This window comes from Mixophyes fleayi, chromosome 6 (assembly GCF_038048845.1).
Source record: "Mixophyes fleayi isolate aMixFle1 chromosome 6, aMixFle1.hap1, whole genome shotgun sequence".
NCBI classification, from domain to species: Eukaryota; Metazoa; Chordata; class Amphibia; order Anura; family Limnodynastidae; genus Mixophyes; species Mixophyes fleayi.
The window spans coordinates 11,863,472-11,935,560 of NC_134407.1; the positions used below are offsets into that span (position 1 = coordinate 11,863,472).

The following is a 72,089-nucleotide window of genomic DNA, read 5'->3' on the forward strand; positions in this document are numbered from 1 at the left end:
ACCCACTCCCCCCCCCCTCTCTGCGGCCCTGCACGCAGCATTGCCCATGTATATTATGGGGTTAGAGAGATTTGGAGAGCAGCCAAGCACTGTCTAATATTATAGCCACACCCCCATGCACGTTGGTCACGCCCACTGGCTGCGTGGTGTGGAAACCCCCCTCTACAAATCCTGCGTTTGCCCCTGACTTTAGAGTGCAACATATGCAACAAGCTGCTATGTGATTCTTTTACATTGCTTCTCCATTAGAGGTATACATCAAATAATCCATCACACAAGCAAACCTGCATCTGTGAACCAGATATCCATAGAATAATCACGAGTGGTGAGTGGACTGGTTCAAGAACTTATCTTTCAAGAGAATATTCTTCCTGGTAGTGGATACATATTACAACTTACAATCAAAGTAATATACAGCACAGAGCGGTGATGGGGTTAATAACGTTAAAAAAGGTGTTATAATAAGCCCTGCCCCCACCTGGTGCTATAAAGTACTTTAATAATAATCCTTACCTCTGAATAGTCAGTATAATATATTGCTAAAATATCTGTGTAATAAGTTCCCATATAATTTAAATACAGTATGTGCATTGGTAGAAGTGGAAATTTAGAAGTGACGGTATGTAAAATGTAAATAAATGAAATTTCATAGTTTTACAGTGAAAGCAGTAGAAGTGGCGGCATTTATATAGAAAATATTATTGCTTCAATTCCATATGCTAGCAGCCGAAAAGATAAAAATAGATGAAAAACCCCAAAATGTGAGAAAATCAGGAATCGGTGATTGGCCGTTGGACTTACTGTGGCATACAGTGAATGCAGCAAGGTTGTGCCCACAACAGCAACACAGCAGTGGATGTGCTTTCCATAAGAACGAAGTGGAACTCACACGGGTCAGCACGGCAGTGTCCTGTAGCCAGCTTTGCAGTAACCATCGTTTGCCTGCAAGTCAGATCAGACCAAATAACTGAGATCATTAGGCGCTGGAGAGACGCTGACATTTGGTTAGGTGAGGACGCCCTTCAATCCCTCAGACAGCGAAGGACTTTATTCACACAACAGCATTTTACATTTTTTTTTTTCATTTTTTTGGCTTTTTATCTATTTTTATCTTTTCGGCTGCTAGCAAGATTTTTTTCTATATAGGGACTGCTATATCTATTTAGATACTTGTATGTTTATTTTTAGCATGGCCATACTCTATCTGATGGTTTGAAGTTTTTATACCTTTTTCCATTACTCTTTGAATAACTAACAAATTGTTTTTAGAAGTTGTGGTGCCTGATCCACCAATATTGTTCATATCATCATAGGAAGTTAGGTACCTATTCAGATAGCACCCTCTACACTCATTCTCATAAAATAATCGCACTTAGGCAAATATAGTAGTGAATGATATTTTGGGTCTGTTTGAGAGTTATTATTCTTCTTGGTTTGAGCGCTTAATTTTGATTGGTTGCATCTACATACTGAATGGTGTAGTTCCAGTGTGTTGGCACGTAAAAGTACTTGTCAATGGGAGCAAAGATCCCCCGAACAATGACAGAATCGTGAGCTATATGCTACACCATCATACTTTCTCTGCTAGCTGCAGATACAACCTTTGTCGCTGCAAGCAGGATGACACAAGCATGTTTTTCTGGCAAGATGATTTTTAATCATAAAACAAATGTCATTACTCACATATTCATTTTATGGTGTACTGTGTACACATAACAGATATTTTTATTTTTGAAACTGATATTGTAAGCCATAATTCTGTAGCTATTGTACTTTGCTTGATACGATGTGATGAAGTGACAAACACATACTTGCAGGATTTAGACCTTGTTTTGGAGTAGGGCAGCAATGATTGTTTCAAAACATTATGTTACAATTTATTAGGTAAAATACCAACAGCAATGGCCTATGTCCTTATAACGCCAGGCTTCCCGCAAGGAGAGCTAACCGCTTATTGTAACACTTCTGTAAAAATGGACGTCTTTAAGTGAGCAAAATAGAAAATAACATGTAGAAAAATATATTTTTACAGTACACCTAGAATAAATATATTAATAATACAATTGGCTGTGGGATGCCACATGCTCTCTGCACTCATTCATTGATGCACGTTCACCCTTATTCAGTAATTTCATACATTTTGCACAGTGTTTCTATGGTAACAATGGTAATCATGCCCTGATGAGGGTTGGTGCTGAAGTATAGCACTAAATTCTTTGCAGGATTTATGTGAGTCTATGGTGGGTTTGCTGGAGGAAAGTGCATTGTTCTGGAACTTGCTGTATGTTTTCCCAAATATCAGTAGAACCAACCATTCTAGTGACCATTTCTAGAGAATCTGTCCAATACCTGCAAAGTCAGTTCATCATAAACCAAGAGACTCTCCAGAGTAATCTTCCATTATTCAGACACTCATACCATCATTTAAGCCATACAGGGCAATTTTTTATCTTCTGCACAAATAATTCCGTAACCCGTTGGATATTTTTCCAGCATGCTTCAAAATCACCATCAACTTTGTGAGGCTCTGTTCATCTATGGGGCATGTGTTAAAATGTTCGGTAGAGGTAAGAGAGATGTTGACCATCTCCCTACCCTCCTTATTCCATCTCTCCTTCTGGGACTTTAACCCCGGTTAATTCCACGTTGTTACTCTTAATACCAGGTTCCATGCCTTTTGTTCTCTGGAAATTCTGAGCGATCTCCTCAAATGTCCTGCCCTTTGTCTCGGGGACTTTGAAGAACGTGTAGATGAAGAACACAATCAGCAGGCCCATGAAGATTAGGAAAACGTATGGACCACATCCGTCCTTTATTAGGGAAACAAAGAATTAGGAAGATTAGGAAAATGGAAATACAAAGAAAAAAATAAAGAGAATGTGATATCAGTGGAACAACTCATAATATGTTATTAATTATGTCACTATTTTTAATTAAGGTTGACTTAACTTGTAATTGTTCATTTTGTATCACACAATCCATTACAACCCACAACCATGTAATTGTCATGTAGCACAGACAACCTAGACCAAAGAGAATAACTTGGTTGCCCACCATATCACCTCTATGATAATGTTCTTACACAGTTTTCTTTATTCATTAATTCCATCCTCTACATCCCCTTCTCTGACAACACCAAACCATCATTACCACTTACCGCTGCATAGGGAAATAACATCCCCACAAGAAAGTTTGCCGTCCAGTTTGAGCACCCAGAGATAGCCATAGCTGCTGGCCGAGGACCTTGACTGAAGAGCTCAGCCACGATGAACCATGGAATAGGTCCTGGCCCAATCTCAAACATGGCCACAAATCCAAAAATTGCGATAATGCTGACATAGCTCCATCCAATGGCATGATCCTGTGCGGCACAACAAAAAGTGACAAGAATGAAACACAACAAAACTGATGTGTGTGGGACTAAAAAATAACATAATGTAATAATAGAGCTGTAGGGTAAATAAATTAACAATCAACGGGGGAAGAAGTAGGGTGGTAATAAAGGTGCATACAGTATAGTGGAGAATAGCTTCAAGGAAATCTCTAGCTAGATAAAAGATGGGAAACGGAACAAGCAGGATACCTGAGCAATGAAACAGATACAATAATAGTCATTGGCAAAGAGCAGAATAAGAGAAAGTAGAAATTCACGACAGTGGTCTCTAATATCAAAGTAGAGGGAGTTATGAGGAGCTAGTAAAAGGTGCTGTATAAGAAGGAGATGAAAGGAGTTGTATTTGGTAATAAGAAGGGCTGTGAAAAGGTCAGAGACAGGGTGGGTGGTGTATAGGAAGATGATGAAATTCGTTGTATATGGGGAGAAGATGGAATGAGTTGTTTATTGGAAGATGATGATGTTATTTGTGTATAGGAAGATGGATGATGGAGATAGTTGTGTATGGGGAGAAGATGGAATGAGTAGTATATGGGTGGGAGATGGAGCAAGTCATGTATAGGTCAGAGACAGGGTGTGTTGTATATATGAATGTGATGAAATGAGTTATGAATGGGGAAAAGATGGAATGAGTTGTTTATGGGAAGATGGTGAAGTAGTTTGTGTATAAGATGATGATGGAGTTAGTTTTGTATGGGAAGAAGATGGAATGCTCACAAACCATGAGCTTCACTGGTACAATTGCCGCTTGGATATCATCTGGACCGCGGTCCCCGGATCCTGATGTCTTTGGTCGGGTACCCTGCCACATATATTTTTTGTGATCTGGAAGTATGAGTACCGGCTCTCTGATCCCCAAAAGTTTTTTCCATCTATCGGATTTATCTCATTGTGACGTTTTGGATAGGAAGTTTATTTTTAATTTCATTGGGATTCCCTGTGAAAGGGTTCAAGCTGGAACCCTGTTGGACTTTATGATTGACTTTTTATTGGTATAATTTTTTACATATTTCTTATTGTTTTTAATCTGTTTGGCACATGATGTTACAGAGCTATGTTATTGAGTTCACTATGTGTATGACCAATCACTGATTAAACCCTTGGTCTTTACTCTTCATACTGTTGATCATTTTCACTTTTTATTTGATTTTATTTTCAAATGGTATTGTCTCATATTCATATAGCCTCCTTATACCATTCTCTTAAATGAGTCATACACTTGACCACTTCAATCTCATTATATTCTGATGTATATTCACCAATAGCACAAGCTATATGCACCTACATATATCACTCAATAACATTTGATCAGTGTATATCCGCATTTTTGGCAATTGAGCGCAGTACATTGTGTGTATAAGTATGACTTCAACATTAGCCAGGCTGTTTGTCCCTAGGTGGACAATGACATCCACCTCCCCATCTGTTCTTGCTGTTTTCACAATTTTTAACATGAGCTCTTTATCCCTTGGAGCTGAGGCTCCAGGTAAGCACCTTACTTGTTTCTGTACTTCAGTAGATTTTCCAAGATGTATGTCTCTTATAATGGAATCCCCCAAGAGAAGTGTAGTTCTCTTTGGAGATTATATTTTCCTGTTCCTATAGCTAGTAGAAGTCCCCATATCCTCATGTTGTGTATTGTCCTATATTATTTGTACATTCCAGCCCTACAAGAGCAGCATATAAGTTTTTCAATGGCACAGCTTGTGGGATGTCTCTGTGCCCCTCTGGATATTTCCCCCCTTCAGAGCTTACAGTAGTCCAGGCGGAATGTTCTTACCTTAAGTGCAAGAGCAATTGTCATTATGAGAGCGAACACCGCCATTCCACCCAGACCAGTGAGGTGCAGGGTCCGGCGTCCAGCACGTTCTACAATCAAAAGCTGAAATGGACGAGACAGTTATTAGAAGGGATGGTGTCCATGGTAGCCATGATAAGATAGCTTACCGTTCCTAATAATGCCAACCTAAATACAGTACATACTTTATAACAATAAACTACATTAAGATCCACGATGTACACTATGTAATCTGTATTAAACCTATATATATTTTATAACATCGATTAGCAACCAACATACCCTTATAGACTACAATGTGGTAATTTACAGCCGTTCAGGGCATCGCTGTATATGTTAATGTACTTCAGGTATACCTGTGAACACCTACAATTCTAGTGGCCAGGTTAACGTGAGAACTGTGGGTAACATTCGCTTTTTAGGTCCTTTCAGAGCAATGGCTGCCCAAGGCCTAATCCCCATCATTTTTTTCACCTTACTTTCATTTAACTCCATATATAACGGTCCTACTGCGCCATTATACAACGCAAATAAGAAAAGTTTTCTCATTTTCAATGTATTAATCTCATTAAGCACAACTCGTCCTTTGCTCATCTCCAACTTCCAAATGGAATTGTAGATTGACACCAATCATGTACAGATTAAAGGGTCCAGCATGCATGGACTAAAAGCACTCTGTGCTCTGTGTATGGAGGGGAGACTGTCAGGTTTGCCCCTATAATGTCCAACTTGCAAACCCACCAATTTGTGTTTCTGTTTTTTTGGCGTAAAATATGCGTTTCTGTACTGCGCAGGTAGAAGTGCGCGTGCGTCCTTATGGCTAGAGAGGCGGCACAGTGTGCAAGTGTACGCTCAGATAATAGAGGTGGACCTGGACGCACACTTATACACCTGTATAGGACTGGGATGGAAGAACCGCACAAGGTAAAGTATTGCGAGCGTAAAGTATGATGAATCCTGATTAACCCGAAAAGAAAAATTCAAAACGGGGGGTGCACCCAGACACTGATATATTTAGTTTATTGGAGAGAAAGAAAGAAAAGACAGTGTAAATTGAGGCACTCCGTGGATGCTCATTAAGTGAAATATGGAGGGTGAAACCATTTATTTATGTGTGTAGAAGAGCATAATTAGTCCTTCTAGGTTTTATAAAGTGAAAGAATCAATAAATATATATTAATGTGTCCTTCTACAATATATATCCATAAGGAGCATACCGTAGGGAGTATAAGAATTTTTAGTAATAAAATGCGTTTAGTGTAATGGAATTTGTGTTGTAATAAGTATTGATAGACCGCGTGAATACATAAAACTTTGATAGGGATCCCAATTTACATGAAATTAAAAAGATCGATTGACATTAAAGTTAGAATAATCTTACCTAACCATCATTATCATTGATGCCTGGATAACAATACAATTAGCTAAATCCCACCACTTTGCTTATAAAATTAAGTGTTACATAGCTGTTAATTAGTGCCATTTAAGCCTGTTATCTCATATATATGTAAGAGGATTAAGGTGAGACTTTGCAAAAAAAAATTTTTTTGCATTTTAATCACTATTCACGATTTTTACCTATCCTTTTTAATTATTTCGCTCAATTCTTGTCCATTTTAATCAATCTAATAAAAGTTAAATATTAATGAGCATCCACGGAGTGCCTCAATTTACACTGTCTTTTCTTTCTTTCTCTGCAATACACTTATACACCTGTGGGTGCAGGGGGGGGGAGGGGGGGGGGGGCTGGTAATGATGATATTATGTAGTTATACTTTATATGGCAAATGTGATTTTCTCAGTTATCACTAACGTTGTCCAGCCACTGTCCTCTCTTTTGTATATGACACAATCAAGCAGCCTCTCTACACAATCCCTAAACTATCTCTGCGCTCTCATGGGACATAAGTATACACACTTATTACACCTGGCGCACACCTGGTGCATATGTTAGTGTTGCAATGGTGGATGCATTCTGCGATGCTTCCGACTGAACATTAATGCATGTAAAATTCGCTTTTCAAGTGTGCACGTTTTCCTGCTAATGTTTCGCATCCATCTAAACATGAGCCCCCTATAGTACAATGGTACAATAGGCCTCAGAGTTAGGAGAAAATTCAGCAAAATGCTGCTATTTTTGCACCTTGGCCCCAAGGGGAGGAATGTAAACTATGCAGACAGATTTACAGTTGGTAGGGGGGGCACATCCTATGTCAACTCTAAACCAAGGTGTTAAAATAAAGCTGCCCAGTGTTTGTGTGCTACAAAAAGCAGCCAGTAAGTTCCCTGCATGCAAAAAAATAATTTGCATTTGCCCCCCTTTGCATCGCAGCATGGTCTATCTAAGTACAAACTTTCAAACTTCAGCTGGATTTGTTCCTAACTCAAAATCAGACCCAATAGTTTACTATACGGACCAGTCTTCAGGTTTTAACCGACGGCGGCTACTATATTTTATATGTTAGATCAGGCACTGGCTATCTACCGGCAGAGGATGCTGGGGCAGCAGAAAACTTAAAATACTGTAGAAACTAGAGATGTTCACTGACCCCTGTGATTTGGTTTTGGTTTTGGATCTGGATTAACGTTGTATTTTGGTTTTGGTTTTGGATCCCATTATTTTCTAAAATACCTATTTTGTTTTGTTGCTAAAATCATTTATTTGGCTCTTTTATTATCCTACATTATTATTAGCCTCAATAACATTAATTTCCAATCAGTTCCAGTCAATTTTTGTCAAGTGACAAGAACACTGCTACCCCTCCTGTTTCTGTGTGAGCAATGTCACTGAGCAATGTAACTGGAGACTGGAGAGTGACTTGGATCTTCAGAAAACCGAGCATGAGCATCTCTAGTAGAAACGTCTCAATTTTGTATTAATGGGCTGCTTCTATCTAGTCCAGTTCATTATTTTTTAGAAGATTGTATGTTGATTTTTACACATTTCTCTTTGAAAGAACCATCCACTATGAAGGTCTTTCGGAGAAATGTGTAAAATGGACCTGCAGAGGGTCATGTAGAGTCGCCTTTTACAACTTTGCATGTGCAGTAGAAAAGCCTATGTGTCAGTTTTCTCTCAGACTGAGACGTATGTCCCCTCTGCACCCCCTACGCTTAGAGAGGTGTAACAGGTAAGTAGTGGTCGGACAAGCGCAGGAATAGTGCAGTAAGCTCCGGTTGACTGTTCTTGCTCACTACGCTGAGGGGGAAGTATCCTCTAGGAGGCGAATCTGTTGCGGCTGCTTTGTCTCTGATGTAAAATCCCCACTGATGATGAAGATATACATATTGTGCACTGTTCCAAGTCACGCGTTTCTTAATTTCTTTGCATCTCAGGATACTAGGCAAAGTATGGGATGCAATTTACACTTTACATTGTAAGTGTCAATTACATCAAACTCTATATGACTCCCAGTGGGTCAATTTTGAAAATATAATTTATATCCTGACTGCAATTGTCTACTAGATATAATCAACTGCATTTAGCACTTTCCTTTACTGCATCGGACAGGCTTCTGTCAGTGCCCGGCCACCCCTGCTGCATCATCTAACTATCATCAGCGCTTAGAAATCAATAGCGCAGTATACTGTACTGTGGAAAACTACATGCTGTAAACAATAAAATAAAACTGTGGTGTTAGTCCCAAATTCTCAAAAGAATGCCCACCCTTATAAACCAACAAGGTGGCAGCTAAGTTCTGTGAGCCCTGCTGGGAATCAAAAACATAGAAATGATACCCAACTTGTTTCATCCAGCCACTCATAGGCTACTGTCACTTCCCCACGGGGATTCATACCCCTTGAGGAAGTCACAGTAGCCTATAAATATATCCCCTGAGGAAGTCACAGTAGCCTATAAATAAATCCCCCGAGGAAGTCACAGTAGCCTATAAATTTACCCCCCTGAGGAAGTCACAGTAGCCTATAAATAAATCCCCCGAGGAAGTCACAGTAGCCTATAAATTTACCCCCCTGAGGAAGTCACAGTGGCCTATAAATATATCCCCCGAGGAAGTCACAGTAGCCTATAAATGTACCCCCCTGAGGAAGTCACAGTGGCTGGACGAAACGCGTTTGGTTTCATCTCTATGTTTTCTCTGGTGTCTCTGATATTTCAAGGCTGTTTAAATTATCATCTGGAATTGTAATTTTTCCTGCTGAAAGGATAAAAGTCTATTCTGTGTATTGGAATCTGTAAACCATCAGATAAGCGAGATGTGTTTTTAATTCCTATACGTCTAAATACTTGTTTTTCATGATTAAAACGTATTAGACTATTTGTGTCCTCTGCTTCATACACCTTTATCATACGCCTGTCCTTCCCAGGATGGAGATACTGCAATGAAGGTATGCGGGCTTGGAGCTATCATTAGGCAAACCTAGGCGTTCACCTAGGGGGGCTATGGCCAGGAGGTGCCTAACACACTTAATGAGTAAGCCGCCTCCGAAGTGACTCTTTCATCACCGACACTGCTTTCGCCTGCCCTGAAGGTAAGTGTTAGATACACTATAACACCCAAATCATTATACATACGATAGGGGTTATATTTGCAAAACAGACACTTTAGGATTATTTTGCACATTTTACTAATAAAAAATAGTCTACCAAAGTGGACTTATTCTTTGATTATGTTGTTGTACCAGAGAGTATCTCTTCAATCTCCTATGTGTGTCTTGTTTTCTCCTTCTGACCTCTAGTAGTCTGCACCATTAGCAGATTTTCCAATTATCTTTTGTAGTAATATGAAGGTGGAGGGTGGAATGAATTGCCCAGCGCAGCTCCACTATATTCTATTCTGTGACAAAACCAGCGGAGCTACGGAATGTTCTGCAGAATAGAGGTGTATAACAATGTTGGGCACTTACAGTCCTCAGTGATATAAATCCAGCCCAGGATGGCTTAAACATACATTTGCAAATGTGTGCAACAAAGACTTTTGCATTTTTATCTACAGTAGAAATGGCAGATCTGTTGCTGGCTATAGCAGTGTGCTGGGGGAAAAAATGTTGTGTGTATGTTCCTTGCAGGATAACCCCACCCTTTCAGCACCTGTTATGGCCTATAAATTGATTTGAGCAACTTCCACTTTTGTATTTGTCTGAGAGGCATGTTGGTGTCAGTAGCTGAGGGGGAGTGCTGACATTGGATTGCTATTTGGAGGCTTCTGGGGTACCTCTTTGGTAAGTTAGCTCTCAATTTAAAAACACATATGTATGGCCCAAATATAGGGACTCTCATTGTTTAGAGTAGGACCATCCTATTAGCAAAAGCGCCTTGGCGTGGCAGATGGCTTAAACATACATTTGCAAATGTGTGCAACAAAGACTTTTGCATTTTTATCTACAGTAGAAATGGCAGATCTGTTGCTGGCTATAGCAGTGTGCTGGGGGAAAAAATGTTGTGTGTATGTTCCTTGCAGGAGAACCCCACCCTTTCAAGCACCTGTTATGGCCTATAAATTGATTTGAGCAGCTTCCACTTTTGTATAAATCCAGCCCTGCCTATAATACAAGATCACTGGCACCTTACTAACACCCTGGATGCACTTTAAGATCCAGGACCCTATTAAAACTGAAGATAAACTCTACAAGTCCCAAGGGAACCGTTAACTCTATGAGGCCCAGTAACGGGACTGAAGTGTGAATGCACAGTTCAATAATAAATAGATAATATACATAACATTTCCTAAGCAGCCCTGTGTGGTACATTCTGTTTCCTGAGTAATTAACATGGCAATTCTCAAAGGGAAGGATCAGAGTAATTATCATCATCATCTATTTATATAGCGCCACTAATTCCGCAGCGCTGTACAGATAACTCATTCACATCAGTCCCTGCCCCATTGGAATTTACAGTCTAAATACCCTAACACACACAGACAGACTGAGACAGACTAGAGTCAATTTAAAAGCAGCCAATTAACCTACCTGTATGGTTTTTTTTTTGGAATGTGGGAGGAAACCAGAACATCTGGAGGAAACCCACGGAGAACATACCAACGCCACACAGATAAGGTCATGGTTGGGAATCAAACTCATGACCTCAGTGCTGTGAGGCAGAAGTGCTAACCACTGAGCCACCGTGCTGTCCCCTTTATTGAAACCACAGCGGAAGCAGTCATTTGTGTAAACTCTAATTTATATATTATATAGGACAAGCCCTCCAGGTCTGCAGCCATAGTGTAGACGAGCCTACACTGCATTGGAGACAGATGACTAATTACATGATTCAGCCCATTCATGCATGTTTAGACGTGTGGGCCCTATCTGGTATCTCTAAATAATCTTTTCTTGTATGGACATTTCTGAAATATTTAAGTGAAAACCACTACGTGTTTGCTCTGACTTTGTTCCCCATTACAGTTATTTACTTTGCTAGCTTTGCATTTTTCTTGTAAAGATGGAGAAAAAAAAAAAGACTCAGTTCAGCCAGAACGGGATGAAGGCGAGAATTCAATGCATGTTTAGTGGAGAGAGTAATTCATATATCTCTTATAGGGTCCACTCCCCCTCTTGGTGTAATGCTTGAAGGAGGTCTTTCTTGTGGAGAACACAGCATGGGATTGGATAGTCATGGCTTTGATCCAATTACATGCAGGTTTTCCAAAGATCAGTCACGGGCTTATGATACAAAAATATGACAATGTACAGTGAACAACTTTTTAATTCTTGTTAGGAAATGAAGACCCTTGTTGTTGGTGTGTGAGCTTAAATGTATCAAAATACAAACTAATACTTTTTTTATATATATATTGATTTATACTGCTAAGGACAAGCAACAATTGGATTATTTTTGATATTCATATAGGTCATATTTATTTCAGCACAACCGGTGCCCTTAAAATTACCAGCACTGTCATATTTATTCTCTACTTTGCTTTTAATCAACTTAGTAGTAAACCAACTAGTCAATATGTTTTGCAAGTTTAGTGTCAGATTAATCCTAGAGTACTTGGACAACAAACATATGCCTAGACCTTATCACATAGAGAGTACTCACCGATACCACAGTAAACACAGTGTTCACCACACCAGCACCGATAGTGGCGTAAACAGGCTGAGCGACTCCTGCTCCCTCGAAGATACTGGTGGAGTAATAGAAGACCTGCGGGGAGAAGAGGTGAGAGGACGGAGTCACTAACAGGAAGGAAGAACAAGAGAAAGGTCAAGCTGTGGAATTGGACGAGAAGGGAAGTGGGTGACATGTTCAATAGAGGAACAATGGCTAAAATGGAAGAACATCAAATTTTACTTTGCAGTTCAGGTTTATAGAGCAGCAAATCCCACATGGCCATTTTTTTGTCTTTTAATACCAATTTAATTTTAAGCATGCATCTTAGCTGTCCTTCTACAAATCATTAACTCCTTTTCAAAATCTCTCTAGAGCGCAGAGAAGTACGGCTGCCAATCACACACACAGACTTTCAGCGTGTCATGTTCTGACAAAGGGGCAGAAAGAAGGGAAGCATTTTACAATACACAGAGCAGACAGAGTTCAGTGGGGCGTTCCAAAGCTTCTCTGCTCACTACATCAGGTGCCACATGACTGTGGTGGTCATGGTAGTCACAGGACACTGTAGGATTATAAATCATTATCAGCAGCCTAAAGCAGCAAACCAAGGAAAATGGTAGTTACCAAGATTCTTCTTACAGTCTGCCAGTGACGTATATTAAAAAAGCACACCTCATTTTTTTCTCGACATTGCTGCTTTAAAGTACAACTAAATGTAAACCCTGGTCTAATATTTAAAGGCGTTTTGTAACTTTTACACATTTATACATCACAGCTCCCATGCGCTGACATTATATGAACATTTACTGAGTGTGAGACATTTTCCTTTATCAGCCAACTGTCCTAATTTCAGTGTGACAGTCTTGATTTAAGAGGGCTATCCCGCTGTTATGTTTGTCCTGACACGCAGGAGAGTAGGAGATATATCTCTAGGGTGAGGGGGTGCCACGGGCATCTGAGGCAGGAGTCTCTCTGGTGCTTGCAGCAATTGAAGGATTATTTTAGGGGGAAGGGCGTGTTGGGGGCAACCTAGCGCTTCAAAAGTCCTAGGCACACCCCCGAGGATGCAGCCACACCCCTTATAATGTGACCCCGCCTCTTTCAGTGACAGTGGAGCAGTGACCATGTCCCTATTTAGATGGATCAGGTCGGTAGATTAAAGCAATGTATTTCTGTAAAGTTTTATGATATGTGTGCAACAATAAATGGAAGCCAGATTAATATGTAAAACCCCTTTAAAGAAAGTGAAAGTACTTGAGGAAGTGGAGGGGGGATTGGGGAAGGAGAGTTGAGGTTACGCACCGCATTGATCCCAGACAACTGCTGTGACAGCTGCAGAACTATAGCAATGATTAACGGCTGCCGGTACTGCCTGGACCGGAATAACTCTATAAAGGACACGGGTTTCTCCTGTGTCATCCGGAGACCTTCTTCCTTCATCTCCTCAATGTCGCTGGCCACATCCTGGGTACCACGAACTTTCCGCAGGACTATGTAAACATAACAAAAAAGGGAAAAAAAAACATTAAGTATTTGGAGTAATAGTTTTTATGCATTTTTTAACAGTGCACACTATGGGGTTAATTATGTTTGTGATCGATTTTTAATATTTTAGCATTGGCGCTGTTTATTCATCCTTTTGTTTAGATCTATTAGAGATCAGCAAACTCCTTGTTCCAGCTGCTGCCTTGCATTTAATACTCTGAGCGCCCATTTTTTTCACTATATAAACATTCTGCGCAAATCATATGTATATTAGTTGCAAAAACTAATAAGAATTACGCGACTGGTTCTTGCAGTACACATCCACGTCACAAGCTAAGACCAGCGCCGTTTAAGTCACACTTTGTGCCGCTCATGTACAGACACAATGCTGGAAGGCAAGATGTGGGGTGCAAATAGGGGTGCCATCAGTACATACAGTTATACAGAAGAGAACATATTCGCTTAAAACAAGTGATGTGGGACCAAACATTGTTAATTTTCCAAATAAAAAAAAGTCTAACCTCAGTCAGTCTACACCTCTTAGGAAAACCAGGTAGTAGGGAAGATTTGATTGAAGTTTTAACAATTATTTGAGTGCAGAGGGTTAAGGGACACCGGTTCCCTCCTCCCGGCCTCCCTGCACTGAGGCCCACAGTTCAATAGTTCCGCCTCTGATTGTGACCACACCCTATTTACCGTGACCACGCCCCTCTCCCGCTGGTGGGTTTAGGCATGGTGAGAGCTATGCCAACCTGATATTGCTTAGATAAGGAGGAGCACACACCAGCCTTCATTTCTTGCTACTAAATTAATATTTTTTGATCTAATGGATTACCAGTAGACTTTGGTGTTGCACCTCTGCACCTCAATGGTCTGCTCAACACATAACAAGGTGCACGTGTCCTCTCTGGTTCAAGGAATACCCTAGTGGTCCTAGTATAATGGACAGGGGTCCCTTAGACAAACCGGTGCACTCCAAGAGAGATCTAGCCATATTTGCACAAATTGGGGCGCACTGTAGGTCCAAAGCTGTATTTCTGCTGCAGAGCGATCATTGTGCACTTTGTAATACTGCTGTATCTTTACACATTTTGGTAAACTCTGACGCTTTATTAGGAATAGATTTGTTTAATATTAAAAGGCCGATACCTAAAATACAGGAAGCTCTATATAAAAGAACCACTACTAACATTCACTAATTAGCAGTCAAGGAGCTCTTCATAAATAAAGATATTTGAGATAAATATGTGTGCGGGGAGAGGGGTTTCTCCAATATACCAGAAGTAAAGTGGATGCAAACTCAAAGGAGTGGATTTATGAAACCTTCTAAAAATAAAAAGTGGAGGAAAAGCCCATAGCAGCCAATCAGATTCTACCTATGATTTTCTAGGATGTACTAGAGAAATTCTAGCTAGAATCTGATTGGTTGCTACGGCCAATACCTCCACCTTTTTCTTTTTAGAAGGTTTGCTAAATCTACCCCAAAACGAATGTTGAACAACATTGTCTTTATTTTGACTGAATGTTACAACACGGCGGTGAGGTCTGCAAACACTGTCCAGAATCTTACAATCTACTTCTCGGTAAGCGATTTTTACAGTATTGCTTCTATCTTTGCTATTACCATCATTATTAACTCAACAAAAGTAAAGACAAATCACCTTAAAAAAAATGCAGATCACATTTACTTGACTTTAATATATACTGAAGCATCCTCCCCTAAATCAAATGCTGCATAATGTCATCTTACTCAGATCCTCACTAAGAATGATGTCACCATGGTGATTTAGAACACTTAGGATGAAGTGTTCCCGTTGTGACATTAGACTATATAGGGATCACTGTTCCCCGTTGCAGCAGAGCACTGCAGGTTCTGGTGCAGAGTATTCCCATACTGTTAGTAGATGTCACACGGTGTTATAAAATGCCTGTGGGACAGCACCCATATAGATAGGGGCTGAGTTGTAATGTTAAATGCCAATCCTTCGCTCTAGACATCCCAGTTTACAGGTTAACATGCTCATTATGTTTGATAGGTAACTAACGCCTTGAGAGGTACTGAAGACGCAGGCATCTGCATTGGCTACCTGCCCTATTTAAGTCAGACCATGCTGGTGCCAGAGTATTAGGTCATTCCTGCTCCAGCGTCCTTGTTTGTTTCTTGGCTAATCCTGACTATTCCTGCCCTCCTGTGTTCCCTGCTGACCCAGCTTTTCTGACCTCTCTATTTGGATTCTCCCTGTGCATTGATTACCTTTGGAAGTTACCGACCCGGCTTGTCTGATTGCTCTTCTGGATTCCTCCCTGTGTATCTCCATTGCTAGCACGTTACCAAACCGGCTCACCTGACTACTCTTGTACCTCGCTATACGGCTCAGTAAAGGACCATGACCTGCGCGTCTCCTGCCGCAAAACCGCAAAACCCATACTTCCTTGTGGGGGTTCCTGGAGAAGACCAGGGGGCGCGTTAGACTCCGCATCTTCTACTTGAGCTGCGTCAACGTTAGCAGGTACCTCCAGTGTACATTGTGCCATATACAGTATTCACCCCTCTACAGCACTTCCATCTATTGACGATCAGTTAAACTATAGCTAGTTGTTAAGATTAGTATATATGGTTGACAACATCAAGCTGTCCTCTGTTCCCCATGCCCGCTGCCTTGGTGTTATCATTGGATCAGCCCTCAGCTTCCCTCCTCACATCCAGTCCATCTCACAGTCCTGTTGTCTCCTTATCCGCAACACTCCCTCAAAACCCACCTCTTCATGCTTGCCTACTCTACCCCCTCCTAGACCCTCGTTTTCACTCTATTCACTTCCTCCACCCTCCATGCATACCCTCCACCCCCCATGCATACTTATGTCCCTCTTGCTCATCCTGTCTGTCACACCCCCTCCCTCTAGAATGTAAGCTCTCTTGGGCAGGGTCGTCTCTACCCTATGTCTCATGTCTATCTACCTCATTTGCCCCTGTGATGTCCTGAATTCTTTGTGCGACCACTATGTTGAATTTTTACTCACACATACGGAATTCATACTTGTTTCTGTATTACCTGTAATTGGTCGAGCATTGATCATACTTGGGTTTTTTGTACCACACGTCTGCACCTTCACCTGTTTATATCACACTTTTAAATAAAATATATTGACAGAGCCTTTCCATTATAATGGACATCAATACTCCCACAATACTCACTGGTCTCAGCTCTCTCATACTCCTTCTTGACAATTAGCAGATAACGGGGGCTCTCCGGACAAAATGGCAGCAGCGCACACTGGATGGCTGACAGGATAACCGTGATTCCCAGTAAGAGAGGCCAGAGTGTCGCGGATCCCAGGATAAATTCCAGTCCAAAAATCTAGTTGAGGAGAAATGAGAATTAACCAAATGTCAAGTTATTGGGACTTAAGAAAGTAATCAAAGGCTGCAAAGCTGCATCTATCTGTGACCTTGAGTATAGCCTAGTTGACCATACACATGTTTACTTACAGTGTGCATAACTTTGCCTAGTGGAAATTACTGGTCTAAGATGGTGCTTCCAAAGTTGTCAAAGCACTGCCAATCTCTGTTTGATATGGCATTTCTTCATGTATTAGATATATGTGAATTAAACTACTAAACATTCTTTCTGTATGCATCAGGAGTAATTGCAGAGTAGACTAATATAGCTTCAGTGACTTCATCGTAGTCCAATCTGTTCATCTGCTAGCTCCCCAAATTCTATTAACCAATCCTTTGTCTCCCCTGCTAAAATGAAGACCACCTCTGCCTTTAGGTGGTTTGTGAGACTTTATAAAAATTATAAAAATATATTGAAATATACTTAAATTTTCGTTGCCTTCATCAAATGTGCGAAAAACTGTGGACAACTTGCGTGTCAATAAGCCACTACTCACCACGGACACTACTAAGGGCCCTTTCTAAGACAGTTCCTGTTGTTGTCAATCTAGCACAAGCTTCTCACCTATTTTCATGAAGTATAATAGCATAATGTCATCTCCTAACAAAACCAGCCCCATAAGAGGGAACAGTGTGAGACATTCAGTCAACCTCATTGTGGAGGGAGCCGAGTTTGATGGGAGAAGAACAAGAGGGAGATGTTCCAAGTTCAGTAAGAGTTCATAGTTCCAGAGAAATGTGCCAGAAGAGTGATAGTGACTCGTGGGGTGTTTAGAGAAAGGGACGAGTGTTATGTTGGATGCAAGTGTCAATGAAATAAGGAGAGCACTGACAACAGTTAAACTGATCTAAGCAATAGTTGGATGCCGAGAGAGTGGATTTTCGACCCATGTGATGGAAGGAAAGCCAAGTTGCATTAATGATTGGGTTCTACCAGGTGTAGTCCAGAAATGTTACAGAGAGAAGATCTGCAAGTTGAGTTAAAGGAACCAATTATCCTTTACCCGAAGACTACAGTGCAGGAGGAAAGCAAAGTAGAGGGTGACAGTCGCACAAAGAGCGAACATTGATGATGCCTGATATTCGGTGGGATATTTATGTGTTATCGAACCTGCATGTGCAGGAACCTTTGTTTGCTTACTTTGATGTACAGGATCCTGAGGTGGGAAAGACTGAGCTACATCCAGGTAATTGACCCAAGAGTACTATCATGTAGAAGCCATGAAGGACACAACATTACAACAAACTCATTACATATAAATGTCTTTCACCGAGTTCATGGTGGATTGGGAGTGGACTTCTTGTGGTTTTACTTGTCCTTCACCTTCTACAGTCATTGCACTGCTTGCTTCATTCAAGATCGTTAGAGAGAATTATATTTGCTCAACCTTCTTTTTCCCATCCGAGCTCACTCATCATTTGTGACACTATTTTCGGAGAGTTGCCTCAGGTGGATAATTGCTCCAGTTCCCAACGTTCAATGCCAAGAGAATAATTACAGCTTGTTCTGTGCACACATTTCTCCATAACTCACAATACAATCATCATAAAGCAATTTCCCATAGATAAACAGGCATAACGAAACTCCGGAGCACTTCCCAAGATGGCACCATTTGCACCAGGTGTAAGTTCCTCATTGGTTTAGAGAAGTTGTGCAGTATCATCTGTAGGGCAAATGTAGAGCCAGAATTTATGACAGAGCAAAAATGCCCATTATATAACGTGTTGTGTGCAAGTGCAATTGTCTTTTCTCGCTATTGTGTTCACAGGTTACTATGAGCAGGTGCAATGATATATAATCAATTCCGGCATTTGTGTATAATACATGTGCTTTGCCCATCACAAATGGCATTATATATTCATCTGCAATTCTCATGTATTTAGACGTAAGCATTTTACCACTCTACACAGTACCCACCTGTGCCACCAATATTCCAACCACAATGGCAAGCTGGTGCAGTGTCCCCAGAGCTCCACGGTAGGCAGTTGGTGCCAGTTCTCCGATATACATAGGCACCAGACCGGTACAGAGTCCAGAGTAAACCCCAATAATGAATCGTCCAATAATAAGCATCTCCATGGACCAAGCTAATTTAGAAAGAGCCATGAACGCTCCTCCCACTACGGCGGCAACATTTACCAGCATCATGGCATTCCTCCTAGCATAGGGAACATGAGAAAAGTGTTTACAATATTCGTTATCTGCACAATACCCTTCAAATAGAATGATACATATAGAATTTACCGTGTGCTTTAATTATAGATTTATGGAGGTCATGTAATGAGATATAGACTCTAGAGGTAGATTTATCAAACCTTCTAAAATAGAAAGGGGGAGGCATTGCCCATAAAAACCAATCAGATTCTAGCTATCATTTTCTAGAATGTACTTAATAAATGATATCTAAAATCTGATTGGTTTCTATGGGCAACAGCTCCACTTTTCCTATTTGAAAGGATTCAATCAGTCTACACCGAAGAATTTACAGGTTATGTGGGGGAGGGTCATTTTAGAATATGAAGTAACCATTTTAAAGTGCACATTGTGAATGCTACTTATCATGTCTGTAAGAACCAGTCGCATTATGAACTATGTACTGTAGCAAAGTGAATTTATAGGCTGAATTCTCATCAACATTGATCCAGCCCACAAAATGTCTGCCTCCAGTGTGTGTAGACAGAAGCTTCACTTTAAAAAGCTGTTTGCATTTAATGAATAGTCAATATGGGTTTTCAATACCAGAGGGAGCCATACTAAATCTATATTATAATTTAGTTTACATCTGTCCCTACGGAATAAGATTCATGCTCATGTACCAGACACTTTTGTTAGGGGTAGATTTAGCAAAGTTTATGAAAATAGAAAATGGAGGTGTTGCCCATAGCGACCAATCAGTTTTTAGCTCTTATCTAGTGCATTCTAGAAAATGAGAGCTAGAATCTCAGTGGCTGCTATGGGCAACGCCTCCATCATTTTAGAATGTTCGATAAATCTATCCCAGGTCCCAATCTAGACTCTTAAGAAAATCAAATTAAGTTGGAAACGTATATGCATGACATAAACGTATAAATTTAAATATTGGGGGAGAACTATTTAAGGAGAGATTCGGCTAAAGAGGTGCAAAAATATGAAATAAAATAATACAGATTAATTTACCAAGTGAAGCACAAACTTGACTGCATCAATTTGGACAAACCAGGTAATTGCATCTGTTCTCCTAGCACAAAATTTTGGGCAATTTGGCTGCCAATGGGGAAGCAAACATGACCTAAGGCATCTTCCCATCACTGTGATTGGGCAACGATTCTCATAGTGACTACAGGCTGGAGGATTATGGGTATACTGGTGAAATATATGTTGTCAGTTGAACCCTCAAAAAGTTATTCACATCCTTACCTGCCAAAACGGTTTGCGAAGTATCCCACGCACAGGGAGCCAAACATCCCCCCTACAGAGAATATGGCCACCGAGAGAGACCATAGGGAGGTTAGGAGGCTAACAGAGATGGGTTTCCCGTAACGATGGATATAGGTGTCATTATAGAAAGACCTGATGATCTGTGTAAAGAAAACAAATATAATTATTAAAATGTATTTATATAGCGCCAACATATTCCGTAGCACTTTATAATTGGGAACACCACAGTAGTAGATGGAGACTGGGTATTAAAGACAGACAGGACAATAGAGGTTAGATGCATGAGGTTAAACGCTACATATTGCATATTGGTCCAGCTATGTTGTAAAGGTAGAAAGTGCTTAGTGGGCTGTATGATCCAGTCACACAGCAATGCTGGTCAGGGGTCACAGGGCTTATTGAGTATGGAAAGGACACTTGCAAATCTTATGTGAACCGTGCAGATGGTGGTAATAGGGTAACCTAGGGAGGTTAAGAGGGTGGTTGAGGAATTTTATAAGCTTGTCTGAAGAGGTGGACTTTCAGAGAGTGCTTGAACGTTTGAAGCCTAGTGTAAAGTCCTGTTGTGCAAGGGAGGGAATTCCACAAAGTGAGTGTAACCCGAAACAAGTCTTGTAACTGGGAATGGAAGCAGGTAACTATCATCATAATTCATTTATATGGCACCACAGAATCCTAAGTGCAAAGTGAGGATGAGAGACGCAGATCTTGTGAAGAACACATTGGTTGAGTCTGGAGATATTTTGAGAAAAGTGAAGAGATGTATGTTGGTGCAGTGTTGATGATGGCCTTGTGTGTTAGTAGAGGTATTTTATATTGGATTCGGTAAAAAAAATTAGACAACCAGGGTAAAGACTAACAGAGCAGATCAGCAGTGGAAGAGGCATATCAAGACCTTGAGATTGTAGCGTTTAAAAGAGAGTGGTCAACAGTGGTAGCATGGTAATGGGGGCTGAGAGGTCGCACGGTAATGGGGGCTGAGAGGTAGTACGGTAATGGGGCATGGGGGCTGAGAGGTAGCATGGTAATGGGGCATGGGGACTGAGAGGTAGCACGGTAATGGGGCATGGGGGCTGAGAGGTAGCACCGTAATGGGGCATGGGGGCTGAGAGGTAGCACGGTAATGGAGCATGGGGGCTGAGAGGTAGCACGGTAATGGGGCATGGGGGCTGAGAGGTAGTACGGTAATGGGGCATGGGGGCTGAGAGGTAGCATGGTAATGGGGCATGGGGACTGAGAGGTAGCACGGTAATGGGGCATGGGGACTGAGAGGTAGCACAGTAATGGGGCATGGGGACTGAGAGGTAGCATGGTAACATGAGGGAGAGTTTGGATAGGAATTTTGTTTTTTTCAATAAATATCTTATAAATACATTGATAAGCTAGTTAAAGTATATAATGCAAGTTGCTAAAATGATGGAGCAGATTATACAACTGCCAACTCTAGCTAATGTGTTTGAAATCACCTTCAATAAAGTCCTATATAGAATAAGAATATATAATTTTATCAATTAAACTGCCCTCCTTGCTATAAGCATTTTTCAGATTGAGTTAACTCTGCTAACTACAATCACTGTCTATTACAATGGCTTCCCCTGGGTACCATGGGAAACCCTCTACCCTGAGCTATTTAGCACTGGATTGGTCTACCATTTCCACCAGTCATGTCATCGTGTATGAAGGTTCTAGTAAGAATCAGGTGACGCAGTTTCAGTAAGAGTCAGTGGGATGAAACGAGTGTGATAACACTATCCACTCTGTTTCTCATTTTTCACATAATGTGGATTATAGAAGGTACTTTCTATAGCCCTTGCTTTTGTTACCCAGCTCACCAGACTACAACTGCATTGTCTAATTACATGTGGCTAAGGGGACATTGTAGCTCAGTGTAAATAGCTATATTGTGTATTGTATATTGATGACTTGGCAGTGAGGTTGTTTTTCATTGTCTTTTAAGTGAAGCCAGGGGGGTTATGGGTAGGGATCAGGTTGCAAGATGCTGGAGTGGGAAAACTAATTAGTGTCCATTGTTCTCACAAGACTATTCCAGACAGGCCATCAAGCAGGGGAGGTTCTGTGGAAGTACAGTTCATCTTCACTGCCCTCTCCAACCCCCCCTAGTCCAGCACTGACCAGTGGTTAAGAAGAATAGGCCCAGGGGTTTGCCTAGGGAGGGGCAAAGACTGTGGAAATTTGACCCGAGATATAAGGAGCCACTCCAGGGGGGAGGGGGTGTTCATGCTTTGATTTCATTCATGGAAGGTACAAGATCTGGTTTTGAGTTGTAGTTCTCTACCAGAGTCTGCTGAGAGAGATCCATGAGTCGTCAAATCTGGACAGCCAGGTGACTGTAACTCCTTAAGCTAGTGGGGTAAGGGACAGATGATGTGGTAAACCTGCCTGGCATTTATTTACTGTGTGTATATAATAATCTAGTGTTGTTTGTATGACAATAAATGTACTGTTGTATTTTTCTAACTGCATTTGCCTGAACGACTATACGAATCCTAGAAGGTACTGGGTAGACTTCCCTGGCATAGGAAGGCACCCGTGGGTGGCCAGCCAGCGTGAAGTGGGTAGCATTGGACCAGATAAACCCGGTATCTTCACATTTTCCTTCACAGTCAGGAAGTGGGTTTAGCTGTATACAGTCCATTTCACTTGAAATGGACTTTTAGACGTATGATTCTGCCTAGCAGCTTCTGCAGTATGGCCATTGCAACTTATGTGACTAAGCCAATTTTATCCAACATATTACAACAAGATGGAGGTCGTAAAAAATACAGAAACGCAGACTCAAGTTTCAAAAGTAACATCAATATGATAATACCTCCATACTAAATGGGAAGTACTGGTGAGTGGTATCATGCTATTTTAAAAAGTGTGATATGTAAGTGGGTAAAAATATCAAAAAGCCATTTTTTGCTAATAGGGCAATACAAATAATGTAGGATGCATTTCACAGAAATATGGCAGTAAGTAACTTGTAAATAAGGGCCACATTCACACATGTATCAAAACATGTTTTTAAGTTAAAGTCTTGTGAAGTATCCGACCATAGCTTGAGACACATTTAAAACTATATGCATATTTTTTTTTAGATCTGGAATGGTAAGTGCTTAAATCTTTTTTTTACAAGGACAAGAATTTTATAATACAATGCTTAAGCTACGTACACACTACAGAAAATTTCTCCCAATGAGATATCTTTAACAATTTTACCAACGACTGAAATTACCGATCAGCAGCCAATTTATGTGTACACAATATACATGTTTTAAACAATTTACCGTCAGATCTGTGCTCTTCATCTGTCATAACCATCAACTCAAAGGATTGTGACTCTGTAAACTGTATGGAGATCTATGGACACTGTTGGTTGTAAACTCTATGGGGATCTGCCTACACTGCTGGTTGTGAGTGCGTACACACTGCAGAATTTGCCCGACATCGTTCCATCGTTTATAGTAATTTTTAGTCCGGTTATAAAATCAAATGAAGCAATGCGAAGTGCTTTGGTACAGTAAATATTGATCGTGGGACCGTACAGACTAATGCGATATCAGACCTAACAATCGTTTATCATGTAATATATATATATATATATATGTATATATATATATATATATATATATATATATATATATATATATATATATATATATGTTTTATGATCCACAAAGACCTTCCAGTGTTTTAAACTAAGTATATGTATACATATATATAGACATGCACTGTTGAACCATGTATTATAAATGTATAAAGAGTGACCAATCAGATTCTGGCTATCACTGGAATTTTTTTTACTAGAAAGTGATTGCTAGAATCTGATTGGTTGCTTTGGGCAACACCTCCACTTTTCCATTTTAAACGGTTTCATACATCTAACCCCCTGTATCTTGTATCGTTCAGTATATTATAGTCCTAGAGATATAGAATACATTTATGTCACCTTTTCGGGGGCGTTGATCACTCCTATATTGTACCCATACTGCAGAGAACCGATCGCGGCCACCAGTACTGCAAAGGCCAGAGAGCATGTAATCCTGCCCTGCAGAGAGAGAGAGGAGAGACAAGTGTTACATATAATCATCTCCGTGCACATCACATTGTGTAGCACTATGGAGTTATAATATCACTTTTTAGTATTTTCAATATTCCGCTTCAACAATACTTATTAACTTATAAAGCCAAGAATAAGAATATATAGTTGAAATTGCATTTAATAAAAAGAATTGAAGTTGAGAAATAAAAAAATCCTGAGGACCCCCATAAAGAAAGTAGATTAAATGTCCCTCCACGTTAGATTGCAAGCTCTTATGAGCAAGGTCATCTCTCCTTTTGTCTTCTGGACCATTCCCACCTTAACCACCTTATTTTCCTTGTATTGTCCCTTCTGTACTATACTATATGTTTATTCACCTTATTACGCCTTATGTGTTATGTTTTATTTCTTGGTAGTGCTGGATTTATATTTCTTGAATGCTCTGCATTTTGCCTTTGCTTGTTCTGTTTTGGCTTATTAGATCTCTAGATGTTACGCGCTCTGCTGTATTACAACCACTGTACGGAGCTTTGGAATTTTGCGTCTAGATAAAACCAAACAATAGTAATAATAATAATACTAAGAACTGGACTCAAATTCCCCGACCTTCTTTCATTCCATAGTGTCCCTCATTTTGTATCTTCTATATGTAAATATGAATCAGCTGACCCTATGTCGTGTCTGTCTAGTTCCTAAACTCCACATTACATCATCCACTCGGTGTGGACCTGTGAATCTTGGTGTTTAAAGGTATGTTTAGTAGTGCATACTAGTAAATGTATCAAGCTGCAGGTTTGAAAAAGTGGAGATGTTGCCTATAACAACCAATCAGATTCTAGTTATCATTTATTTATTACATTCTACAAAATGACAGCTAGAATCTGATTGGTTGCTATAGGCAACATCTCCACTTTTTCAAACCTGCAGCTTGATAAATTTGTATTATAGTGAGCTGGTTGTAGCGAACTGAAACTGGGGGGTGAGTTATTGCCACGTTTAAGGGACCTATACTAAAGTACAGGTGTGTCCCTATAATGAGGCATCAGGCAAGCTTTGGGGGGCAGCAAAGTGAAGGAAATTAATTTTATAAATAACAAAGTATAAATTATGTTTATCCGGTGGATATATCCAATCATGCCTAAAATATTACACATTTGTCTTTTAATGTATACAACTGACACACAAGTGTTTATGGTATTCTGTACAAGGAATGTGAAAGAAGTTATGTCAGCCCCCCTCCCCCAGGCAACTTCTGGCTCTCCAACGTCTGTGGAACTGCTAGTCCAAACCTCAGTGTACGGCTCCTGTAGGTCCAGAGATGAAGAGCCACAGGCTGCCTTAGCTTGGCTAACAGTATGCACAGAGCTTCTAATATCTCACTCTCTCTGCAGACTGCAGCTGGAGCTATTTCTGGGGCAGTGGATCTAAATAAATACATTTAATAAAGCTTCTATAAAAAAAAATAAAAAAAATGAAGGTGTTGCCCATAGCAACCAATCAGATTCTCACTATCATTTACCTAGTGCATTCTACAAAACGATAGCTGGAATCTGAATGGTTGCTATGGGCAACACCTCCACTTTTCCTTTTTAGAAACTTTAGTAAGTATACCCCTTATTGTTTTTTTCTTTTCTTTAAATCTCACACTGCTGTGCCTAGCTATGCCTGTTGGTGGCTCTATATATAGTTTGGCTCTACGAACATTATTTTAACCTAGAGGTACCTATTTATTAACAATCATTGATAACGCTGATTTTTATATAGCTACACTCTTTGCTCTGAAAAGCGTGCAAGGTGCGGCACATGTGTCTGAGGAGGACAGAACTGTGCGGCCGGATGTGTGCGTATCAATATACGCTCCTTACTAAACTGCGGAAACCAATCAGATTCTAGGGCCTGATTCATTAAGGATCTTAAATGAAGAGGATCCTTATTTCAGTCTCCTGGACAAAACCATGTTACAATGCAAGGGGTGCAAATTAATATTCTGTTTTGCACATAAGTTAAATACTGACTGTTTTTTCATGTAGCACACAAATACTTGATAGCTTATTTGTACACTGACATTAAAAACTGATCTAGGACATGTTCTACCCCAATTATAAATCTGTCCTCACATTTTAAATTTACCCCCCCCCCTCCCTCCAAGACAACATGGTTTTGCCAAGGTGCAAAGTTACTCCTTTTTTTTGCTTTACTTTCCTTAATGAATCAGCCCCCCTGTATACAAGGCTTTCTGAATCTATCACCTCCTCATTTTTTTAAAGTTGATATTTGTGTGCTACATGAAAAAACAGTCAGTATTTAACTTATGTGTAAAACAGAATACTAATTTGCACCCCTTGCATTGTAACATGGTTTTGTCCAGGAGACTTAAATAAGAAATTTCTTAATTTAAGTTCCTTAATGAATCTGGCCTCTAGTTATCATTTATATAGTACATTCTACAAAATGACAGCTAGATTCTGATTGGTTGCTATAGGCAACATCTCTACTTTTTCAAAACCGCAGTTTAGTAAATAAACTATAAACACAATGTTGCATTTTTAAATATATGGTATTGTTAAGTTTTTTCTCTCTGTTTTACAGATTGGCAATCGCTAATTTGAATTTACAAACAGTGCAAGGGGCAAATACTGTTTTGTGATGTCACGCACCTACATGTGCACAAATACAACAGTATTAGGCGTAAGTTCAGGGATTTGCAGGGCCAGGATAGCGGCCTCTACAGGAGAGCAAAAATTTCATGGGGGAAGTTGGACAAATAGGGGGCGCTCCTTGTAGGTTAGAAGTGCAGATTAGGTACCAAAGTATAGTTACTTTTGCACCAACATGGGAAAAGACTTACACTACACTCTCAGAGGTGCTGGCGGCAGCGTCTGCCCCCTATACGTTCAATATGACGCATTTTACTCTGATTTCACTTTCACAGAAAAACAGATTTACAGTTCAGGCAATGTAATAAAAATATTCATATACACACATATTCCACAAGTAATAGTCCCTGTGTTCCTTCACTCTAATGATTCATTTATGGGACTAAACTGTGCGTCATATTAGAAGAAAATATAAAAATATAAATGATAGAACAGGGGAGGGATATTAGGGGGGGGGTTAAACTTTTGTGGGACATTTTCACTCTTTGCACCATGCACAAATGCACAAATTCAGGTGGATTTGTAAACTTGCAGAACTAGGTGTGGATTGCGTTATCGGGCGCGAGTCCAAGAATATGAGGTGAGTTTGAACCGTGAAACGCGCTTAGGGGCAAATAGGTACACTTGCGCAAATAAGGAAGCCGCGTGGGTACACAATTTTTTTTTCTATTTAGAAATGTTAGTGTTTGTCTTGATCGTCAGGTCTCACATCAGCTAGCTAGTGATTCTGAAGCAATGTAACAAGCCAGGAAAACTGAGGATTTGTCTATAAGTGGCGTTAATATCGTACAGTGCCCCAACTTGGACTCATTTGCCAGCATTTACACCATCATTACAGAATTGTATTTGTAAGAGATGTTTGATTTAAAGTACAATTGCATAGTATTAAACATTATTAACCTGTTCCATATCACAGAACATAGGGAGAGTAAACAATAGCATTCGCTTTTAAATCCCCGTCACGGTGACATCTTACTATATATTCTCTCCTTAAACTTTATTCTGTAACAATCTATAGGAGAAAAGTGTATCTTCTCTGTGCAGACATCTTCTTATATTTTTAAATAGCTCAATTGTATCGAAAGGTTTGAAAAAACAGCCTTAGTAACAAATAGCAAATATATCAGTACATATTGTACCACATGTAACCAATGCAAAGCGCTTTGTAATGGCATTTAATAGCAGTATTATATACGTAAGTATTTGAGTGCATTAAGGAAAACACATCAATCTCACAGTGTATTTCTTTCACTACGCTGTTTAACTTGCATGTACTGTATATCATATACAAATGGAATATAGAATTTTGAAGTATTTGCATTGATGTATTAACATGGTTATAGCATATGTTTGCAAATATTTTGTGCACACATTGTAGAAAGTTCACACAGAGATCTGCACACTGCACTGACCGATGGTTGTATAGATAAATAAAGTATAAGCGATATTAAGTAGCGGGTGAGCTGGGTGCATACAGATAAAGGAGAAAATTCATATAGCAGAGGAACTACTGGTTTGACACTTGCAGAAACTAAGTGTGTTTTCATTCTAGAATCTACAATAATCTGGGGTCATTCAGAGATAAGTAACGTACCTTCGTAGGCTCCATCATGCAGGTTGCAAGTCCTACTTAGGGTTAAATCCAAAAGCTGCTGCAGAAACCAGGGGAAGGAGGTGACAAGTTTTGTCCTGTCTCTCAGACTTTCTCATAAGATGTGAGCAACTTCCTCTATGCAACTTTCCTGTTCTCTCTACAAGTGGGCTGGAGTCTGCTGTAATCTATCTTGCATCAACAGTAATTCTCTGTAGGTTTCATTCAATGGTGAATATATATATATATATATATATATATATATGAGGATCTTCCTCTCACGCCCTCGTTGACGTTGACTCGGCACAACTCAGATGGGCTTATTATCACGTCCTTACGATGTTATATATAGGTTTACTAACCGTCAGCAAATGTAACCAGGCAGAAATAAAGGTGGCAATGTCAACCGTCAGTAAGAAAAATCAATCCTGCTCTGATACAATGATACACACAGAAGTGTACAAAGTACGACTCGAGATTGTGTAGGGATGTGAATTATTTCTTTTAAATCCCTGAGCTCCATTTTCGCGGCATGCGTCTATAGTTTTCTGTTCTGAGCAAGGAGACCGATAGATGCCGGAGTTCTGCGGAAATTAATTAATGCCATATCTTTCGGTCGCAGCCGATGCTTTTGAAACCCTACTTTTTAGTGTGGGCTTTTCGCTAGCCTCAGGCCCGGCGCTCCCGTTAGGCAAGGTTAGGCACTTGCCTAAGGCGCCGGGCTCTGGAGGGCGCCTGGAGGGCACAGAACTGGAAATAAATTTTAAAACTGTGCGGCAACCGCTGACCATACCTGTCACGGCCGCCGCACAGCATTCAGATGCACGGGGGAGGGGGGAGAGGCTACTGCTCACCACCGCCGCCTCTCTGCTCCGTCTCCTCCCCTCCACTCACTAGTGTCAGTGAGTGGAGGGGAGGAGACGGAGCAGAGAGGCGGCGGTGGTGAGACAAGGTAAGAAAAGACGGGGTGAGGGGGGAAGAGGGGGGAGGGAGGAGGGCGCCGATTTTTGCGCGGGGGGGGAGAGGGCGCCGATTTTGCCTAGGGCGCCATGGACCCTAGCACTGGCCCTGGCTAGCCTTCTTTGGTGCTTTCCGTATCATGGAGTTGGCTCTGCGCTACTGACTAGGCACATGCTTCTACACGATAACCTAACTTCTTGCAAGCTTCTTAGGTTGAAGTCGGACCAATGTGGACGTTGTCAATGGATTAACACACAGAGCCGAGGAGATCAGACTATATGTCCGGTGAAGTTGTGTTCTCAATTTGCGGGTGTTAGACACCTGGGGGGAGCTCTGGTTGGTGCATGCCACCGGGGAACCTCTCACCAAATTCCAATTTAATGTGTTATTTAAGCGCTCATTAGAGTATGATGCAACCACAGCAGGTGAACAGATGGTACCATTGCTGCCTTGTATAGAAATAGTTTCTCCTCTTTTGAGACAAGGTGGACAAAGTCTATTATATACCGCTTGGAGCGGTATGATAATAATCGAGGCGCGGGTTTATCAACCATCAGTAGATGTAGCTGGCCAGTAAAAACAAGTGGCATTTTCACCCGTCAGTAACAGCAAATTAGTATTATAATGTGTCAGTAAAAAATGATGACCAACAGTACATATTAAGAATACTGGGCCTGATTCATTAAGGATCTTAACTTAAGAAACTTCTTATTTCAGTCTCCTGGACAAAACCATGTTACAATGCAAGGGGTGCAAATTAGTATTCTGTTTTGCACATAAGTTAAATACTGACTGTTTTTTCATGTAGCACACAAATACTTGATAGCTTAATTGTATACTGAAATTTAAAGTTGATATTTGTGCGCTACATGAAAAAACAGTCAGTATTTAACTTATGTGCAAAACAAAATACTAATTTGCACCCCTTGCATTGTAACATGGTTTTGTCCAGGAGACTGAAATAAGAAGTTTCTTAAGTTAAGATCCTTAATGAATCAGGCCCACTGTCATTAAAAATATTTTTCAAGGGCAGCAAAATCCTAATTATGGAGGAGTGATAATTTAATGGGTTACATATTCACTTTATTTCTCTATAAACATTGAGTAGAAAATGGACATTTGCCACCCAGACCATAATGTTCTGGCCTGCTTATTAGTTTTTATCATTGAGTTTGCCATATTAATTGCGTGATATAGGCGTTACAAAATATTATATCAATAATAAAGATAAAGCCAAAAAATGCACCAATGGCCAAATAGTGGTGGAATATTCATTTTACAATACAATACCATAGGGCAGCCTATTAACCAGGATTCTCTAAGACACAGACTCTTAAAGCTGCATTACTATCTACAGTAGTGAACATTTTCAGTCACCAATCACAGACATTTCAGCTTCTGATTGGTCCACCTGCTCACACCCCCCTCCACGGCTTTACATGACCAGTTTCCATCTGGGGATGTGAGACGAACCAATGAGGAGCCCTTGCAACTTCTTGGAGTGGGAGGAGCTAATCAGCTGTAGTTATTGGCGCAATTTTAACCAATGGATCAGGACCTGAAACTATTTATGGTGGCTCTCCATGAACTTATCTTAGCCAACCAATTGTGTAATAACAACTTGTATATTAGCTACTACTTTGGAATGATTAGCATTTAGCATTTTCTATTGATTAAAATTTGACAGTAGTTGTTAGGTAATACAATGACACTTAGAGACTTGTAGAAGCAGACACAGTACTCACAAGATGCAATCTTGATAGAGGATAGAGGAAAATCATCGTTATGATCAATATATATATATACAAGTTAACCCGTGCATGATACTCATGCATTCTAGTCAAATCAAGCTACTTAAGGTGTTAAAAAGGTTCTTGTCATGCATTTGGGCCATAGCCCAGGCCTCAACCACTCCCCACTGTCACCCCCGGCAACCACCAACCACTCCCCACTGTCACCCCCGGCAACCACCAACCACTCCCAACTGTCACTTCTCCTTCAAGAAATATATATATATTTTTTAAAATATTTATAAACACTTTTAACAATTAACAAATTTAATTAACAAATTAAAAACATCTTAGTATACCAAATTTCAGCCCTTTCTGAATTTTTTTTTCCACACACACTAAGAATTTAATAGGTCAGTGTATAACTCCACCCAGCAGGTGGCGCTGCAGCTTGGTTTTATTTTTTCCACACACAGACAGACTAACACACGCCACTAGACATTTATATTATATATATATATATATATATATATATATATATATATATATTATATTTATATAGAATCAGCATGTTCCATAGTGCTTTACAATTGGGAAAAAACACAGTAATAAAACAAAATATGTAAATTTGCAAAAGAATGCACAGAAAAAAAATTATTGAGCTAATGTAACTATTTAATAATAAAGGCATTAATCATAAAACAGTGAAAAAAATTTGTTCCCCCCCTCTATGAAATACATTTGATTTAATAGGATGTTGTTAATGTCTACTGAGCATAAAATAAATTTTTACAGTTGCTTGTGATTGAAAACAAATGTTATAACATGCATACAAGACTGTCATCACTATTGATCAGGACTTAGACTTAGCCCTGTCTAAGGTGCAAGAGATACGGCAGAAAAATAAGTAACTTTAAGATGGCCAGAGCTGGATTGGGACATGGCTGCTTGAGCTTGGCACGCCCATACTGTACAGTGAGTACAGCAAAATGCCCCTTCCTCGTCCCATTCACTCCTCGAAATCGTAGGCTGTTCTGGGTATGTGCAGAGTGATTTTGCGTACGATATGCTCAAAACCGTCAGATACATGCCGTGATGAATCAGGTCCCAACAGTCTAATTAGGTGCGGAGAGCAGCATACCTTAATTTAATGAGAGGGGTATACAATAGCGTATGCTAAACATCATCATCATCATTTACTTATCTAGCGCCACTAATTCCGCAGAGCAGGGGCGGGGACTCATTCACATCAGTCCCTGCCCCATTGGAGCTTACAATCTAAATTCCCTAACACACACACACACACACACACACACAGACTAGGGTCAATTTGATAGCAGCCAGTTAACCTACCAGTATGTTTTTGGAGTGTGGGAGGAAACTGGAGCACCCGGAGGAAACCCACGCAAACACGGGGAGCACATACAAACTCCACACAAGTAAGGCCATGGTCAGGAATTGAACTCATGACCCCAGCGCTGTGAGGCAGAAGTGCTAACCACTGAGCCACCGTTCACCACAGCTAAATGTCAACTTACACAGTCAGGGCCTGATTCACTAAGGAACGCAGTCTGAACGCACGCAATTTGAACATACTTGCCGTATGCAGACAAACACATCACACTGCAGGATATGGACAATATATATGTGTAATATAAAGTCTCATCGGAATGCACAGAAATAAAAAAATCATTCAATTATTGCTGCCTGTTAATAATATAATCATTAATTAAAATACATTGGAAAAAAAAAAGCTTTTGAATTGCATGCAGTTGCCTTCTCTGGCGTAAGTCTCATTTTTCGTGCATGCGCTGAATGATTTTGCGCAAGATACGGCACGCAAATGGACTTACATTCCTTAATGAATCAGGCCCTCAATGCTCCACAGAGCTAAATCACAATATCATAACAATAGAAAACCATTTTATTTTGCAGACAACAAAAAAGCAATTCAAAGGAAGTAGACAATTAACAAAAATGTAAACAATAAGTGTTATTATTAATATATATAGAAGCTACAGTCGAGGGTACAGCAGACTGACATTGATGACAAAACAGGAACACAGTTCAGACCCGAGCTCTTCTTATTGCAGTATAAAAGAATGGTGGTTATTGAGGTTGATTTGCAAACATATTACAGGTTCCGGTTAAATAATGTTAAGAACCCTTAGACTAAGACATAGAATGACTCTGATTTCTTTAAGCCAGGATGGGGGTCTTCAAGTTAATTTACCCCATTGTGAATGTCATTGCACAGTAGTAAAACTGAGTCATTGAGCAGTCTGTTGACATCTCTGATTTTGTCACATAAACTGCAGATTTCCTCTTGGTTAATCTTGTAGTTCCTGGCATGTCCCCATAACAGAATTTAATATCCTCAATCCTCAGTCCGCCCCTCCTCTGATTTCTTCATCATGTTTAGCGGTCAGGTTAGGTTGAACTGCAGGAGCCAAGTGTCAGGTCTGTGCTTCCTATGACTTACGCACACTGAAGACCCTGCCTATAACGTGCAGATCTTGCGAGTTTCCGTTGCGCAGTTTATTTTTGTGTGCCACTATAGCTAGGACCTTCATGACAGCTGTAGTTGCCATCTCAGGTGAAAGCAGAGACCAAAATGCATGCAGGTGGAGGACGTTGTGAGGTTACCCACAAGCTGAATTGGGAATTGCGTTCCAATGTACTTTTTCATAAAAGACTTTGGAAATTTTCCCTGGAAATATTATTTGGAGGTATAAATGTTCTTTATGTAACACCCACTCTGCAGGGTTGCCAACTCTAAAATGAAAAACAAGCAACCGGTTAGTGAGAAACAAGCCCAAACCAATCCTAAAAAGCCCCCAAAAAAAGCCCAACTTACAGGGCACCGTCCTTTTCTATAACACTAATTTCTACACTGAATCTCCATGTAGAAAACCTTTATAAACACAAGAGGACACATTTATACACTGATAGGGCAAATGAAAAAGCAAATGCTGTAATTTAGGACACTGGTATGTCTATCCCACACAGTCCCATGATATAACAGTATAAGCAGCTTACTGAATGGGAGGAGAGGGTGTTATATAGCAGTGTTACCTGCTATAAGTGCAGCGATCGTGTGTCTGTCACAGCACTTATCTCAGTAGGTTGCTGTAGACAGGGGCGGGCTGGGCCGGGGGGCAGGGGGGCATTCGCTCGGAATTACAGCTGTTAGGGCCGGCCTGCCGCCCCCCCCGGAAGCAATATCGCCGGTAAAAACCGGCGATAAATGTGATGACGCGGCCGCATCCCGTGTCATGCGATGCGGCCGCCTGTGCGGCGTGTGCCCCCCGGGCTGACATCTGCCAGCCCACGCCTGGCTGTAGATCCGTCTTCCTGTGATTTATTCCACGTCCTCCTCTGACTCCGCCCACCCACAAAGCGCCACTTCGTTGGAGGAATTCGCTGCACAACCCGCCCACAATAAAAAAAAAAACTGAATGCACCAATCACAAAATGGTAACAGGGAAAAAAAAAAACGATTATGCAGCCTGAGGACTTGGAGAAAGTGTCCAAGCCCAAAAACAAGCTGCCCGCGGCAGTGGGGAAAAAAAACGCAGCTTCCCAAAAAAAAGAAGCCCAATTACGCTTGTTATAAGTAGGGATGAGCGCGCTCGGATTTCTGAAATCCGAGCCCACCCGAACGTTGCGGATCCGAGTCGGATCCGAGACAGATCCGGGTATTGGCGCCAAATTCAAAAGTGAAACTGAGGCTCTGACTCATAATCCCGTTGTCGGATCTCGCGATACTCGGATCCTATAAATTCCCCGCTAGTCGCCGCCATCTTCACTCGGGCATTGATCAGGGTAGAGGGAGGGTGTGTTAGGTGGTCCTCTGTGCTGTTTAGTGCTGTGCTGTTTAGTGCTGTGCTGTTTAGTGCTGTGCTGTGCTGTGCTGTTTAGTGCTGTGCTGTGCTGTGCTGTGCTGTGCTGTGCTGTGCTGTGCTGTGTTCTGCAGTATCAGTCCAGTGGTGCTGTGTGCTGTGCTCTGTCCTTCTGAGGTCAGTGGTGCTGCTGGGTCCTGTGCTGTGTCCTGTTCAGTCCAGTGGTGCTGTGTCCTGTGCTCTGTGCTTCTAAGGGCATAGTTATTTCCCCAATATTCCCCTGTGTTTAAAAAAATAAAAAAAAGTTTTTTTAAAAAATACCAAAAACTACTTTAATATTTTTTAATTACCACAAAATTTTCACAACCAATCCTGCAGTATAAGCCCATTGGTACTGCAATATTACCAAGTTCACACATTCAGCAGTAAAAGTCCAGTGGTACTGCAATATTACAAAGTTTACACATTCTGCAGTATCAGTCCAGTGGTGCTGTGTCCTGTGCTCTGTCCTGCTGAGTTCCGTAGTGCTGCTGGGTCCTGTGCCGTGTCCTGTTCAGTCCAGTGGTGCTGTGTCCTGTGCTCTGTGCTTCTAAGGGCATAGTTATTTCCCCATTATTCCCAAGTTTTTAAAAAATAAAAAAAAAGTAAAAAATAATAAAAAATTAAAAAAAAAAAAAATATATAATAATTATAACCAAATTTGCAAAACCAATCCAGCATTATAAGTCCATTGGTACTGCAATATTACCAAGTTCACACATTCTGCAGTATCTTGTGCTACATATAATGGAGAGCAAAAAAGGATAAAGTAGGGAAAGATCAAGACCCACTTCCTCCTAATGCTGAAGCTGCTGCCACTAGTCATGACATAGACGATGAAATGCCATCAACGTCGTCTGGCAAGCACGATGCCCAATCTCCTAGTACAGGGCATGTAAAATCCAAAAAGCCCAAGTTCTCAAAAAACAGCAAAAAAAGAAACTTAAAATCATCTGAGGAGAAACGTAAAGTTGGCAATATGCCAATTACGACAAGTAGTGGCAAGGAACGGCTTAGGCCCTGTCCCGTGTTCATGACTAGTGGTCCAACTTCACCCAAGGATCAAAGCCCTCCTCCCCCCCCCTACAAAAAATTTAAGAGAGTTATGCTGTCAGCAACAACAACAAAACAGCAAAGAACTCTGCCTTCTAAACAGATGACATCACAAATCCCCAAGGCGAGTCCAAGGGTGTTGTTGGTTGTGAACCCTGACCTTCCCATCACTGTACGGGAAGAGGTGACTCCATCCAGCATTTGCAGCACGCCCTCTGCATATGCTGGAAGGATCACCCACAGTCCAGTTACAGATTTGGCTAATGAAGGTGTGAATGTTGTGCACTGGGAGGAGGATATTGATGTAGCTGGCGCTGAGGAGGATGTTGATGATTATGATGCAGACAGATACCAAATTGCATTTCTCAATTTCTATTTATATTCTAGATTATATAACGGCTGAAAAGTTTTCTGTTTTACTCCTAGTGGAGAGGGGATCTGATGCAGACAGATACCAAACTGCCTTTGTCCATTTCTTTGTATATTTGAATTGCTAGTTCTACAGTCTATGCAGGCTGCTTTATTTATATTCAACTACAAGTGTAGGGCGGGGGGGGGGGCATAGATAGCCACCAAAGTAACGTGGTCCATTTAATTTCACTTTCTAGCTCCACAGTCTGTGCAGCCTGCTTTTTTTTATCTTCAAAGTATTTATATTTACAAGCCTTGCAATCTAAATTAACTAGAGGTAGTGACGTGGTAGAACTCCAAAAGGCAGTTTGGAAGCCCCTGTACAAACTGGCTCTATTTTTTAACTGAGTTGTCCCCCCTCCAGTGTGTACTCGGAAAGAGTTTTTAGTGCAGCGGGGAACCTGGTCAGTGAGCGGCGAAGGAGGTTGCTTCCTCACAACGTTGAAAAAATGATGTTTATAAAAATGAATAATCAATTCCTCAATGAAGTACAGCACTGCCCTCCAGACAGTACAGAGGGACTGTGGTTGTGGAGTCCAGCGGGGACGAATTGATAATGTGTGAGGAGGAGGAAGTACACACTGTAGGGGGAGAGGAATCAGAGGTTGAGGATAAGGACGACATCTTTCCTCAGTAGAGCCTGTTTAGTTTGTACAGGGAGAGATGAATTGTTTTATTGGTGTGGGGGCCCAAACAAACCAATCATTTCAGCCACAGTTGTTTGGTAGGCCCTGTCGCTGAAATGATTGGTTTGTTAAAGTGTGCATGTCCTATTTCAACAACATAAGGGTGGGTGGGAGGGCCCAAGGACAATTCCATCTTGCAACTTTTTTTTTGGCATTATGTGACCATTCAACAGTCGTTTGCCATGTTCAAAAAGTAAAAGAAAATGCCAACAAATTCAATAAATTAAATCAAAAGTTAAATGCCCTGTCATTATTTAAAACAAGAGGTTTTGACGTGCTAGAATTAGTGTAGTGTTAAGATGTTATAAACACTACACTTGGAAATTGGAGGAGGTAATGTGGCCCCGGTATCAAATTGGGTACCGGGGCCACCCCACTATGCAGTCCAGATACTTGTTTGGTGGAATTCCGACACGTGGAGGGTTTTTTAATTATATTGTGGCCTCGGTACCAAATTGTGTACCGGGGCCACCACACTACGCAGTCAAGATACTTGTTTGGTGGAATTCAGACCAGTTGAGGGTTTTATTATTATATTGTGTGGACCACTCTATCTATACCACACTACAACTCTATACCACTCTATTTCCTACTTTAATTCTATTTAATTCTATTTCCTACTTTAATTCTATTACTAATTAATTAACATAAAGAGGAACAAAAAAAAACAATTTTACCAAAAGTATAATATGACTTAGACTTACAAACACTACACTTGAAAGATCGTGCCTTTAAATGAAAAAGTAAGTCTTCATTGCACGACTATGTGCAACAGGGACAGTTTTTTTCTTTACAAAGTCAACTAATAACACTTGGACCCTGTCTGTCTTTAACATACTTGATGGGATCTCAATGACGAATTGTCTGTAGCATGTTTGGAGGAGGTATTGTGGCCCCGGTATCAAGTTGGGTACCGGGGCCACCCCACTACGCAGTCCAGATACTTGTTTGGTGGAATTCTGACACGTGGAGGGTGTATTTATTTTATTGTGGCCCCGGTATCAAGTTGGGTACCGGGGCCACCCCACTACGCAGTCCAGATACTTGTTTGGTGGAATTCTGACACGTGGAGGGTTTTTTAATTATATTGTGGCCTCGGTACCAAATTGTGTACCGGGGCCACCACACTACGCAGTCAAGATAGATAGATGCGTATCATAGATAAAGTACATTCAGTGGTGTGGGGCAAATTGAAAAATATTCAAAATGCACTGACATTATCAAAAACAAGAGGTTGTCACACGCTAAAACTCCAACATGTATATGATGGAGAGGATGGAGGAGCAGCCGTATGTGTAGTGTAATGCAGACCTGTTGAAGGTTTTTTATATATTTTATTGTGGTGCCCAGTGCCCACTCCTCTACGCAGTCCAGGTACATTTATTGGTGCGATTCATAAAAGTTCAGGGTTTTTAATATATTGTGGTGACCCACTCCTCTACGCAGTCCAGGTACAATTATTGGTGCGAATCATAAAAGTTCAGGGTTTTTAATATATTGTGGTGACCCACTCCTCTACGCAGTCCAGGTACATTTATTGGTGCGATTCATAAAAGTTCAGGGTTTTTAATATATTGTGGTGACCCACTCCTCTACGCAGTCCAGGTACATTTATTGGTGCGAATCAAACAAGTTGATGGTTTTCTTATTATATATATTGTGGTGACCCACTCCTCTACGCAGTCCAGGTACATTTATTGGTGCGATTCATAAAAGTTCAGGGTTTTTAAGATATTGTGGTGACCCACTCCTCTACGCAGTCCAGGTACAATTATTGGTGCGAATCATAAAAGTTCAGGGTTTTTAATATATTGTGGTGACCCACTCCTCTACGCAGTCCAGGTACATTTATTGGTGCGATTCATAAAAGTTCAGGGTTTTTAATATATTGTGGTGACCCACTCCTCTACGCAGTCCAGGTACAATTATTGGTGCGAATCATAAAAGTTCAGGGTTTTTAATATATTGTGGTGACCCACTCCTCTACGCAGTCCAGGTACATTTATTGGTGCGATTCATAAAAGTTCAGGGTTTTTAATATATTGTGGTGACCCACTCCTCTACGCAGTCCAGGTACATTTATTGGTGCGAATCAAACAAGTTGATGGTTTTCTTATTATATATATTGTGGTGACCCACTCCTCTACGCAGTCCAGGTACATTTATTGGTGCGATTCATAAAAGTTCAGGGTTTTTAATATATTGTGGTGACCCACTCCTCTACGCAGTCCAGGTACATTTATTGGTGCGATTCATAAAAGTTCAGGGTTTTTAATATATTGTGGTGACCCACTCCTCTACGCAGTCCAGGTACATTTATTGGTGCGAATCAAACAAGTTGATGGTTTTCTTATTATATATATTGTGGTGACCCACTCCTCTACGCAGTCCAGGTACATTTATTGGTGCGATTCATAAAAGTTCAGGGTTTTTAAGATATTGTGGTGACCCACTCCTCTACGCAGTCCAGGTACAATTATTGGTGCGATTCATAAAAGTTCAGGGTTTTTAATATATTGTGGTGACCCACTCCTCTACGCAGTCCAGGTACATTTATTGGTGCGATTCATAAAAGTTCAGGGTTTTTAATATATTGTGGTGACCCACTCCTCTACGCAGTCCAGGTACAATTATTGGTGCGAATCATAAAAGTTCAGGGTTTTTAATATATTGTGGTGACCCACTCCTCTACGCAGTCCAGGTACATTTATTGGTGCGATTCATAAAAGTTCAGGGTTTTTAATATATTGTGGTGACCCACTCCTCTACGCAGTCCAGGTACATTTATTGGTGCGAATCAAACAAGTTGATGGTTTTCTTATTATATATATTGTGGTGACCCACTCCTCTACGCAGTCCAGGTACATTTATTGGTGCGATTCATAAAAGTTCAGGGTTTTTAAGATATTGTGGTGACCCACTCCTCTACGCAGTCCAGGTACAATTATTGGTGCGATTCATAAAAGTTCAGGGTTTTTAATATATTGTGGTGACCCACTCCTCTACGCAGTCCAGGTACATTTATTGGTGCGATTCATAAAAGTTCAGGGTTTTTAATATATTGTGGTGACCCACTCCTCTACGCAGTCCAGGTACATTTATTGGTGCGATTCATAAAAGTTCTGGGTTTTTAATATATTGTGGTGACCCACTCCTCTACGCAGTCCAGGTACATTTATTGGTGCGATTCATAAAAGTTCAGGGTTTTTAATATATTGTGGTGACCCACTCCTCTACGCAGTCCAGGTACAATTATTGGTGCGAATCATAAAAGTTCAGGGTTTTTAAGATATTGTGGTGACCCACTCCTCTACGCAGTCCAGAAAGATACCTTTTTGCAACGTTTTGGACTAATAACTATATTGTGAGGTGTTCAGAATACACTGTAAATTAGTGGAAATGCTTGTTATTGAATGTTATTGAGGTTAATAATAGCCTAGGAGTGAAAATAAGCCCAAAAACTTGATTTTTAAACTTTTTATGTTTTTTTCAAAAAAAATCCGAATCCAATACCTTAAATCCGAACCGAGACCTTTCGTCAAGTGTTTTGCGAGACAAATCCGAACCTCAAAAATAACTAGAGATGGGCGGGTCCGGTTCTCCGAGAACCGAACCCACCCGAACTTTGGGTATCCGAGTACCGAGCTGAGCAGCTCGGTACTCTCCCGCCCATTCCGAATCCAAATCGAGGCCGAACGTCATTGTGACGTCGTCGGATCTCGGGACTCGGTTCTCGCGATACTTCAACTTTATAAATACACGCCTCCACAGCAATCCATCGCCATTTGACAGAGGGAGAGAGCAGGGTGTAGTCATAGGCTAATTAGAGCAGGGACAGAGAATACCATATTGTTCTTGCAATTGCTCTAACCAAAATCGCTAGTGCAGAGAGGAGGATAGAGGTTTATTATTTTTTCTTCATATTTGGCACTCCCCAGCGCTTTTGGGGTGTCCCCCATAATTGTGCATTAATATTTCTGGCTGTCAAAAGTCATATCTGTCAGCAGTATCTACTAAATAATTTGTAGCACACCTCAGTGTTTTTGGGGTGTCCTCCCTAATTGTGCATTAATATTTCTGGCTGTCAAAAGTCATATCTGTCAGCAGTATCTACTCAATAATTTTTAGCACTCCTCAGTGTTTTTGGGGTGTCCTCCCTAATTGTGCATTAATATTTCTGGCTGTCAAAAGTCATATCTGTCAGCAGTATCTACTCAATAATTTTTAGCACTCCTCAGTGTTTTTGGGGTGTCCTCCCTAATTGTGCATTAATATTTCTGGCTGTCAAAAGTCATATCTGTCAGCAGTATCTACTCAATAATTTTTAGCACTCCTCAGTGTTTTTGGGGTGTCCTCCCTAATTGTGCATTAATATTTCTGGCTGTCAAAAGTCATATCTGTCAGCAGTATCTACTCAATAATTTTTAGCACTCCTCAGTGTTTTTGGGGTGTCCTCCCTAATTGTGCATTAATATTTCTGGCTGTCAAAAGTCATATCTGTCAGCAGTATCTACTCAATAATTTTTAGCACTCCTCAGTGTTTTTGGGGTGTCCTCCCTAATTGTGCATTAATATTTCTGGCTGTCAAAAGTCATATCTGTCAGCAGTATCTACTCAATAATTTTTAGCACTCCTCAGTGTTTTTGGGGTGTCCTCCCTAATTGTGCATTAATATTTCTGGCTGTCAAAAGTCATATCTGTCAGCAGTATCTACTCAATAATTTTTAGCACTCCTCAGTGTTTTTGGGGTGTCCTCCCTAATTGTGCATTAATATTTCTGGCTGTCAAAAGTCATATCTGTCAGCAGTATCTACTCAATAATTTTTAGCACTCCTCAGTGTTTTTGGGGTGTCCTCCCTAATTGTGCATTAATATTTCTGGCTGTCAAAAGTCATATCTGTCAGCAGTATCTACTCAATAATTTTTAGCACTCCTCAGTGTTTTTGGGGTGTCCTCCCTAATTGTGCATTAATATTTCTGGCTGTCAAAAGTCATATCTGTCAGCAGTATCTACTCAATAATTTTTAGCACTCCTCAGTGTTTTTGGGGTGTCCTCCCTAATTGTGCATTAATATTTCTGGCTGTCAAAAGTCATATCTGTCAGCAGTATCTACTCAATAATTTTTAGCACTCCTCAGTGTTTTTGGGGTGTCCTCCCTAATTGTGCATTAATATTTCTGGCTGTCAAAAGTCATATCTGTCAGCAGTATCTACTCAATAATTTTTAGCACTCCTCAGTGTTTTTTTCGGGTGTCCTCCCTAATTGTGCATTAATATTTCTGGCTGTCAAAAGTCATATCTGTCAGCAGTATCTACTCAATAATTTTTAGCACTCCTCAGTGTTTTTGGGGTGTCCTCCCTAATTGTGCATTAATATTTCTGGCTGTCAAAAGTCATATCTGTCAGCAGTATCTACTCAATAATTTTTAGCACTCCTCAGTGTTTTTGGGGTGTCCTCCCTAATTGTGCATTAATATTTCTGGCTGTCAAAAGTCATATCTGTCAGCAGTATCTACTCAATAATTTTTAGCACTCCTCAGTGTTTTTGGGGTGTCCTCCCTAATTGTGCATTAATATTTCTGGCTGTCAAAAGTCATATCTGTCAGCAGTATCTACTCAATAATTTTTAGCACTCCTCAGTGTTTTTGGGGTGTCCTCCCTAATTGTGCATTAATATTTCTGGCTGTCAAAAGTCATATCTGTCAGCAGTATCTACTCAATAATTTTTAGCACTCCTCAGTGTTTTTGGGGTGTCCTCCCTAATTGTGCATTAATATTTCTGGCTGTCAAAAGTCATATCTGTCAGCAGTATCTACTCAATAATTTTTAGCACTCCTCAGTGTTTTTGGGGTGTCCTCCCTAATTGTGCATTAATATTTCTGGCTGTCAAAAGTCATATCTGTCAGCAGTATCTACTCAATAATTTTTAGCACTCCTCAGTGTTTTTGGGGTGTCCTCCCTAATTGTGCATTAATATTTCTGGCTGTCAAAAGTCATATCTGTCAGCAGTATCTACTCAATAATTTTTAGCACTCCCCAGTGGTTTGCGCTCAGAATGGATTCAAAGCAGTCCACATATGATCTAAATGAGCAACCAGGTTCTGTCACCAGTCCTGATGTTAGTGTTCCCAGTACGTCATCTGGCCAAGGCGATGTCAAACAACAGAGTGTTTTCAAATTAGTGCAAAAAACAAAAACCAAAAAAAAATTTACTGTATTGAAGCGAAAAAGAAGTGTAACTGAGCAAAAGTTAAGTGACGATAAAAAAAAAATTGCAAGCATGCCATTCTACACACGCAGTGGCAAAGAGAGAATGAGGCCTTCACCTTTGGCTATTAGTGGCAGATCCCAAAAAGTTACCCAGGCTACAATTGGTGCACAACTACTGTTACGCGTCAAAGCTGAGCTGCAAGATACCAGTGAGGCATTACAGGAGAATATTTGCTCTGATTCACAAATGACAACAATCCCTGTGGAGAGTCCATCCAACAGTGGGATGTCTAATCGTGAGCATTCTGCTGATGTGTGCCTTAATAGCCCGAGTGTAGCCGGTGATACCCAAATTGAGGATGCCACTTTGGAATTAGAAGAGGATGAGGGGGAGATTTGTGTAGGCGACGAGGGCGCTAATGAGGATGTTGATGAGGATGAGGTTGTTTGTGTAAGTCCTGCACCAGTGGCAGCAGTTCTGGCACGTGACAAGAAAAAGGCCATTGTCATGCCTGGGCATAAAACAAAAAAATCCACTTCTTATGTGTGGAATTATTTCTACCCAAATCCAGACAACAATTGTATAGCCATTTGTAGTGTATGTGAAGCCACAGTCAGTCGAGGGAGGGACCTTAACCATCTTGGAACCTCGTCTATGTTACGCCATTTAACGAGAGTTCATGGCAAAGTGTTGGGAAAAGCTGAAAGTTCTTCCCAAAAGAATACAAGCACTCCCTCATCAGCTAAGACCCTCCGCTCACCGACATACCGACGGCTACAAAATACACCCACCACACCATCCTCATCAATATCCTCAGTAGCGCTCGGAGTTAGCCCGGCATCCCACTTAAGGCTGGATGACTCCGGCACTATTATTGATTCCTCTGAAGAAAGCGTTAGTCCTGCTGCTGCTGTTGCTGCTGCTGGGGGTGAATCGTCATCCCAGAGGCAGGTGAATAAAATGAGCAGTCCTACATTTCAGCAATTAACTGTGAAACAATCATTTGCGAGGGGAAGCAAATATGACAGCAGTCACCCAGTCGCCAAGCGAATCACAGACGCCATGGCTGCAATGTTAGTGTTAGATCTGCGTCCAATCTCCACAATAAACGCAGCTGGTTTTTCACAGTTAATTGAGGTTTTGTGTCCGCGTTACAGAATTCCATCGCGACACCATTTCTCCCGTAAAGCTATTCCACAACTATACCAAAAAGTGTGTAAAAATGTAGAGATTGCGCTGAAAAATGCCATTCTGCCCACTGTTCACTTAACCACAGATATGTGGACAAGTGGAAGTGGCCAAACCAAAGACTATATGACTGTGACAGCCCACTGGGTTGGTCATTCACCTTCACCAGCAGGAACAGCAGCAGCATGTACACCACTACGTAACATTTGTCACAGGCAGGCCACTCTTTGTATCACCGGCTTCACTAACAGGCATACGGCTGACAATTTGTTACGCAAACTGAGAGATGTGATTGATGCATGGCTTATACCACTCGGACTCTCCCCAGGGTATGTCATTTCAGATAACGCCAACAATATAGTGCGAGCATTACAGCTGGGTGATTTCCAACATATTCCCTGTTTTGCTCACACCATCAACTTGGTGGTGCAGAGCTTCCTACGAAATAACCGTGAGGTGCAGGAGATGCTTTCGGTGGCCCGTAAAATTTCAGGCCATTTCAGGCATTCAGCCACAGCATGTAGGAGATTACAGCAGCTCCAAGAGCAGTTTAACTTGCCCTGCCACCAACTTAAGCAAGAGGTGGTAACTCGGTGGAATTCCACCCTGTACATGCTTCAGAGGATGGAGGAACAGCGCAAAGCCATCCAAGCATATTGCACAAGTCATGACATTGGGAAAGGAGGGGGGATGTATTTCACTCTTGCACAGTGGGGAATCCTTTCAGTGCTGTGCAAGGTGCTGAAACCATTTGAAGTTGTGACATGTGAGGTCAGTGCAGACTCTGCTAGTTTGAGCCAAGTCATTCCTTTAATTAGACTATTGGAAAAGCAGCTTGAGAAAATGAAGGAGGAGCTGAAAGCAAGCAATTCAGCAAAGTATGTTGGCCTTGTCGATCAAGTACTTAATTCGCTTCACAATGATCCTCGAGTTATTAAGATCTTGAACTCGGATCAGTACGTTTTGGCCACTGTGCTTGATCCAAGGTTTAAAACCTACATTGAGTCTTTACTTGTAAATGAGCGAGATGTGAACTTTTGCAAGGAGCTATTGCTCAGCAAGTTGGCCGCTGAACTGGGCCTCGGCTTGACGACGTGTCCTCCTTCACTTTCTCAAGCTGTTGCTCGTAAAAAATTAAATTTCCAAAAAAGAAGCAGGGAAGACACAGGGGGCAGACGAGAACAATTTAACATCTGGGCTGGTTTGAAGGATTTTTCAAAAAAATGTGTCACTTTGCCCATAACTCCATCCAATATGAGTATAAACATGCAAAGGATGGTGGAGGATTACTTTCAAGAGGTAGTTGATATGGAAATGTCAGACAGTCCCTTTCCTTACTGGGAAGAAAAGCAGGCCATTTGGAAACCCATGTACAAACTTGCTTTGCAATACCTAAGCTGCCCACCCTCCAGTGTGTACTCTGAACGAGTGTTCAGCACAGCAGGGAACTTAGTCAGTGATCGCCGTAGAAGGTTACTTCCCAAAAATGTGGAGAAAATGATGTTTATAAAAATGAACTACATCTTCCACGAGGAAGGCCTTCACCATCCAAGACATCCAAGCACTGACTGTTCTCTAATGGCGGATTCAAGCGGCGATGAATTGATAGTCTGTGATGATGACGTACACACTGATGAGGGTGAGGATGAAGCTGAAGATGATGCCGATAACATCTTTTTAAAACTTTCTATGTAAGTGTAGGGTGCAATCTACCCCCAAAGAGGAAAGGGACTTGTGGCATTTCCATATCACATACCATCTTGAAAGGCTGCTGTTAGGGCAATTTATCCTTAAGGGTAGGGTGTCATAGACAGAGTGACCCTAAACTGGCTTTGTCCATTTTTCATAATATTGTACAGTCTATAATGGCTGAATTTTTTAGTATTTTATACAAGTGGAGGGGGGCCTAGAGAGACAGAAACCAAACTGGCTTTCTCCATGTCAATTAATATTGTACAGTCTATAATGGCTGAATTTTTTGGTATTTTATACAAGTGGAGGGGGGCCTAGAGAGACAGAGTGACCCCAAACTGTCTTTCTCCATGTCAATTAATATTGTACAGTCTATAATGGCTGAATTTTTTAGTATTTTATACAAGTGGAGGGGGGCCTAGAGAGACAGAAACCAAACTGGCTTTCTCCATGTCAATTAATATTGTACAGTCTATAATGGCTGAATATTTTGGTATTTTATACAAGTGGAGGGGGGCCTTGAGAGACAGAAACCAAACTGGCTTTTTCCATTTCTTTACATATTTAACTATAAGTGTAGGGTGTAATATACATTCAAAGACGATGGCTGCATTGCCAATATGCATAGATGGAGAGGAAGACAATCTGTTTTGTGTGTAGAATAAATGAAGGCCTACCAACGAAAAATTAAACTGTTTTTTTGGATGATTTATTACCTCAACAATTAGATTACTTGTCTCTAAAACAGTTAGAGCACTAAATTGGGTTAATTTAGGCCCAAAAACATGGATTTTCCAACAAAATAGCAAAACAAAACCAAACAAAACCAAAACCAAAACCAAAACACGCAATGGCGGTTTTGCAAAACCAAAACCAAAACCAAAACACGACGGTTAATCCAGATCCAAAACCGAATCCAAAACCAAAACACGGGGGTCAGTGACCATCTCTAAAAATAACGAAAATCCGGATCCAAAACACAAAACACGAGACCTCAAAAGTCGCCGGTGCACATCCCTAGTTATAAGCGGAATTTCCAACTATGCCCCTCTGGTGTTGTTGTTCACACCTCCCAGTGACTGAGTGTGTGACCGGCACTAGGACCCAGAAGAGACACCCAGGGAATGTTGCTTAGCAACATCAGGCTGATATAAGGGATCAGAACCAGCAGAGAGGAAGATCCAGGGACCCAGGACAGAGGGGAGGAGGTCCTGGGACCCCCCCTGATCATCTGGGGAGCTGGTCCATCGCCTGCTGCCACTAGGGGCCAATGTACATCATCACTGACATAATACTAGTGACATGGGGCAGATTACAGGGATATTTTACTTTAGAAAGTGGAAGGATGATGAAGAGGAGGGTGAGAGATAATACCCCCCGCAGAGGAGGATGAGAGATAATACCCCCCGCAGAGGAGGGTGAGAGATAATACCCCCCGCAGAGGAGGGGTGAGAGATAATACCCCCGCAGAGGAGGATGAGAGATAATACCCCCCGCAGAGGAGGGGTGAGAGATAATACCCCCCGCAGAGGAGGGATGAGAGATAATACCCCCCGCAGAGGAGGATGAGAGATAATACCCCCCGCAGAGGAGGATGAGAGATAATACCCCCCCGCAGAGGAGGGGTGAGAGATAATACCCCCCGCAGAGGAGGGATGAGAGATAATACCCCCCGCAGAGGAGGATGAGAGATAATACCCCCCGCAGAGGAGGGGTGAGAGATAATACCGCCCGCAGAGGAGGATGAGAGATAATACCCCCCGCAGAGGAGGGTGAGAGATAATACCCCCCGCAGAGGAGGGTGAGAGATAATACCCCCCGCAGAGGAGGGGTGAGAGATAATACCCCCGCAGAGGAGGATGAGAGATAATACCCCCCGCAGAGGAGGGATGAGAGATAATACCCCCCGCAGAGGAGGGGTGAGAGATAATACCCCCGCAGAGGAGGATGAGAGATAATACCCCCCGCAGAGGAGGGGTGAGAGATAATACCCCCCGCAGAGGAGGGATGAGAGATAATACCCCCCGCAGAGGAGGGTGAGAGATAATACCCCCCGCAGAGGAGGATGAGAGATAATACCCCCCGCAGAGGAGGATGAGAGATAATACCCCGCCGCAGAGGAGGGGTGAGAGATAATACCCCCCGCAGAGGAGGGATGAGAGATAATACCCCCCGCAGAGGAGGATGAGAGATAATACCCCCCCACAGAGGAGGGTGAGAGATAATACCCCCCGCAGAGGAGGGTGAGAGATAATACCCCCCGCAGAGGAGGGGTGAGAGATAATACCCCCGCAGAGGAGGATGAGAGATAATACCCTCCGCAGAGGAGGGATGAGAGATAATACCCCCCGCAGAGGAGGGGTGAAAGATAATACCCCCCCACAGAGGAGGGTGAGAGATAATACCCCCCGCAGAGGAGGGTGAGAGATAATACCCCCCGCAGAGGAGGGGTGAGAGATAATACCCCCGCAGAGGAGGATGAGAGATAATACCCCCCGCAGAGGAGGATGAGAGATAATACCCCCCCACAGAGGAGGATGAGAGATAATACCCCCCCACAGAGGAGGGTGAGAGATAATACCCCCCGCAGAGGAGGGTGAGAGATAATACCCCCCGCAGAGGAGGGGTGAGAGATAATACCCCCGCAGAGGAGGATGAGAGATAATACCCCCCGCAGAGGAGGGATGAGAGATAATACCCCCCGCAGAGGAGGGGTGAGAGATAATACCCCCGCAGAGGAGGATGAGAGATAATACCCCCCGCAGAGGAGGGGTGAGAGATAATACCCCCCGCAGAGGAGGGATGAGAGATAATACCCCCCGCAGAGGAGGGTGAGAGATAATACCCCCCGCAGAGGAGGATGAGAGATAATACCCCCCGCAGAGGAGGATGAGAGATAATACCCCCCCGCAGAGGAGGGGTGAGAGATAATACCCCCCGCAGAGGAGGGATGAGAGATAATACCCCCCGCAGAGGAGGATGAGAGATAATACCCCCCGCAGAGGAGGGGTGAGAGATAATACCCCCCGCAGAGGAGGATGAGAGATAATATCCCCCGCAGAGGAGGATGAGAGATAATACCCCCCGCAGAGGAGGATGAGAGATAATACCCCCCGCAGAGGAGGGGTGAGAGATAATACCCCCCGCAGAGGAGGGATGAGAGATAATACCCCCCGCAGAGGAGGATGAGAGATAATACCCCCCGCAGAGGAGGGTGAGAGATAATACCCCCCGCAGAGGAGGATGAGAGATAATACCCCCCCGCAGAGGAGGATGAGAGATAATACCCCCCGCAGAGGAGGATGAGAGATAATACCCCCCCCGCAGAGGAGGGTGAGAGATAATACCCCCTGCAGAGGAGGGTGAGAGATAATACCCCCCCGCAGAGGAGGGTGAGAGATAATACCCCCCACAGTGGAGGGTAAGAGATAATACCCCCGCAGAGGAGGGGTGAGAGATAATACCCCCCGCAGAGGAGCGGTGAGAGATAATACCCCCCGCAGAGGAGGGATGAGAGATAATACCCCCCGCAGAGGAGGATGAGAGATAATACCCCCCGCAGAGGAGGATGAGAGATAATACCCCCCCGCAGAGGAGGGTGAGAGATAATACCCCCCCGCAGAGGAGGATGAGAGATAATACCCCCCCCGCAGAGAAGGGTGAGAGATAATACCCCCCGCAGAGGAGGGTGAGAGATAATACCCCCCCGCAGAGGAGGGTGAGAGATAATACCCCCCGCAGTGGAGGGTAAGAGATAATACCCCCGCAAAGGAGGGGTGAGAGATAATACCCCCCGCAGAGGAGGGGTGAGAGATAATACCCCCCGCAGAGGAGGGGTGAGAGATAATACCCCCCGCAGAGGAGGGGTGAGAGATAATACCCCCCCGCAGTGGAGGGTGGAGGAGGGGTGAGAGATAATACTCCCCGCATAAGAGGGGTGAGAGATAATACCCCCCGCAGAGGAGGGGTGAGAGATAATACTCCCCGCAGAGGAGGGATGAGAGATAATACCCCCCGCAGACAGAGCAAGATTTAGACCTCATGGGGCCCTAGGCAAGATACTGGTTTGGGGCCCCCTCCCTGAAAAAATCCATAGCACTATAGTTTTTAGCATAACATATACCCCTATTCAGGGGCTGGCTGGCAGATTTTAGCCCAGGGGGGCAAGCACATAGCACTGGCCCATAAGTAGCGGCCCATTTTTAAAGGTTGGTCTCACCGCCAGCCCTGGGAGGGCCCTTTGGGGACCTATGGGCCCTAGGCAATTGCCTAGGTTGCCTAGTGGTAAATCCGGCTCTGCCCGCAGAGGAGGGTGAGAGATAATACTCCCCGCAGAGGAGGGGTGAGAGATAATACCCCCACAGAGGAGGGGTGAGAGATAATACTCCCCGCAGAGGAGGGATGAGAGATAATACCCCCACAGAGGAGGAGTGAGAGATAATACCCCCCACAGAGGAGGGGTGAGAGATAATACCCCCACAGAGGAGGGGTGAGAGATAATACTCCCCGCAGAGGAGGGATGAGAGATAATACCCCCACAGAGGAGGGGTGAGAGATAATACTCCCCGCAGAGGAGGGGTGAGAGATAATACCCCCCCCCCTGCAGAGGAGGATGAGAGATAATACCCCCCCGCAGAGGAGGGTGAGAGATAATACCCCCCGCAGAGGAGGATGAGATATAATACCCCCCACAGAGGAGGGGTGAGAGATAATACCCCCGCAGATGAGGGGTGAGAGATAATACCCCCGCAGAGGAGGGGTGAGAGATAATACCCCCGCAGAGGAGGGGTGAGAGATAATACCCCCGAAGAGAAGACACACTGGGAATGTTGCTTAGCAACATGAGGCTGGTATAAGGGATCAGTAGCAGCCAGGGACGTTATTACTGCAACCGTTTAAGAATGTGCTGGAGTGAAGAAGGAGGGTAAATAAAGAGTTTACTTTGCACTATAAACAGGCTCTGGTGCCTGCATTATTGAGACATCTGATTGCATCGCACCTCAAGCTACATCACCTGTGACCCAACATCTTCCCAGAGACTGTGTAAAAATAACCTGCATGTGTGGGGACTCCCTGGTGATCTATATCCACGTCAGGAGCTAGCCAGGGCTGAGAAGGAGGTGCACCGCCTAAACTGTGCACCTCATACTACACACAGTGACAGGGAGTTACATTTATACAAGATAAAAGAAAGACGGATATATATGAAGGGATATATCAGAATACAAGCTGTTTACTAGCTGGCACACACTGACATCCCATCAGACAGACAGAAGTAGCAACTATATTCTATTTCTGAATAAATGACTTAGGTCCCTTATATCAGACTTCCGCCCTCATGTGCATGCCTGGTACGTGACAGCATTGAACAAGTTTCTAACTAATTTCCTCTGTTTCCTACTAATCTGCCGCCCTCCCTTTCCTGACCATGATGTGGTTTTGTGTAACAAATACCACAAACCCTCTTAGTCATTGACAGTGTAAAAACAATACTGGGTACCATTTTCTCTTCTATAATAACACCCAAGGACTTCCATCTGAAAACACGAGACTGTGACATTAAAGATGGATGTGAAGTTTCCCCTTAAACTGGCATTGTCATTGTTTTGAAAACACTAAATCCAAACCCATTAAGCGCCATATACTAACAGCACATTAAGTGGAAGCACAGCATGCTGTGAGTTCATGCAAACACTTTGCCCAACAATTTGCAGATGCCAGGAAAATATTACACATGTTCCCAAGTTATGTCTCCCGTCACTTGTGGACTCCATTTCACAACTAAAATACTGCTCGTTCAAGCCTAATTTACAAGCCGCCATGGCAGTAAGAGAGTATCCTCATCTTATGTAAGGGAGCGTCTACATTTTATGCGTTTTAGTATATAACTGCACTTTCTGTGTAAAGTGGGCCTGCATGGCGCAAATGGCATCAGATCGAAAATAAAGGCCCTGGTTCTATCTTTGCCATCTACTACAATGTGTAAAAACATACTTGCCAACTCTTCCGGAATGTCCGAGAGACTCCCGAAATTCGAGTAGGTCTCCCGGACTCCCGAGAGAGCGGGCAAGTATCCCACATACGGAACTCACTCATCAAAATGATGCGATTCGTGGTGAATTGCGTCATTTTGGCCCGGCCCCCCGCAGCAAATACGTCATTTTGACGTGGGGGACGGGGGAAAAATGCATCGATTGAACAGCCCCCTGCCCCCTCCCACCCTCTAACCACGCCCCCTGACCGGGATGTCCCGGAATTGCCTTTTCAAAGGTTGACAAGTATGTGTAAAAATCAAGACACAATCATGCAAAAATAGGTATACGATGTCACAAAATGCCATTTTGGCTGCAGATTTGCATTTTGCAGCTTTGAAAATTACCTTTATTTAACCCCTGGTCCCAGCAGTCACCTGTCTAGGGAGACTGGGTTCCAGGAGTACATACACAATAGGAGGGGGTGTCTCTGGTTGGGGCCAGTGCAGTATTTCTTCGGGCACTTGAAACTATACTTCCCAGCATGCCCAAGCATACGAGAAGTGGGAAGTCACATCAGAGCCCACCATATGCTGAGAGATTTTAGCAGAAGTGAAGGAGTATGGACAGAGAGGATAGGTGTGCCCATTGCCAGGAGTCTAGCCCATTGAACCTGCCAGTGATCATAAGAGATGCTGTGAGGGTAAGTATTGTGGGGAAAGATTGCTGCAGAGAGAGGCAATGCCCTTACTGGGATATTGTTTAGAGGCCATGAGAGAGCTGTAAACTGCTTAGAGAGTGCTGCCAGTCTTACAGAGAGAGCTGCCTATCTAACAGAGAGAGCTGTCAGGTTGTTTGAGTGGGCTGCCAGAATCTCAGAGGGAACTGCCAATCCCAGAGGAGAGCCTGTCATTGCTAGAGAATAAGCTATCAGAGGTGAAGTGCAAGCTGCAAGAGGTCCAGACAAGAGGCCCACAGAGAGTCCAGATCTGGTCTATTGAAGAGAGCCAATGGGGGCCCATCTAAGCTGGCCATGAACTTCTTAACACTGTGGAGACTATTCCTTATTTCCTATATACATTTGTGCTTATTCTTGTTTTGGGGGCTATTACCCACATCATCTTTTTCTCCTTATATACAATAGAAATTAACAATAAGCACTAGTGCTGGGACTACCACCATAATTGTCATCTTCAAGAGACAGTCACATTTCTTCATTGCTCTATTTATAAAGGGACTCGATGCAACTGTTTATTGTTGTCTTCATGTTGTAAATCTTACCCCTACACGTTGCTACCTTATCTTTCTCTAACTCAGAGAAACAGCCAATGCCCAGAGTCTAATACTGCTGATTCTCCTGTTTTTCCATTTCATGGTGTTTCCTTAAAGAGACTTTAGCCAGTTCAGGATGTGTGTCTGTTGGTCTAAATGTGAACACTATCCACAGTCAGACTAAACCCTAAGTGTGAGTAGTTATATGCAAAAAGCGAGACATTTAACATGGTAAGTGCTACCAGCCACACACTAAAGTGTCCTAACTAGTTATCATTGTCATTCCTAATTATATGCTATTGCCGTTATTATAATTGCTGATTCTACCACTGCCATCAATGTTGCTGATTATTCTATTGGACATTCTTACCAAATGTTATTATTGCATACCATTGCTGAATGCTATATCATTGTGTTATAGAGCAGCTAAACTTTTGCACCAAAATTGCATTATTGTCTTGTCACATGCTGTTTATATTTCATTGATACAGCTCTCAGCCACTTTATCTCTGCTGATGACAGAGTCCTCGCTCATATTTTTCTTGTCATTTGATGCGTGAATGTGTATTAGTCATCACCAGTCAGACTCAGGCAGGGGTTTCCCAAGCCATCCCATTTTAGACCTTGCCAAGATCTGCAGCCCCAAAGACACAACATGAATTGGATGAATGCACTGTGTTTGAGAGTTTGAGAAGAGGAGATACCAGCCTAACTGTGAGGTTTTCACACCTGCCCCTGTCCCCCCAAAGTGCACTAAAGTACTCAGTGGCATATATTAGTTGTTATACAATAAAGCTAAAAAGGAAATAGTATTTTTTAACAGTTCAGTTAACATTAAACGTAACCATTTATGCCAAGGGAGTTTTCTGCGCAGTGCACAGTGCCATATTTTTTTGGAATGTCTCTAGAGGTCGTTTACGAACTGCAAAAAGTGCGGTCCCTGAATGCTTCTATTTTTCTAAGTAAGTTTAAATGAACGGCTCAGCTAATTGAAAGTCGAACACCCACCCCGATCCGGCCAACTCCTGCAATCAGCAAGTTTGCCAGGTCCCATTGATGTAGTATTGATGGTAATAATGTTATTCATTTATCATTTACAAATGAATAAATAGAGGAACCTTACATGGAGCTTAAGTGGCATGTAAAGCCCTGCTATGCCCAGCACATTCTAGGCCTCCAAAATGTAATTCTGCTCTAAAGGGAAGGGATCCTTCCTCTCTGATGAGTATGTACGGAGTGGAAGCGGGAGCCCGGCCACCAAGGGAAGTGAGGGAAGGGAAAGTGTCCATCCATAGGAAGGTTTTGGGCCTCTTCAATGTTTTGCTATAAGGGTTCACAAATTCCTGCTTCCTTATCTCTCCCAGATGATGATATATGGTATCATCCCAACTGTAAAGCGCTACAGAAGCTGCTAGTGCTATATAAATAAATGTTGATGATGAGGAGGAAGCCGGAGGGTGAATGTTTATATACAGGTCACAGGTCTGTGAAGTGACTTCTAATATTTGTAACGATTTACAGGAGGGGGTGAGTTATTCCTTATAATACAGACAAAATCCCCCCAGCACTCTGCTGTGAACCAGTAAAAGGGCTGCTATTCTCTTTGTGCATGAAATGCAGAATTCTCAGACACATTTGAAAATGTATGATAAGCCACCCGCCCGTCAAGGCACCCCTGCTAGTAGAGTGGTCCTAAATCAAAGTAACAAGAGCCCCTATGTTGGGTCATACACAGGCCCGGCGCTCCCATTAGGCAAGGTTAGGCACTTGCCTAGGGCGCCGGGCTCTGGAGGGCGCCTAGAGGGCACCACAGAATGGTAAATGACTTTAAAACTGTGCGGCGACCGCTGACCATACCTGTCACGGCCGCCGCACAGCATTCAGATGCACGGGGAGGGGGGAAGAGGCTATTGCTCACCACCGCCGCCTCTCTGCTCCGTCTCCTCCCCTCCACTCACTAGTGTCAGTGAGTGGAGGGGAGGAGACGGAGCAGAGAGGCAGTGGTGGTGAGACAAGGTAAGGAAAGACGGGTTGAGGAGGGAGGAGGGCGCCGATTTTTGCGTCGGGGGGGTCGATTTAGTAAAAATGCCTAGGGCGCCATGGACCCTAGCACCGGCCCTGGTCATACATTCATGTGTTTTTAAATTGAAAGGAACCTCCAAATGGCAATAGAAGGACCAGATCCCCATCAGCTACTGATTCCATATATGCTTCTCAAACAACAATAGAGAAATTGAAGTGGCTCAATCAATTTATAGATTCACAGCAGCTGCTAATGAAACAGTTAAAGCAGTTGACACCGTCCACCGCTTTTAAAGTAATCCCTTGGACCGTGCAGTCGGATGACAGTCTGGACAGTACTGGAACACATAGGAGACTGGACCCATCACAGCTATGCCACTGTCTAGGAAGAGAGTGTGTGTGTTCAGGACATATCTTGATTTGGAATCAAGCGCGTGACACAAACACAGATAACGTTTTGGGTCTGGGGAGGGGGTGGTCTTGGTTTGTACATTTTCATTACTTGCTTGGACATGTTTAACACTGTATGTAAACCGTCAGGGAGATATCTGCATGCCATCTGCTCTGTGTCATTTCTGGCAGTATTCATAAAGAATGTTATATTTATTTAGCAGATCCGAGTACCAAGCTGAGACGGCTCGGTTCTTTCGTGCACCCTCGGAATTGAAAACAAGGCAAAACGTCATTGTTACAACGTGGGATCTCGCGAGTTTTGGATTCTATAAGTACCGCCCACCACGGCGATCCAGTGCCATTTCACAGAGGGACACAGAAAGGGTAGCACGGTTCTTGGAGGTCTCTAGTGCAGTTGGGCAGCATCATAGGTAGAAAAGACAGAGGAGGGGTTGCAGTGTTCTTCAAAGTCTCCAGTGACATTCAGGAGAAATCCATTGCTCCATTGCTGATTGTCATTGCTGAAATACAAATAATAGGGCTGGCAGTGTTCTTCAAAATCTGAAGTTACATTTTACTGTGCCATGGCTCACTCAGAACAGAAGAGGTGGCAGGGTTCAGTGCTGAAACAGAAATTGTAATAATAGGGCTGTCAGTGTTCTTAAAAGTCTCCAGTGACATTCTACTGTGCCATAGCTCATACAGAAAGAGGAGGGGTTGCATAGTTCTTGTTACTCTCCAGTCTCAGTCATGATGATACTAATCCCTCTACCTCATGTGCTAAAGCCTACGTTCAAGTGCATAGTGGTCGTAAGTCAGGGAAACAAAAATGTAAATAAAAAGCCTGTACTATTTGAAAGAAAAAAAACACCCCTCTAATAAAGGCGAATGTTTACTGTAGAAAAACATAAAATTGCCAACATGCCATTCTACCCAAAATATTACCAAGCATACCAGCAACAGTTAGCTCCTTTTTCTCAGCTAGATCTCAGCACCTCCCATCTACACTGTCATCATATTCACCCTCATCAGTGTGTACATCATCCTCAAACAATACTAATTCATCCCCGCTGGAATCCACCATCAAAGAAGTCTGTGTACTTGGTGTAATTGCTGGCAATGGCCTTCCTCATGAAATTTGTAGTTCATTTTACGTAAGAGCTGTCACAATTTTTGGGTAATTCTTTTACTCCAGACCAAATGTCAAAATGTTGTGCAGACTCATCTGCATCACCACTGGGTGTCTTGGGAAACCTAAGTTTTTTCCTAGCAGCAATTTCCAGAGAATCTGTAGGAGGAGACGCCATTGTGTCATGTACCACTTGAGCTGTCAGCTTGCTGGAAAGAAAGAGAAGACATAGCTCTTAAACCGAGGATCAAGCACAGTTGCCAAAATGTAATGATCCGATTTCAAGATGTTGATAACTCTTGGATCCTGGTGAAGCAAATAAAGTACTTAGTCTACAAGTCCAACATAATTAGCGGAATTGCTTTGTTTCATTTCCTCCTTCAATTTCTCTTGCCGATTTTCAAAAAGTCTAATTAGTGGAATCACTTGACTCAAGCTAACAGTGTCTGCACTCTCTTCACAGGTGACTACTTTGAGTGGTTTCAGCACCTTGCACAACACAGAAAGTATTGTCCACTGCGCTGGACTAAAGTACATTCCCCCTAAATTATATTCTTCTTGCAGCTACTGCATTCTCCTACGTGCTGTTGCAGAATCCTAAAAATGATCCTAAACATTTCGGGACACAGACAGTATCTCCGGCATTACCTCTGACCTGCGCCTTGTCTCGTCTCTGATAACCACCTCTCACTCCCGCCTTCAAGACTTCTCCCGTGTGGCTCCCCACTTATGGAATTCCCTACCACGCTCAATCAGGCTTTGCCACAGCCTTCAAATCTTTAGATGCTCTTTGAAAACCCATCTCTTTTAAAAAGGATTATACATTGTACATGGGTGCATACTTACCTCACCCCCTTAACAACAGCGATAATGCCGTCGGCATGCTCAATGACGTCATCAGCTGCAGCCGCCTTCTTGCTTCATCGTCATTGGCTGCTGTCGGGGTAAAGGGGAGGCGTCATTGGGCAGGGTCGGGAGCCAGCTCCTTCGGAATAGTCACGTCGGGGTGAGTCTTGTTGGGGTAGTCAGCATCGATATGCTGACTACCACCGCTGCTGAATAACCACTGAATAGCAATATCAAATTATTTCCTCCCCTGTTCTCCACACAATTATTGTCATTGGTTTGGCCATATACTTAGACCTAGCTATGCCAAGAGAAAAACACACCCACATATCATCATCGACAGTTTATTATTAACAAGAGTAGTAAAGGTCATTTCTGAAATGTTGCTGCCTGCAGTGCATGCAAATTATGCTTTGTGTTCTAAACAAACGGGCTCAATACTGCGAGACATGCATTAATTTTGCATATAAAAATTATAGTGTTTGCAGGGATGCAGCATGTTCTGATTGGAGGAGTTAGAGAGATCTGGTTGGGCTGGTAAAACTTGTCCATCACATGTTCCACATGCAACTAAGAAAATCTGGTGCGAAAATGGAGAGGCAGGGGGTTAGACGGTAGGCAGGAGCTAGTGTTCCATAGTTTGGTCATTCATAACCTGGTAGAAGCACATACTGGGCCACTTGGTGGAACTATTTCTCCAAGCTAAAATTTGCCCAAAAAATGGTGTGAATTTTGTAAAATAAAATATTAATATAAACAAAGGGGAAGTGAAAATTACCCCACAATGATACAATACTCTCAAATGAAAAGACACTATTGACGCACTGTACTGCAGAAGCTAGTAGAGGAAGTCTCTAGTATGCCAATGTTTTTATTCATATACCTCTCATCATTTAAATTTCTTAGAGCAATTGCCTCTAAAAGATTGCAGTATTGTGTGAACAAATGTTAGTTTAAGAAAGAGGAGGGAGATAATTTAGAGATTGCAGGAGGGCACCAAATATATCGGCACCAGCCCTGCCCATGCTAATTGAGGCTCCTGGTGGCTGTGTTCTCTAAGCACTTCGTGGACCAAGGCTCAACTTAAACAATTCGTTCAAGTTCATGATAGAGAAGCCAATGCATAGTGCGGCATACACCAGATTACGTAGCGTGTCTTGCGTGATATTGTTCTGCGCATGGCCATAATGAAGACGCACACATATGCATATGCAGACTTGCAAAATTCTTGTGCTTATGCCCGCCTGCCCTTGGAGAAGCAGGACAAGGGAGGAAAGAGGCATTCTAACCTTAGCAAAGTACAGTAAAAGCGTGTTTACCCAAATGCAGACCTGCAGACTTTTAGTAGTCATGTCTTTTACACCTTCTATAAGAGAGGTGCAAATGCTCACTGATGATGATGACTTATCAAAAACCAGGCGCATATGTTGCGGAGGCGGAATGCATATAGCTCTGCATATGGGCAGAATTACTCTCATTTTCTGTGCTCTTTTTTTTAAGAGTAAATTACTCCAATATTATAACCAACTATGCATTAACCCCAGTGTGTTCACCTTGCTGTGCTAGCAACTGGAAAGCAAAGTATTATCTACATTATTTATTTTTAACCTTTGTGTAGAGAAATCCTTAACATTCTGTACTGAGTAGAGAATCTAGCGATGCTACAAACCAGATGTGAAGATTTTTAGCTAGTTACAAAGCAGTAGCATCAGTTTCATGTTAATGTTCAGATTAATCGTGTTACTGCATGTTTGTGCTTTACAGGGCGTCTGCGGTGTGTAAGAACAGAAGATAAGATTGTGCTGTTGTTCTTACCAACTTCTCGACTCCCTAGCCTGAATTGGGCACAGACCCAGATGACAAATCCTGGGTAGGACAAGGAGAAGAAAGAGGAAGAATCTCATTTACATTTGTATTAACATTTATTTATAAAGTGACAACATATTTTTCAGAGGTCTACAATTGTGAATAAAACATGTCTGGTTATTCATCGACAAAGGGATAAGAGGACCCTGCCTGCAAGCCTACAATCTATGGTGTTAATAATGGTAAAAATGTCATATTTAAGGGTCTGCACAAATACTAAGACAAAATAAAATGGGGGGTAAGGATGGGCTGAGCAGGAACAATACAAGGGCTGGTGTCACTGCCCTGGGTTCACTTTTGTTTCTTTACGCGGGAAATATTCTCTGAATTTACCAACAACATACTGAATAGGTTATCTGTCCGTCTTAAGCCTACACCAGTACTGTTAATCGTGGGTAGAGATCATCACCTAGGCAAATATATTTTCAAATAAACAGGGTTTATTAATAAAATTGCCAAATGGCTATAGCACTTTTAACGAAACTGCATCATTCAGGTACACTGCAAAATTGTACACAACATAATCAGGTAAACAAACATAACACAAAGCACCGACCTAGTAAGCCATCACTAGGGTGATTCATGCTGGCAAAGGTCCAGTCCTAGCCTTCTTCGGTCAGATTGGCAGTAACTAAGTTGGATGTCAGCCTGCTTTTTGCAGGCACACTACCAAAAGAGCAAGCAGAGTTCCAATAAACAAGGTCCAAAAGGTTTCAGGCTTCACTGTTTAGCTCCTGACCAATGGGAATTGAACGCCTAGTCAGTACTATAAGCAGAAGTCTTTTGATGCTCTCAGCATCGTTCTTTAGGGCCCTCCTGGTACCCACAGCTGTGGGTGCTGAGAATTGGAAGAAGCATAAATATTATAACTGTTCTGATTGGTACCCCTTATCTTCTGAGTTGGACAAGGGCCGGATCTCATTTCATATGTCGTATGGGACACACCACTCATAAGAACTCAATTGAATCGATATATAAGACTTTGACCAAAAATGTTCTGGGCTTTGCACTACAAAAGAGTTTAATCACCATAGATAAGGCAGCCAAGCAGTCCTCCCATTCTTTTAATTTAGGTACCCTTTTGGGAACATTGGAGCGTTTACCAGCTGACATTTTCGGTTCACGTTGACTGACCTCTAGATGGATGACAGCCAGATAAAAGCTCAATAGTATGCCATGTGTCTTTACCAGAATTACCTATGATTACATAAAGGCTCCTCACCACTGTTTGCTCATCATTGGATGGGTCTGGATTTAGAACTTGGGACACAGGCGCAGCTGGTTTAGAGTCTGCAGGATTTGGCTGTGGGAAACCTCTTGGACAGACTTGAAGGTAAATGTTGGTAATGCTATGCCCTAAGTTGTTATTAAGGATCATGTCAGTGGGGAATCCATCCGCAAGAAACGAAACCAGAAATCCATGACCATGTCCCCAGTCTAAAATGAACCTGACCATGACCACTTCTACCAATATCTCTGATTAAGACATTTCTATCGCTCCATCCCCGAATTTAAACTGATTTACCAACTCACTCCTTTTGAATCATCCTGTATGATCGAATTCCTCCAGGGTGGCCTAATTTCCACCTTCTACCATCTCTTTGCAGCCTACCGCAAGCCTTACAGGGATCAGTATGATCTAAAGTGGAAGAAGGACATGGGAGAAGAACTTGACAAAGAGGAATCTGCTAAAGTCAAGGTGAAAATTTCCAAAAACTCTATTTGTGTGCGCACTAAAGTAAACGCAAATATATACTGCTGTATAGATGGTACTTAATACCCACCCGCCTGCAAACCATATACCCTGCTACCTTCAAGCTGTGCTGGAGGTTCTGTGGTCATGACAGCTCATTTCACCACATCTGGTGGACATGTCCCAAAATTGTGCTGTTCTGACAAAGGGTTCATGCCCTGATACATAATGCTACCTCCCTGATGTTATCACCTTGCTTGTCTTACTCCCTTCTACACCGTCCTATCGCAAACACTGACAAATACAGGATGGCCTTAGCTGGCATTGTACATAACACAGACTAAATTCCGATAGCGTCTGTCTTAAAAGCAACCAGAACCCCCTGTCCTCCTGGCGGTGAGCAAAAGGATCTGGCAGACATGTTGCTGTGAATATATATCACAAGTATTATAAATGACCACCCCAACAAATTTCACACCATTTGGGGCTCACGGCTCACTTACATGAGGCCGACAACTAACCGTTCTCCTTTCACGCTATTGATGGCCCTGGTATTTTATATGTAGAGTATGCTCTACCGCCTGTCCTCTCCCCCTTCCCCTATTCTCCTAACATTCCTATCTATCCCACACCACTTCCCCTCCTTCCCTGTCCCACTTCTTTGGCTTTCACTATAATCTCACACCAGTGGATTACCATGGTTGAAGTGCTCTGTAAGCGACTACCGAGTAGCTTGAAATCATTTGAATCCCTTGAGGGTTCCTCAACCGCTGCTGTTTTTAATGATGCCTCTGTGCTAACGACACTCTCCTCTTCCTCCTAATCTTTTTTAATCCCTTATCCCACCCATTCTCCTCACCCGCCCCCTTCGTTCTCCTTCCCTTCTACTCTCAATTTTCTTTCCTTCTTCTCCTTCTCCTCCTTAGAAGCAGGCCTTCCATAATGTTGTCTTTATACTGTAAAAAAATGTACAAAACCTTTAATAAAATTTATTTAAAAAGAAAAAAATCAACCATTAAGATTCAGCAAGCGACTCTTGACTGCCATAGGGGAACCTTGCGCCTGGGCCTGCTGCTGCTCTCTGCCCGGGCTAGAAGAGAACACAGCAGGTTGTGTTCTCAGAGCATCTGGGATATTATAGGAGTCATGCGCAGTCCTCCTTTCCTCTTTGCCAGCAGTCACCCCATAAGTGGCGGAATCACCACTTGTGCAGCAGGTGCGGTGCACCAGGGACTATGGAGATAATAGGGTCTGCTGCATGGGGAACTAGCGAGCTGTGGGCCCCGGTTCCCTCTTCCTCACTTTCCTGCACCGGGGCCCACAGCTCTCTAGTTCCGCCTCTGCACCCCCTACTAGGATAAAAGTAGTGCAGCCACAAAAATAGGGGTTAGTTAGTAAAGACTATTATAGGAAGGGGGTGTGACACAAACTAATTTTAGCTCATGGAGACTGACATTTAGCATATAAGGTACTTTTAGTAGAGTAATTACGTCACATGAATATTAGGCAGGTCTGGTAATTAGCATTATATCCAAATATAGGTCAGAGATTTATGTCACATTCTACCATACTTATATTTAATATGTACATATTTAATCAGGGCTGGCAATGAGCAAGATGCTATTGGGAAACAAGGAAATCTTGTTAAATGTAATAAATAGCAGTATACAATAAGTCTTCTGTTTTGGGGTCCTGTGGTTACTGTAACTTGTGTGGCGCCATGTCAGCTGTTGGAGGTGGCACAGGGTATTAGCTTTAGAACTCCGTTACCAGGAGAGGGGTGCACGTAAGCTGCTAAATTGCTTTGTATAGATAGCAGTCACATCTTGAGGGAATCACAGATGATGAATAAGTGCAAAATAAAATTTAATTCATATTGTCTAACTTATATCGTTGGCATTTGAATGTTTTGGGCAGTTTTCATAATTTTTGAGAGTATCGCCATAGGTAAGCTGATCGAAGCGAGTTTGGCAGAAAATGCCGGCAATTTATCAATGTCTGGCGGAAAGCACTAGGGGGCCCAATTCATATACGGTAAAGTAGTGGGTAGAAGTGTTGTTAGTGCAATAGATGAGATAGTATTGATGCATTGACAGGTATTTAGTAGATGGACCTGCCTGATGATGTATTACAATGTTGGTTTTTGACTCTCCAGGGGTCATAATTAGGGAGTGAAGCGTGTGGCAAATCGGGTGATCTGAACAATTTTCTGCTGCTAAATTTGGTGGTGAGTACTAGGTATGTTGCATTTAGGAGGCCAATGGGAGCTGCCACACAGTCAGATGATGGCTCTGTTGTGAAGATTATGGCCCTAGATTAGAGTGTGGAGCAAAGAAATAAACCAAACAAGTTTGTACCTTGGCAAAACCATGGTGCACTGCAGGGGGGGAGTGCAGACAGATTAAGAGTTGAGAGGGATTGTGTCCTAACTGAAATGAATCGAAAACAACCAACGTTTTCCCTGCACACACAAAAAAATGCATTTGCAACATGGTCTGTCCAGGACAAAATTTATAGCTTTTTATTGCCTTGCTCCTAACTCTAAATGAGGGCCAAGGGAATATCTGCTAAATAGCTGTGTATATCTATTCCCGGCATACATGGAGAGGCAATGACAAGCAATGAGGTACCAACAGTGGGCCGCATTGGGTTCCCTTAGGTAATCTAGAAGGCAAATTGCATGTATAAGACCCAATGCAGAGGACAGAAGCAAGCACCAACCGACCAGTGAGCCTTACATCGGTACTAGGGAAATGGATGGAAACACTATTAAAAGAAAGAGTTGTAGAATATCTGAAATCCAGTAACTTATAGGATCCCAAACAGCATGGATTTACTGGGGGAGATCATGTCAAACTAATCTTATTGACTTGTTTTAATGGGTGACTAAAGTAATAGATCGAGGTGGGAGGGTGTAGATGTAGCTTATCTAGACTTTAGTAAGGCTTTTGGAACTTTCCCACATCACAGACTGTTAAATAAACTTGAAAGCTTGGGATTGGATTCTAAGATGGTTGAATGGATAAGATCTTGGATGCAGGATAGAAAACAGAGAGTTATAGTAAATGGAGTGCAATCACAGGAGGGAAAGGTTACCAGTGGAGTACCCCAGGGATCTGTACTCTTGGACCAGTGCTTTTTAATATCTTTCCATAAAATGTTAAGCAACATGCCCTTACATGATCCAACAACACATCATTAGTTACACAACTAACGATCCTGGCACTCCCTGAGGTAATCTGAGTATGATGTAGATTTATGACATGAAATATATATGAGTTCAAAATACATGTTTTGCTGCAGTCGGGAATTGGCCCACATCTGTCCAAATGTTAAATGTTGGATGGTAGCAAGGTAAGCATCAAACATAAAGTATACGGTATAACATAGAAGACCCCTAATTATAATACTCTGGAGATTGAATAGGAGCCCAGTAGCAAGAAGGAAGGCAGGTCACAGGATGATTATATGATCATACAGTAAGACAAAAAGACAAAGAAGTAGTTGAGGACAATTCTAGGTTGGTACTCGAGTACTAGATAACTGGAGGCAGAATGTGGCTACAGGAACTAGATCATATTGTGCCCCTTCAACATATCACTGCGCCCCTTCACCATATCACTCTGTATCCCTTTCATCAAATCACTGTGTCCCCCTTCGCCATCTCACACTCCGTGTCCCCCTTCGCCATCTCACACTCTGTCCCCCCCTTCGCCATCTCACACTCTGCCCCCCTTTGCCATCTCACACTCTGCCCCCCTTCGCCATCTCACACTCTGTCCCCCCCATTCGTTTCTCACTATGTCCCCTCCCTTCAGCTTCTCTCTCTGTCCCCCCCATTCAGCATCTCTCTCTGCCCCCCCCCCCCGTTCAGCATCTCTCTCTGTCCCTCCCCCCCTTCAGCATCTCACACTCTGTCCTCCTTCACTCTCCATTCCTTTACTTACCTTCATTCCTCATTTTCTGCTGTCCTCTTTCCTGATGTCCTCTTCTGCTGCTCCTCACTGACACTGTCGGACGTGATGACGTCACGCCCGGCAGTCAGTGAGAACAGTCAGGAGGAGTATCCGGCGCTGGATTGGTAAGTTATTTTTTTTTTTTAATTTTACAAGGGCGGCTGTGGCACCCCTGTGACACTTTGGGAACAGCTGGCTTAGTCAGTAGAGCAGCAGTCCACAGAAGCCCTGGGTTCAAATCCTGAAAATAATACTAGGATGCACAGGGATGAGGTTGGAGTAGAGAAGAAGATAGGAGGAGAGGTGGCGCTACTAGTGAGAACTTTTTTTACCTGCATTCTTGCTGTACTCTGGGTGGCCAATCTGCATCTATGCCACTCTTTCCATCAATTTGATGTGGATCAATGTAAGCCATGGCTGGCTGCCTGCCTCCAGGGATGCCAGCTCCCTACTAGGGCCCCCACTGGTCCCTTTGGCATGTCAGTAGTGGCTTCTTACCTTGTCATTTAGTTTTTGCCACTCTTTTTTTACTTTCTCCACAGACCGTGTTATTGGCGCCACTATGTAAAATTTCTGTGTCAGGGCAGATGGGTGAAAAAAATTGAAGATTGTACTCTGAGATATAGAACGATGTTGAGTTGGGTAGTGCATGGAGAGTGGAAAATGGATGGGCTTTGATGTGGGTGGGTGATGGAGAATGAGAAGTGAATGAGGGTTGAGGAGCGTAGCTGGTGGGAAGTAAGAGATGGATTGAGGTTGATGATGATGATAGATAGAAAAGAAGATAAATGTGGGTGGTTGATGGAGAGTGAAAATTGTTAGGGGTTGAGCTGAATGGTAGATGGAGAGTAATCAGCGTATTGAGCTGCTAATGGAGAGTGGATGAAGTTTGAGGTGGGTGGTAGATGGTGAGCAAAGTGAATGCTTGATGGAGAGTGAGATATGGTGGAGGAGAGTGGTTGGCTGACAGTAAGAGATAGATGGAGGTTGTGTGTGGTTGATGGAGAATGAGAGATGAACTGATGTTCAGTCGACTGAAGAAGAGTGACAGATAAATCCAGGTTTAAGTTCCTAGTTGACTGTTCATGTTCTACCCTCAGATTTTGCTTCAATGCCTAGTAGCTTCTACCAATGCCCATTACTTTGTGTGTTTTAAAGGCTAGCAGGCTGTGGCTATGTACAAGAGTGTAAAAAATAGCATAATCACTGGCTATTAGTAGTGTCATTCCTAAAGTAAAGATAGAACATAAAAATGGGACACCTGTGAGTTAATCTACTGTTATTGTATATACTATGAACACATTCTGTGGAGCTTATGCAAGCCTTTGGAATGTATCAGATGACTATGGGAAAATGAATGCCAACAATTTTGTTAAGTTGTGTTTACATTTAATGTGTTTTGTAGGTGAGAGACTGATTAAGGTTAATCAGACAGGAGAATGGAGTTTTGAAAATAGAATAGAAGTGCAGCCGGCTTTTAATAGTACTCTTTAACATGCCAGCTGAGGTCTAGTTAATATGCTGATCCAAATTATAAAGTAGAAACACTCGTGGCTAAAGGAGATATGCTATAAGTAAATATAGGGAGGAAGCTTTTTATATTAACCAATATCCATAATACAAGCTTAGCCAAGAAAAGTGAATTTGATTTCTGGGAAGGTTCCACACCTCCATTTCTGTGGTTCTTATGTTAGCTACTTTCACAAAGTTAATTCAACCAACAAACTGTTCACCATGTTCTATTGAGCAATATCTAACATTTACAGGGTTACCAGCGGCCGATTCATCAAAACACGTATCTGCCGATTTTGAGCGTATTGTACGCAGAATCACTCTGCGCATACCCAGAACAGACAGATCCAGCTGCTAAACGTGGACGTGTACGCAATGTTCATGCACTTACTACAGCTTCCGACTTTGGAGAGTGAAGTGGGCGGGGAAGGGGCATTTTGCCGTACTCAATGTACATTAGAGGCGTGCCAAAGTGGAGTACATGCAGCCACGGCCAATATCAAGCTCTACGGCCGTGAAACTAACTTGTTTTTCTGCCGTATCTCTTCCACCAGCTCTGGGGCTAGTCTAAGTCTCGATCAGTAATGATGACAGTCTCGTATGCATGCTGTAACATGAGTTTGCAATCATTGTAAAATGTATTTGTCTGTACAGTAGACATTAACAACATTCTAATAATTAAGTTTCATGGCGGAGAAGAAAAAACTTTTTTTTCTTCTACAGTTTTATCATTAATTATCATTAATGATAAAACTGCGCACATATGTTGAGATCTGTTCCTTGATGATCTCTGGAACCCGCAACTCATGGATGCCAGCGTAGGATACAGACATTGAGTTGCGTTTTGAATGCGTACCCTAATGAATCAGACCCTAAATGTGTGTACTTATTAACTACTTTTGCTTCAGCCACTGCTCTGAAAATCAGCAAATTTTAATTTTATTTTATTTTAGAACACATGCCATACTTGCCAACTCTCCATGAATGTCAGGGAGACTCCCTGAAATAGGGGTGATCTCCCACACTCCCTGAAGAGTCTGGCATTCTCCCTGATGCTGAGCCAGTACAAGACTTGGTTGGCTTTGCAATCTGTGGCATGATGACAAATTCAGAAATTGTGTCCTATGTACATGTATTGATGCCTATGGAGGTGGCCATTTTTTTTATGCAGACCAAGATTTAATGAAAGACTGTCAGGTAAGACAACATGACTTCAGTAATGGAGACAGAAATGTAAAAGACACTTCAGTCTCTAGAGATTCATTAGCTGCTTTTCTTTAACGCATAGTTTCTGGGAGGGCTCCCGGGAGAGCAGGGCAACCTCACGGTTCTCGCACCCGCAATAGATAAGTGGTGGGGGTGGGGCTTAATGGCACAAATATCACGTCATCTTAGGCCAAAATGACTCAATTCGTCAAGCCCCCGCATGCCCACCTCCCCCAGGATCTCCCTGAAGCCAACGAGGAAAAGTTGGCAAGTATGACACATGCAATACTATCATAGTAAAAATGGTGATCCCTACATGGATCTTCTAGCGCCCTCAGTCTCTATACCAGTGATAAACAACAGGTTTTCCCAGACTTCACCTGCGGCCCCCTTTCAACACTATTGTCAGATTTGTTTGTTATAGCTTGTAACACTTGCTTAAATACCTGTGGATATGTTATTACAGATAGGTGCCTCTTTCTTTGATTAATTGTATTGCTTTAACTTATTAAGATCATCATCATCATTTATTTATATAGCGCCACTAATTCCGCAGCGCTGTAAGAGTAATTAAGGGTAAAGTGTGGCCCTTTAGAAGGATAGAGGGACTTTTTTTTTTGCAGCCCTCAAGTGTATCCAGTTGCCCATCACTGCTTAAAGCAATCCGCTACCTACTCTAATCCCCACCAACCATAACTGCTTTGGACAAAATGTGTCTTCTTCTCGATCGCAAGGTCCATGCATTGGTGTAACATCATCATCATCATCACCATTTATTTATATAGCGCCACTGATTCCGCAGTGCTGTACAGAGAACTCATACACATCAGTAATACAAAACAGACAAGCAACTCTCATTCATATTATATTAATCTAGGGTATGAGTGCCATCAAGTACAGTCCATTCAGAACATCACACAGAGAGACCCTATTGTCAGGTTACAGAAGACTTATTACACCAAAGATGCACATTTGGTTGTCAAAAGTTTTGAGAATAAGGTCTACTGAACCATGGAGAACAGTGATATGAATACACGTGGCATGTGTAAAATGAAGCCTACAGGTTTCAGTACTTGTTTCTCACTAATAAGAGTGAGACATGGTTTAGTTCAACTCATCCCTTGAGAGGCAAATACTAATAAAGAGAAACAAGTAAGATAATGTTAACCCTTTGGTGAAACATATGAGGTGAGGGCAGATATGTGGCAAGGCGGCCGACAATGAGACTCAGAAACTAGTCCAGGGGGCAAATGTATCCTTCTGCGACTTTCCAACAGGTTTGAAAAGTGGAGATGTTGACTATAGCAACCAATCAGATTCTAGCTATAATATTGTAGAATGTACTAAATACATGATAACTAGCAACATCTCCACTTTTCAACCCCGTTGGAAATTTTCAGCTTGATACATTTATCTCCAGGATGCAGAGAGCAACTTAGACAAAGGAGAGGGGGAGACTTGAAGTCAGGAGGAAGAAACAATGGAGAACACCATACTGGAAGAGAAGGCAGAGACACTCCTGATGCCTCATAAAGGTCAGATCTAGAACTGGTATAAGACAGTTGCTTGTCTCTGTTTTATTTAATGTATATGTTCTGCAGTAACCAAACCTTTCTTATATTCAGTTACTAGAACAGACAGACTTAGTGACAGTATAGCTGATATGGACACTTACTACATAGATATAGATCTTCTGGTGATTAGATGTTCTAAATTAACATCTATTTATTTTTATGCATGTTACTTTACAAACAAAGAAGGATCTGAGTGTATATCTGTTCTGCTTTGATGGTGCATGTTATATAGATTTAAGGGGCTTAGTGTAGTTTAGTTTAGAAGGCACAGTTACTTTTAAATAGTGGAAGGGGGTTGACAGTGGCTGGAGGGGGCCAATGTCTTGATCAACAGAAAGGTCCCAATGTGGTCTTAATTAGAGATGGTCACTGACCCCCGTGTTTTGGTTTTGGATTCGGTTTTGGATCTGGATTACCGTCGTGTTTTGGTTTTGGTTTTGGTTTTGCAAAACCTCCATTGCGTGTTTTGGTTTTGGTTTTGGTTTTGTTTGGTTTTGTTTTGCTATTTTTTGGGAAAATCCATGTTTTTGGGCCTAAATTAACCCAATTTAGTGCTCCAACTGTTTTAGAGACAAGTAATCTAATTGTTGAGGTAATAAATCATCCCAAAAAACAGTTTAATTCTTCGTTGGTAGGCCTATTCTACACACAAAACAGATTGTCTTCCTCTCCATCTATGCATATTGGCAATGCAGCCATCGTCTTTGAATGTATATTACACCCTACACTTATAGTTAAATATGTAAAGAAATGGAAAAAGCCAGTTTGGTTTCTGTCTCTCAAGGCCCCCCTCCACTTGTATAAAATACCAAAAAATTCAGCCATTATAGACTGTACAATATTAATTGACATGGAGAAAGCCAGTTTGGTTTCTGTCTCTCAAGGCCCCCCTCCACTTGTATAAAATACCCAAAAATTCAGCCATTATAGACTGTACAATATTAATTGACATGGAGAAAGCCAGTTTGGTTTCTGTCTCTCTAGGCCCCCCTCCACTTGTATAAAATACTAAAAAATTCAGCCATTATAGACTGTACAATATTAATTGACATGGAGAAAGCCAGTTTGGTTTCTGTCTCTCTAGGCCCCCCTCCACTTGTATAAAATACTAAAAAATTCAGCCATTATAGACTGTACAATATTAATTGACATGGAGAAAGCCAGTTTGGTTTCTGTCTCTCTAGGCCCCCCTCCACTTGTATAAAATACTAAAAAATTCAGCCATTATAGACTGTACAATATTAATTGACATGGAGAAAGCCAGTTTGGTTTCTGTCTCTCTAGGCCCCCCTCCACTTGTATAAAATACTAAAAAATTCAGCCATTATAGACTGTACAATATTATGAAAAATGGACAAAGCCAGTTTAGGGTCACTCTGTCTATGACACCCTACCCTTAAGGATAAATTGCCCTAACAGCAGCCTTTCAAGATGGTATGTGATATGGAAATGCCACAAGTCCCTTTCCTCTTTGGGGGTAGATTGCACCCTACACTTACATAGAAAGTTTTAAAAAGATGTTATCGGCATCATCTTCAGCTTCATCCTCACCCTCATCAGTGTTATCGTCATCATCACAGACTATCAATTCATCGCCGCTTGAATCCGCCATTAGAGAACAGTCAGTGCTTGCATGTCTTGGATGGTGAAGGCCTTCCTCGTGGAAGATGTAGTTCATTTTTATAAACATCATTTTCTCCACATTTTTGGGAAGTAACCTTCTACGGCGATCACTGACTAAGTTCCCTGCTGTGCTGAACACTCGTTCAGAGTACACACTGGAGGGTGGGCAGCTTAGGTATTGCAAAGCAAGTTTGTACATGGGTTTCCAAATAGCTTGCTTTTCTTCCCAGTAAGGAAAGGGACTGTCTGACATTTCCATATCAACTACCTCTTGAAAGTAATCCTCCACCATCCTTTGCATGTTTATACTCATATTGGATGGACTTATGGGCAAAGTGACACTTTTTTTTGAAAAATCCTTCAAACCAGCCCAGATGTTAAATTGTTCTCGTCTGCCCCCTGTGTCTTCCCTG

The 72,089-nt window shown here is 42.2% G+C and overlaps 1 protein-coding gene across 1 annotated transcript; it reads right to left on the reverse strand.

Moving 5' to 3' along the window:
* Positions 1 to 1,686: 1,686 nt before the first annotated feature.
* Positions 1,687 to 28,971, reverse strand: LOC142160799 (solute carrier family 2, facilitated glucose transporter member 3-like). The gene is made up of 10 exons (XM_075215778.1): positions 28,804 to 28,971; positions 24,460 to 24,558; positions 20,487 to 20,647; positions 19,008 to 19,248; positions 16,886 to 17,048; positions 13,507 to 13,694; positions 12,193 to 12,297; positions 5,175 to 5,276; positions 3,158 to 3,361; positions 1,687 to 2,810 (listed from the first exon to the last, which is right to left on the reverse strand). The coding sequence occupies exons 1-10, from the start codon at positions 28,819 to 28,821 to the stop codon at positions 2,601 to 2,603; spliced, it is 1,491 nt and encodes a 496-aa protein (XP_075071879.1). The 5' UTR covers positions 28,822 to 28,971; the 3' UTR covers positions 1,687 to 2,600.
* Between the last annotated feature and the right edge of the window lie 43,118 nt (positions 28,972 to 72,089).

Bases quoted from the DNA above. Each gene is read 5' to 3' on its own strand.
- LOC142160799 (XM_075215778.1), bottom strand. The intron at 19,249-20,486 runs GTAAGGATGTGA...TCCCTATGCTAG, and splicing joins TTCGCAAACCGTTTTGGCAG to GAGGAATGCCATGATGCTGG. The intron at 17,049-19,007 runs GTGGGTACTGTG...CTCCTCAACTAG, and splicing joins TTGGAATATTGGTGGCACAG to ATTTTTGGACTGGAATTTAT.